Below are 72,089 nucleotides of genomic sequence, written 5' to 3'. Positions count from 1 at the left end.
ACCATGCCATCACTGCTGGGGATGAGGAAACGGTGATTTCAGGACTGTTTTTTCTGTCTCTTCAGTGCCTCTTTCAGTGATCTGAGGTTAAAACCAGGTACTTTGAGTACTCACCTGATTTTTGGTTCTTATGAATGTATTTTCTATGTGGATATTAATAGTTGTTCATCTGGTGTCCTTGCAGGAGGGATTATCAGTGGAGCCTTCTTTCTGCCATCTTGCTTTACTCTTACACTCAATAATCAGAATGCAGAACTTTTAATAAGAAAAGCTTTCAGAACTCAGGAAGGAGAAGGAAGACATTCTGGTTCTCCATGCTTAACATTGGACTGTTTCTTCAACTTAGGTGCTTAGCACTGACTAATCAGGGATTATCATAGATAATTTGACTTGAACTATGCCGTTCATTCAAATTCTTTATCTAGACAATTTAAGTACTAGCTGATTTGGCATGAAAATCTGGCAAAGTATTTTCTTGGTATTCAATTGATTTTTATTCTGCTTGCGTTAGCAGTTTTATTAACCAGTCAGTCTCTTCATTAAAGTTCTGGGAATTCTTACCCAGTTCAAATAATGTAATTCTAAAGTTCTCAAAAACCTGTATTCAAGAGTGCTTCTCAGGGCCTTCTCCATCCTTTCATGAACCTCCTTAAAGATACAATATTCCAGGATTTTTCAGGCTTGTAAAGTTTTCAGAAACTGCCTCAGAATTAAGCAATTTACAGTAGAAATGACTTTAAACTTTCATAGTTAGACATAATTGGCAAGATAATTTTATTATTTACAGGTGTGCGCCACCACGCCCAGCCTCTAAAGTTAATTTAATAAAACTTTATAAATAAATTTATCAAATGTTGTCATCTTTTAATCCCAGATTTTTGTGAACCTATGCTGTGCATTTTCCCCCAACTTTCTATATTTATCTAGTTTTATCTAGTTTTTTTTTTACTTCTTCAATTTGAAATCTTTAAGTAACTTCAAACCAAAAAAAAATTAAAACACATTTTTATGTCTTTATAAGTTTTATCATCAAAAGCATATGTTCACAAGCCTGTAATCCCAGCACTTTGGGAGGTCGAGGCAGGTGCATCACTTGAGGTCAGGGGTTCAAGATCAGCCTGGCCAACATGGTGAAACTCCGTCTCTACTAAAAATACAAAAATTAGCCGGGTGTGGTTGCAAGCACCTGTAATCCCAGCTACTTGGGAGGCTGAGGCAGGTGAATCCCTTGAACTGGGGAGGCAGAGGTTGCAGTGAGCTGAGATCATGCCACTGCATGCCAGCCTGGGCAACAGAACAAGACTCATTCTCAAAAAAGAAAAAAAAAGCATATCTTGCTTTTATACACTCTGTATGCAGAATTGTTTCTCTCATATCTAGTAATTAAGTCTTAGGAGTCCCAATTTTCAGTGAAAACCCTAAAAAGTAATATTCAACTGTCTTGTATCAGTATTTTTAGATAAAAACCATTTTATAACTTTTAAGAAATATAGTTCTTCAAACTACTGTTTATTAACAGAACTAAAGATATTTAGGTTTTCTATACCATATACAAGTAACATGTCATGGTATATAGACCTAAACTAATTTTTAATGGTTAATATTTCACTATTTTAGCTTACAAATGACTCAAGATATTTTTTGGTTATGTATTACTTAATTTAACGTGATTTTAAGATTTTAAATTAATGAACAGAATTTTGAAACTATGACACAGGTAGCATCCTTAATGTCTTCCCTCAGTAATTCTAGGTCCCAAGTAGCCACATGGCACCCAGGAAAACTATGAAGATCAGGGCCTGCGTGAGTCCATTAGGACTAAAGACAGAGCTGTGAAGGCTGTAACTGGAGGATCCAACCCCGCCTAAAATAGCCAGGAGGCAAAACAGGAAAAGCACAGAAAGAAGGGGCCAATTGCTTGATTCTGGCTTGTAGCTGCTGGTCTAGGCACTGAGAACATGTCTCCATACTTCATCATGGTCACCTATCAAGACCCATGAATCTAGAAACTTTCAACAAAAGACATAAGCTCACAGTTAAATCAAGCAAGTATCTAATTATTTTTAATGGATAATTGTAAAGCCGTTTCTATTTAACTAACGATTTAAGAATGAGCTTTATTTACAAAATATTATCATATAACATGTAACACATATAGACATACAAACACACAGGAGCAGATCGTACAGCTTTCATAAAGGATTTAAAAAATTTTTTATTTTAGGTTTGGGGGTACATGTGAAGGTTTGTTACATAGATAAACTCATAACACAGGGGCTTGTTATACAGATTATTTCATAACACAAGTATTAAGCCCAGTACCCCATAGTTATCTTTTCTGTTCCTCTCCCTTCTCCCACCTTCCCTGCTCAAGTAGACCCCAGTGTCTGTTGTCTGTTGTTTCCTTCTTTGTGTTCATAAGTTCTCATTATTTAGCTCCCACTTACGAGTGAGAACATGTAGCTGCATAGTATTCCATGGTGCATATGTTTGTTCTGTGTGGGAAATGTGTGAGGAAAGAAAAGAAACACACAATACTTTTAAAGGTAAATAGACTTTATCCCGAGTATATGGCAATATAGATACAATAAGCAAATGATACAGTAAACAAATTTTAATGGGAAGGGGAGAAGGGAAAATGTATATACATACATATATATATATTTACACTCACCAGACTAAGGAGGATTCATCACCAGACTGGGAAGCAACAGCCTGGGATTCAGAATTGGCCACTAGTCCATGCACAGATGTGGAGGGGTCCCATGAAGCTTCGGCGCAGTCTGGGAACCGAGCTCTTTTTGTAACAAGTTGTTTGTCATGAGGCCCAGTCATGAGGGCCCTTCGCAACTGAGCTCAGGGAACACAAAAAGGTCAACTTGTTTTTGCAATTGCCTGTTGTTTTTCAATAACTGTTTTTTAATAACTGCTGTTTTTCAATAACTGTTTCTCCGAAGCAGCACTGGATGAATGCCTCAAGGGGCTCACACAACTCGTTCCAGGACTTAGTGACCATTGTTTGTGTCCCTGTTCAATTGAGTTCAAATTTAATATTTAACTTTTCCTCCACAGTGCGCCATATTATCTGCATCCAATCTGTCATCGTTGGGCATTTAGGTTGATTCCATGTCTTTACTATTGTGAATAGTCCTGCAATAAACATTTACATGCTTGTGTCCTTACGACAGAACAATTTATATACCTCTGGGTATATACCCAGTAGTGAGATTGCTGGGTCAAGTGATAGTTCTGCTTTTATCTCTTTCGAGGAAAGCACTGTTGTGCTTTCCACAATGGTGGGACCAATGTACACTCCCACCAACTGTGTATGTGTTCTCTTTCTCCACAACCTTGCCAGCATCTGTTATTTTTTGACTTTTTCATAATAGCCATTCTGACTGGTGTGAGATGGTGTCTCAGTGTGCCTTTGATTTGCATTTCTCTAATGATCAGTGATATTGAGCCTTGTATTCTATGGTTGTTGGTCACATGTATGTATTCTTTTGAAAAGTGTTCATGTCCTTTGCCCACTTTTGAAACATTTTATTTCCATAGGTTTCAGGACAACAGGGGGCATTTGGTTACATTAGTAAGTTATTTATTGATTTGTAAGATTTTGGTGCATCCATCACCTCATCTGTATACACTGAACCCAATTTTTAGCTTTTATCCCTCACCACCTTCTCCCCTTTCTCCCTGAGTCCCTAAAGTCCATTGTGTCATTCTTATGCTTTTGCATCCTTATAGCTTAGCTCCCAATTATAAGTGAGAATATATGATGTTTGGTTTTCCATTCCTGAGTTACTTCACTTAGAATAATAGTCTTCAATCCCATCCAGGTTGCTGCAACTGCCATTAATTCATTCCTTTTTATGGCTGAGTGGTATCCCATCGTACATATGTACCACAGTTTCCTCATCCACTCATTGATTGATGGGCACTTGGATTGGTTCTACATTTTTGCAATTGCAAATTGTGCTGCTATAAATATGTGTGTGCAAGTATATTTTTTGTATAATGACTTTTTTTCCTCTGGGTACATAGCCAGTAGTGGGATTGGTGGATCAAATGGTACTTCTACTTTTAGTTCTTTAAGGAATCGCCACACTATTGTCCATAGTGATTGTATTAGCTTGCATTCCCACCAGCAGTGCAGAAGTGTTCCCTTTTCACAACATTCACACCAACGTCTATTATTTTTTTCTTATGTCCATTCTTGTGGGAGTAGGGTGGCATTGCATTGTGGTTGTAATTTGAACTTCCCTGATCATTAGTGATGCTGAGCATTTTTTCATATGTTTGTTGGCCATTTGTTTATCTTCTGAGAATCGTCTATGACCACACTGCCAAAAGCAACCTACAAATTCAATGCAATTGCCATCAAAATACCATCATCATTCCTCACAGAACTAGAAAAAACAATCCTAAAATTCATATGGAACCAAAAAGGAGCCTGCATAGCCAAAGCAATATTAAACAAAAAGAACAAATCAGAAGACACCACATTACCTGATTTCAAACTATATCATAAGACCATAGTCACCAAAACAGCATGGTTCTGGTATAAAAACAGGCACATAGACAAATGGAACATAATGGAGAACCCAGAAATTAACCCAAATATTTACAGCCATCTGATCTTTGACAAAGCAAACAAAAACAAAGTGGGGAAAGAACACCATACCCAACAAATGGTACTGGGATAATTGGCAAGCCACAAGTAGGAGAATGAAATTGGATCTTTATCTCTCACCTTATACAAAAATCAACTCAAGATGGATCAAGAACTTAAATCTAGGACCTGAAAGTATAAAAATTCTAGATGATTACATAAAAAAAACCCTTCTAGACATTGGCTTAGGCAAATATTTCATGACCAAGAACCCAACAGCAAATGCAAGAAAAACAAAGATAAATAGGTGGGATTTAATTAAACTAAAGAGTTTTTTCACGGCAAAAGGAACAGTCAGCAGAGTAAAGAGACAATCCACAGAATGGGAGAAAATCTTCACAATCTGTATATCTGACAAAGAACTAATATCCAGAATATACAAAGAGCTCAAACAAATTAGCAAGAAAAAAACAAACAATCCCATCAAAAAGTAGGCTAAGGACATGAATAGACAATTCTTTGGCCACTTTTTAATAGGGTTGTTTGTTTTTCTCTTATAAATTTAAGTTCCTTATATTGAATATTAGCTCTTTGTCAGAGACATAGTTTGTAAATACTTTTTCTCATTCTATAGATTGTCTTTTCACTCTATTGATAATTTCTTTTGCTGAGCAGAAGCTTTTAAGTTTAATTAGATCCTTCTTGTCAATAGTTGCATTTGTTGTAATTGTTTTTGGTGTCTTTATCATGAAATCTTTGCCTGTTTCTACGTCCAGGATGGTATTGCCTAGGTTGTCTTCCAGGGCTTTTATAGTTTTGGGTTTTACATTTAAGTCTTTAATCCATCTTGGGTTGATATTTGTGTGTGGTATAAGGAAGAAGTCCAACTTCAATCTTCTGCATATGGTTAGCCAGTTATTCCAGCACCATTTATTGAATAGGGAATCTTTTCCCCATTGCTTGTTTTTGCCAGCTTTGTCAAAGATTAGATAGTTGTAGGTATGTGCAGTTATTCCAGCACCATTTATTGAATAAGGAATCTTTTCCCCATTGCTTGTTTTTGCCAGCTTTGTCAAAGATTAGATAGTTGTAGGTATGTGGTCTTATTTCTGGGCTCTCTATTCTGTTCCATTGGTGTATGTGTCTGTTTTTACACCAGTACCATGCTGTTTTGGTTACTGTAGTGCTGTAGTATAGTTTGAAGTCAAGTAATGTGATGCCTCAAGCTTTGCGGATTGCCTTGGCTACTTAGGTTCTTTCTTGGTTCTATGTGAATTTTTAAATAGCTTTTTCTACTTCTGTGAAGCATGTCATTGGTAGTTTAATATAGCTTTGGGCAGTAAAACCATTTAAATGATATTACTTCTTTCTCTCCATTAACATGGAATGATTTTTCATTTGTTTGTGTTTTTTCTGACTTCTTTGAGCAGTGTTTTGTAATTTTCATTATAGAGATTTTTCACCACCCTGGTTAGCTGTATTCCTATGTATTTTATTCTTTTTGTGGAAATTGTGAATAAAATTGCCTCTCTGATTTGGTTTTTAGTTTGGCTCTTCTTGGTGTGTAGGAATGTTAGCAAATTTTGTACATTGATTTTGTATCCTGAAACTGTGTGGAAGTTGTATCAGCTTAAGGAGCTTTTGGGTCAGAACTATAGGATTCAGATTGAGAATTATGTTGTCTGCAAACAGAAGTAGTTGGACTTCTCTTTCTATTTAAATACACTTTATTTCTTTCTCTTGTCTGATTGCTCCAGCAAGGACTTCTAATACTGTGTTGAATAGGAGTGGTGAGAGAGGGCATCCTTGTCTTGTGCCAGTTTTCAAAGAGAATGCTTCCAGACTTTGCCCATTTAGTATAATGTTGGCTGTGAGTTTATCGTAGGTGGCCTTTATTATTTTGAGGTATGTTCCTTCAATACCTCATTTATTGAGACTTTTTAACATGAAGCATTGCTGAATTTTACTGAAGCCTTTTCTGCATCTATTGAGACAATCACGTGGTTCTTGTCTTTAGTTTTATTTATGTTATGAATCACATTTTATTGATTTGCCCATGATGGACCAACCTTCCATTCCAGGGAAGAAGCCTACTTCACTGTGGTGAATTAGCCTTTTGATGTATTGCTGGATTCGGTTTGCAAGGATTTTGTTGTGGATTATTGAATGGATGTTCATCAAGGATACTGGCCTGAAGGTTTCTTTTTTTGTTGTGTCACTGCCAGGCTTTGGTATCAGGATGATGCTGGCCTCGTAGAACAAGTTGGGGAGGAGTCCCTCCTCCTCTATTTCTTGAAATAGTTTTAGTAGGAATGGTACAGGCTCTTCTTCGTATATCTGTTAAAATTTGACTATTAATCTATCAGGTCCTAGGCTTTTTTTTTTGGATGGTAGGCTATTTACTACTGATTCAATTTTTGGAGCTCATTATTGGTCTGCTCAGGGACTCAGTTTCTTCCTGGTTCAGTCTTCAGACTGTGTATGTGGCCAGGAATTTATCCATCTCTTCTAGGGTTTCTAGTTTGTGTGTGTAAATGTGTTCACAGTAGTTGCTGGTTGTTATTTTTACTTCTCTGGGGTCAGTGGTAACATTCACTTCATCATTTCTAATTTTGTTTATTTGAATCTTCTCTCTTTTCTTCTTTATTCATCTAGCTAGTACCCTATCTTATTAATTTTTTCAAAAAACTTTGATTAAGTGATTTTTTGAACAGTTTTTCATGTCTCTGTTTCTTTCAATTCTGCTCTGATTTTAGTTATTTCTTGTCTTCTATAAGCTTTGTGGTTGAATTCTTCTTGCTTCTCTAATTCTTTCAATTGTGATGTTAGGTTTTTAATTTGAGATCTTTCTAACTTTTTGGTGTGGGCATTACTTCTTATGCCCTACCCTAACTTTTCTCCTTCTCCTAGAAAACTCAGAACTATGCTTTCTAAACCAATTCAAACTTTCTCAGTGAATCAACCTGGTCTCCCTGAGGCAAGGCTAACAATTTTCCATTACACATGGTCCTCTTTCTCTCTAAGAATATCTAATGCAACAATGCAAGTGTTTCATCCCTCCTGTGTATGCGAGGAATTCCTTTTGGCTGAGACCAAGACTTAAAACCTCATTCTTTCAACATTAATGAAGATCTATTTAGAAAGCCTCCATTTTTTTATAGCAGCATGATTTATAATCCTTGGGGTATATACCCAGTAATGGGATGGCTGGGTCAAATGGTATTTCTAGTTCTAGATCCTTGAGGAATCGCCGCACTGTCTTCCACAATGGTTGAACTAGTTTAAGTCCCACCAACAGTGTAAAAGTGTTCCTATTTCTCCACATCCTCTCCAGCACCTGTTGTTTCCTGACTTTTTAATGATCACCATTCTAACTGGTGTGAGATGGTATCTCATTGTGGTTTTGATTTGCATTTCTCTGATGATCAGTGACGATGAACATTTTTTCATGTGTCTGTTGGCTGCATAAATGTCTTCTTTTGAGAAGTGTCTGTTCATATCCTTCACCCACTGGGGTTGTTTGTTTTTTTTCTTGTAAATTTGTTTGAGTTCTTTGCAGAAATAGCTATACTTATACCAGATAAAAATAGATTTCAACAAAAGACTGTAAGACTGTAGAAAGAGATTAAAAAGGTCATTATATAATAATAAAGAGATAAATTCATCAAGAGGATATAATAATTGAAAATATATATGCACCCAACACTAAAACACCTAGATAAATGAAGTAAATATTATAAGGTCTAAAGAAAGAGACCTCAATACAATAATGGCTGGACACTTCAACACCCCACTTTAGTCATTGGATAGACCTTTCAGACAGAAAATCAGCAAAGAAACATCAGACAATCTGCACTATAGAACAAATGAACCTAATAGATATTTACAGAAAATTTCACGCAACAGCTGCAGAATAAACATTCTTCTCCTCAGTGCATGGGTTATTCTCAAGGATAGACCATATGTTAAGTAACAAGTCTAAAAACATTCCAAAAAATTGAAGTAATATCAAGCATTTTCTCTGACTACAGGGAATAAAACTAGAAATCAATTAAAAAAAGAATTTCAGAAACTATACACACACGGACATTAAACAATAGGCTCCTGAATGATTAGTAGGTCAATAAGAAAGTTAAGAAGAAAAGAGAAAAATTTCTTGAAACAAATGGTAATGGAAACATAGCATAGCAAAACCTATGAATATAGTAAAAGAGGTACTATTATAAAAGGAAAATTTGTAACTGTAAGTGCCTACATAAAAAACAGAAAAGCTTCAAATAAATAACCTAATAATACATCTTAATTAACTAGAATAAAAAGGCCAAACCAAACCCAAAATTAGAAGAAAATAATAAAGATTACAGTGGAAGTAAATAAAGATAAAATGAAGAAAATGCAAAAGATTAATGAAACAAAAAGTTGATTTTTTGAAAAGTAAAACAATTGACAAATATTTAGACAGGCTAACTAAAAAACAGAGAAGATACAAATTAGTAAAATCAGAGGTGAAAAGGAGACATTACAACTAATGCTTCAGAAAATCAAAAGATCATTAGTGGCTACTATCAGCAATTGTATGCCAACAAATTAGAAAATCTAGAGGAAATTAATTCTTAGACACACACAGCTTACCAAGATTGAAGTAGGAAAAAATCTAAAACCTGAACAGACCAATAACAATTAACAAAATTAAAGCCTTAATAAAAAAGTCAGTAGGACCAGACTGAAAAATAGAGAAGGAAAGAACATTTCCAAACTCATTCTTTGAGGCTAGTATTACTCTGATATCAAAGCCAGACAAAGACACATTAAAAAAGCAAACTACAGGCCCATATCTGAGAATACTGGTGCAAAAATTTGCAAAACACCTAGCAAACTCAATTAAACAAGACATAAATGGGTAATTCATAATGACCAAGTGGGATTTATCCCAGGGATGCAAGGATGGTTCAACATTCAAATCAATCAATGTGATACATCACAGAAACAGAATGAAGGGGTCAGGCAGAGTGGCTCACGCCTGTAATCCCAGCACTTTGGGAAGCCGAGGTGGGCAGATCACCTGAGTTCAGGAGTTTGAAACCAGTCTGGTCAACATGGCAAAACCCCATCTCTACTAAAAATACAAAAATTAACCAGGCACGGTGGTGGGCTCCTGTAATCCCAGCTACTCGGGAGGCTGAAGAAGGAGAATCACTTGAACCTGGGAGGCAGAGGTTGCAGTGAGCTGAGATCACGCCATTGCACTCCAGCCTGTGTGACAGAGGGAGACTTCACCTCAAAAAATAAATAAATAAAAGGACAAAATCCATATAATCATTTCAATTATGCTAAAAAATTATTTGATAAAATTTAATATTCATTAATTATAAAAAGCTCTTTGAAAACTGGGTATGGAATGAACATACCTCAACATAATAAAAGTCATATATGACAGACCCACAGCTAGTATCACGCTAAGTGGGGAAAAACTAAAAGCCTTTCCTCTAAAATCTGGAAGATGACAAGAATGTCTACTTTTACCACTGTTATTCAACATAATTCTGAAAGTCCTATCTGGAACAATTGGACAAGAGAAAGCAATAAAAGGCATCCCCATTGGAAAAGAAGTCAAATTATCTTTTTTTGCCAATGACATAATTTTATATTTGAAAAAACATAAAGACTCCTCTGATAGGGTTTGAATGTATGTCCCCTCCCAAATCTCATATTTAAATGTAATTCTCAATGTTGGAGGTGGGCCTGGTGAAAGGTGATTTAACCATCGGGGTGGATTACTCAGAAATGGCTTAGCACCATCCCATTTGGTACTATCCTCATAACAGTGAGTGAGTTCCTATAAGATCTGGTTATTTAAAAGTGTGTAACAACTCGCCCCTCTGTTTTTTGCTCCGGCTTTTTGCCCTTTGATGTGCAAGATTCTGCTTCAACTTCTGCTGTGACTGGAAACTTCCAGAGGCCTCCCCAGAAGCATATGCCAGTGCTGTGTCTTCTCTACAGCCTGTAGAACCATGAGCCACTTAAACCTCCTTTTTTAAAAATAAATTATCCAGTCCCACTCTTATAGTGATGCAAAAATAGCTTAATACAGAAAATTGGCACCAAGGAGTGAAAAATTCTTATAAGAATACCTGAAAATGTGAAATTAGCTTTGTAATTGGGTAAACAGGCAGAGGTTGGAAGAGTTTGTAGGATTCAGAGGAAGACAGAAAAATGAGGGAAAGTTGAGATTTTCTCAGAGACTGGTTGAATGGCTGTGACCAAAATGCTGATAGTGATCTGGACAGTGAAGGCCAGGCTAAGGAGGTCTCAGATAAAATTAGAAACTTAATTAGGACCTAAACAAAGGTCATGCATGTTGTCTTAGCAAAGTAGTTGGCTGAATTTCTTTCATGCCCTAGGGATATATAAAACTTTGATTTGGAAATTGATGATTTAGGGTTTCTGTTGGAAAAATGTCTAAGCGGCAAAGCATTTGAGATGTTGCCTGGCTGCTTCTAACAACCTATGCTCACATGATCTAGCAAAAAAATATATATAAGTTGTAACTTACAAGGGAAGCATAGTGTAAAAGCTTGAAAAGTTTGCAGCCTAGTCATGTGGCTAAAAAATAAAAAGATTTTATAAGACAGGAACTCAAGCAGGCTATGGAGCAACGACTTGTTAGAGATATTTGTATAATCTAAAAAAAAGCAAGTGTTGATAGCCAAGACAATGGGGAAGAGGAATTGAAGGCATTTTAGAAATCTAAAAGGCAGCCCCCCCATCAGAGGCCTTGAGGCCTAAAAGAAGTGAATAGTTTCTGGGATCAGGCCCAAGACCTGCTGCCTTGGGTAGCTTTGGAACATGGCTCCCTGCATCCTGGCCACTGCTTCAGCTCCAGGTGTAGGTCAAATTGACCCAGTTACAACTCCAGTCACTGCTTCAGAGGGTGCAAGCCATAAGTCTTGGTAGCTTCCATGTGGTGTTAGGCCTGTGGGTGTACAAAATGCAAGAGTTGAGACTTGGGAGCCTCCACCTTTGTTTCAAAGGATGTGTGAACAAGCCAGGGTGTGCAGGCAGAATCATGCTGCAGGGGTGGAGCCCTCATGGAGAACCTCTACTAAAACAATGGAGAAAATAAATGTGGGGTGACAGTCTTCATGCAGGCTCCCCACTGTGGCATGGCCTAGTAGATCTGTGAGGAGAGGATCACTGTCCTCCAGACCCCAGAATGGTAGATCTAGCTACAGCTTGCACCTTGCACCTTGAAAAGCCAGAGACACACAATACCAGCCAGAGGCACACAATGCCAGCCCATGAGAGCAGCTATGGGGGCTGAACCATGCAAAGTCACAAGGTTGAACCTTCCCAAGGCATTAGTGTGCCCTGGAAATGGGACACCGAGTCAAAAATAATTATTTTGGAGCCTTACAATTCAATAACTTCTCTTCTGGGTTTCAGACTTTTGTGGGTCCTGTGGCCCCTTTCTTTTGGCTGATTTCTTCCTTTTAGAATGGGAGTATTTACCCAATGCCTCTGCCCCATTTTTATCTTGAAAGTGCCTAACTTTTTTTTTTTATTTTACAGGCTTATAGGAGGAATAAACTAGCTTTGTCTTAGATGAGACTTTTGACTTTTAAGTTAAGGCTGAAATGAGTTAAGACTTTGGGAATTATTGGGAAGTCATGATTATATTTTGAAATATGAGAAGGATATGAGATTTGGAAAGGCCAGGGGCAAAATGATACAGTTTGGGTGTGTGTTCCCACCAAAATCTTATATTGAAATGTAATCCTCAATGTTGGAAGTGGGCCTAGTGGGGAGGTGATTGAATCAAGAGGGCAGGATTTCCATGAACAGTTTGGCATCATTTCGTTTGGTGCCATTCCCACAATAGTAAGTTTTCATGAGAGCTGGTTATCTACAAGTGTGTAGCACTTACCCTCTGCCCTAGCACTTACCATGTGATGTGCAAGCACCGGATTTATTTTTCACCTTGTCAGTTGCCAGAGGCTTCCCCAGAAGCAGAAGCCAGTGCTATGCTTTCTGTACAGCCTGTAGAACCATGAACAAATTAAATCAATTTTCTTTATAAATTAACCAGTCACTGATTATTTTTTATAGCAATGTGATAATAGCCTAATACATCCACCAAAAAACTATTCGAAGTAATAACTTGAGTAAATTTGCAGAATACACAATCAACATATACAAATCAGTAGGATTTCTATATGCCAACAGTCAACAAACTGAAAAAGAATTCAAAAATATAATACTATTTGCAGTAGCCACAAATAAAACAGAATGTGTGGGAATTTACCAAAGAAATAAAAGTTCTCAACAATTAAAACTGTAAAACACTGATAAAAGAAATGAAAGAGGACCCAAAAATTGGAAAGATATTTTTATGTTCACAGATTGGAAGAATCAGTATTTTTCTAAAATGTCCGTACAATCCAAAGCAATCTATACATTTCATGCCCTCTCTATCAAAGTAACAGGCCAGGGGCAGTGGCTCATGCCTGTAATCCCAGCACTTTGGGAGGCCAAGGTTGGTGGATCACGAGGTCAGGAGTTCAAGACCAGCCTGGCCAACTTGGTGAAACCCCATCTCTACTAAAAATACAAAAAAATTAGCCGGGCGTGGTGGCAGGTGCCTTCCCAGCTACTCAGGAGGCTGAGGCAGATAATTGCTTGAACCCAGGAGGCAGAGGTTGCAGTGAGCTGAGATCGCATCACTGCACTCCAACCTAGGTGACACAGTGAGATGCCATCTAAAAAAAAAAAAAGACATTCCTCACAGAAATAGAAAAAAAATTCTGAAATTTATATGGAACTGTCACAAAACACCACAATAGTCAAAGCTATGCTGAGTATATAAAAAAAACTGGAGGAATTCCATTACCTGGTTTTAAATTATACTACTAAGTTATAGTAATTAAAACAGCATGACAGTAGCATAAAAACAGACATAAAGACAAATGGAACGAAATAGAGACCTTGGAAACAAACTCATACAGCTAAACTAAACTTATTTTCAACAAAAGTGCCAAGAACATACAATAAAAAATAAGACAGTTTTTGTAATAAATAGGGCTGGGAAAACTGGCAAGCCATAGGCAGAAGAATAAAACTAGAACCCTATTTCTTGACACATACAAAAATCAAATTAAAATGAATTAAAGACTTAAACCTAATGCCTCAAAGTATCACACTTTTACAATAAAACATTGGGGAAACTCTTTAGGGCATTGGTTTGGGCAAAAATTTCTTAAATAATGCCCCATAAGCACAGACAACCAAAACAAACACAGGCAAATGGGATTACAGCAAGTCAGAAAGCCATTTTAAAGTGAAGGAAACAATAAACAAAGTGAAGAGAAAATCCACAGAATTGGAGAAAATATTTGTAAATTATCCATCTGAAAAGCAATTAATAGCTGCATGATATGGTTAGGGTTTGTGTCCCCATCCAAATCTCATATTGAATTGTAATCCCTAGGTTTTGAGGGAGAGGCCTGGTAGAAGGTGATTGGATCATGGGGGTGGTTTCCCCCATGCTGTTCTTCTGATAATGAGTGAGTTCTCATGAGATCTGATGGTTTTATAAGGGACTCTTCCCCCTTTGCTTCACATACATGCTGTCTCGCCTGCTGTCATGTAAGAGCTGCCTGCTTCCCCATCTGCCATGAGTGTAAGTTTCCTGAGGCCTGCCAAGCCATGTGGAACTGTGAGTCAATTAAACCCATTTCCTTTATAAATTACCCAGTCTTGCCAGGTGCGGTGGTTCATGCCTGTAATCTCACCATTTTGGGAGGCCGAGGCAGGTAGATCACGAGGTCAGGAGTTCAAGACCAGCCTGGTCAAGACGGTGAAACCCCGTCTCTACTAAAAATACAAAAATTAGCCAGGCATGGTGGCAGGTGCCTGTAATCCCAGCTACTCAGGAGGCTGAGGCAGAGAGTTGCTTGAACCAGGAGGCAGAGGTTGCAGTAAGCCGAGACTGCACCACTGCACTTCAGCCTGGGCAACAGATCAAGACTTCATCTCACTAAATAAATAGATAACCCAGTCTTGAGTATTTTTTTTATACCAGTGCTGAAACAGAATAATACACTACAATATATTGAGTTCAAAAAATTCTATAAAAATATAATAATCCAATTAAAGGGTGGACAAAAAATGTAAATAGACATTTATGAAAAGAAGACATACAAATGTCAAACAGGCAAATGAAAAGGTGCTACACATTACTGATCATCATAGAAATGCAAATCAAACCCAAAATGAGATATCATTTCACCCCAGTTAAGGTGGCTTTTATGCAGAAGTCAGTAAAAAACCAATGCTGGTAAGTATGTGGAGTGAAGGGAATCCTTGTACACTGCTGTTGGGAGCACATTTAAGGACAGTTTGGATGTTCCTGATATAATTAAAAATAGAGCTACTATATGATCCAGCAATCCCACTGCTCAGTATATGCCTAAAAGAAATAAAATTGGTAAATCAAAGACATATTGGCACTCTCATATTTGCTACAGCAGGGTTTATAATAGCCAAGATTTGGAAGGAACTTAAATGTCCCTCAACAGCTGACTGGATGGAGAAAATGTGGTACATATACCCAATGGAGTACTATTCAGCTATAAGAAAGAATGAGAGGCTGCCATTTGCAATAACATAAATGGAACTGAAAGTCTTTATGTTAAGTGAAATAAGTCAGGCACAGAAAGACAAATGTCACATGTTCTCACTTATTTGTGTGTGCTAAAATTTGAAACAATTGGTGTCATAGAGATGGAGAGTATAAGGATGGTTACCAGAGGCTGGGAAGGGCAGTGAGGGAACAGGCGGTTAGTGGGGATGCGAAATGGGCACAAAAAATTGTTAGAAAGAATGAATAAGACAGTATTTGATAGCACAACAAGGTGATTATAGTAAAAAATAATTTAACTATACATTTTAAAAAACTAAAAGAGTATAATTAGATTGTTTATAACACAAGCTATAAATGCTTGAGGGGATGGACACCCCATTTTTTATTATGCATTACTCATTGCATGCCTGTATCAAAGTATGCCATGTACCCCCATAAATATATACACCAACTATGTACCCATAAAAATAAATTAAAAATTGAAATTAAAATTAAAACCAAAGGGAGGAGAGTATAATGAGGCATGTGTGACCCATGGCTTGAACTAGCTTTTCAGGTTAACTTTGGAATGTCCTTATCCAAGAAGAGGGGTCCATTTAGTCAATAGGGGCTCAGAAATTTATTTTTAGTTTATTTATTTTTAGTTTAGTTTATAGCAATAACCTCTCCATCATTATGACTAGAAGTTGAAATGTGGTATTTAACAACCCTACATGATAAGATCAGATATGCCTGTTTAGTGACAGCCTCTTTTATGACAAAATTTATTTTTAGTTTATAAGTGGAAAAAAGGATTTTTAATCCTGAGCTATATCTTTCAGTCAATCAATCCCTGCAGGGAACCCTGTTCTTTTCCACTGAATAACACCACATTTCAAAGTGAGGGGAAACGTCTTGAAATTAAAGGTACAGCCTTATTAAATTTGATTTGGTTTCGATTGTAATTAATTTAATCACATGTGTTCTAGAGTTTGTCCTCAGTCTTCTCCTACTTTAGGCCCACGATCTGTTGAATTTACTCAGCTCCCTGCTCAACAGCAGGAAATCAGTTAGAATTATTTAAAAATCTCACTGTGGCTGGGAGCAGTGGCTCATGCCTGTAATCCCAGCAATTTGGGAGGCCAAGGTGGGCAGATCACTTGTTGTCAGGGGTTTGAGACCAGCCCAGCCAACAGAGTGAAACCCTATCTATACTAAAGATACAAAAATTAGCTGGGTGTGTTGATGCATGCCTGTAATCGCAGCTACTTGGGAAGCTGAGGCAGGAGAATTGCTTGAACCTGGGAGGCAGAGGTTTCAGTGAGCCAAGATGGTGCACTACACTCCAGCCTGGGCAACAGAGAAGACTCTGTCTCAAAATAATAATAATAATAAATAAGTAAAAATAAAAATCTCATTGTGTTTCAAACAAAATTTCTTTGAAATATCAACTGCATCAACTTACATATTACCTATAATCATTTTGTTTACTTTATATCCAATCTCGAGAAATCTTTGAGGACTAATTTCACTCTTCTCTGCCATTTTGGTAAACACACCAAATTCCATAAAAAAAAATGCACAGAATTCCTGAGAAATACATTTTCTCCTTGAGGAGTAGACTTGTTGTGTTAGAGGAGCTCATGGTTACCAAGCTTCTAGTTTAATAAACATGACTAGAATACTCTATCTTAATATGAGTAGCTAGGTACTCACAAGGCATCTAGAAGATTAATACTCATGGTCTGAAAATAGCCACATTTTTTAGCTGGCCACAAATTACAATTGCAGAATATTTGCGGTCATACAAGACGTCTTCCACTAAGCCTGAAAAATGTATAAATGTCCTAGGAGTGCAGCATTTTTTTTGTAAGGATAATATTAATGAGCTAGCTTAGGTCAACAGGTTAATGATCATTGTTAAAACCAATAGCCCCAACTTTAGTGAGTACATCTGCACCTTCCAAGTTTAATTATAACTCTTTCTCTTTATGGTTACTTATAAGTAGAGACACTAACAAAAGACAATGCATTCCTGCTCTTGTTTTCTGAGGATGTCCAACTCTAATGGAGTCATTTCTGGTAAACTTGCTTCTTTCACTGTGCTCTCTGACTCACCTGAAATTTTTTCCTGCACAAGGTCTAAGAATCCTACTTTGTGGTCTGTATCAGGACCCTCTTTTCCAGCAACATCTTTCAGCAACACCATGAAGGGACACCAAGACAAGACCCACACTCCAAGGAAAACAATCCACACAGAATCAATCAGCTAACACCTGGCAAGTGGGCTGTCCTTTAGAGTTGTGAAGCCATTCTGGTGGGCAAGAATGATTATCAACTACTACTTAAGTGAGAGGCCCTAGGGCATAATGTTAGGGTGAGAGACTCAGCCCAAAGTTAGAGGCCCGGGGGAGTCATACTCAGATTAGAGGCCAAGCCCACAGGGTTAGAGGCCCTTGGGAATATTGAGAAGAATGGATTTGGCTAAAAAAGATGTTTACCACTTTCTCTTTTTGGACTGTGCACCTTGTGCTCTCTGTCCCTCACCTGAGTGCTCTGCATCTTGTCACCTTTCTGCTCACCTCCTCTGTTTTGTAGTAGCCTGGAGGCTGCCCCAGGAAAGAGGCCCCAAACAGTTTAGCTTTTCCTTTCCTCAGTGATCATCTGACTTCTAGCTGATTGCTTACTTAATTTGTCACTGGTCCAAGTGACACTGAAAAAAAGAGATGTCTTGGAACCTAGTATTTTTGTACCTTAATTATCAGAAAAAAATCAGCAATAACCTCTCCATCATTATGACTAGAAATCGAAATGTGGTATTTAACAGCCCTACATGATAAGATCAGATATGCCTGTTTAGTGACAGCCTCTTTTATGACAACACTCTGCAAACAATTAGCCTCAAGATGGAGAACATGAGACTTTTTATTAACAATTTTCTCTCATTTCTTCACCATAAGGTCATCTTTGATGAGCTGGTATAGGGCAGCTGGACCCTACTTTCTAAACCCAGCATGCAAATTTTTTCCTGAAAGAGTTTTGTCAGTTTTGTCATAGCAGTGTGAAAATGGACTAATACATTACAATATACAAGTTACAGCCTTCCCATTTCCCCTGTTCAGTCTAACTCCTTTTTTTGCAGCTTAATTTGTTTTATAGAAGAGAAACTAAGTGGGAGGGAATACTTTACATGTAGGCTTCTCTGACGCTTGGTCAGGATAAAAATTAAAATGGGCTTCTATATGTTTGATGGAGGAAAAGACAAAATAGGGATGGCACATAATTGATTACCCTTTTAATGCAAGTGCCTCTTAATATTAGGCTTTTCTTAGCTGGGGCTGAACTCCCCCTGCCACTCCAACAACCCCATAAGAACACAGTCAGACTCCTTCCAGTTCTGGTGAGGTATGCAACATGTTATTAATTTCTTCTAGTTTTCCAGGGTTATCTAGTGTCCAGTCATCATCTTCTCCCTGCCCTTCGAGTCCTGTCTTACATACATACCCCACTGTTTGAACACCCGAGCTTCACCAGAACAACATGCAGTGGGGCCTCTTATCAGCTGGCAAAGTTGAATGTTTGCCCTCTCTGGGAAATGATAAATGATAATAGGGACATTATATAGATATACGTACGCTTTTCTATGTCTGAATTAGCCACATGCAAGGAAAAACTAAAACAGTTTTCAGAGGTGCCTGGAAAATACATAGACAAATTTAAGAGGCTAATCTTGATGTGTGATCTGACCAGACAAGATTTACATATATTTATGTTTACCTGCTGCATGGTAGAAAAGCAGTGTGTTATTCTCTTTGAAGCAATTGTGAATGGGAGTTCACTCATGATTTGGTTCTCTGTTTGTCTGTTATTGGTGTATAAGAATGCTTGTGGCTGCATAGTATTCCATGGTGTATATATGCCACATTTTCTTAATCCAGTCTGTCATTGTTGGATATTTGGGTTGGTTCCAAGTCTTTGCTATTGTGAATAATGCCGCAATAAACATACGTGTGCATGTGTCTTTATAGCAGCATGATTTATAGTCCTTTGGGTATATACCCAGTAATGGGATGGTCCTTTGTAGGGACATGGATGAAATTGGAAATCATCATTCTCAGTAAACTATCGCAAGAACAAAAAACCAAACATCGCATATTCTCACTCATAGGTGGGAATTGAACAATGAGAACACATGGACACAGGAAGGGGATCATCACACTTCAGGGACTGTTGTGGGGTGGGGGGAGGGGGGAGGGATAGCATTAGGAGATATACCTAATGCTAGATGACGAGTTAGTGGGTGCAGTGCACCAGCATGGCACATGTATACATATGTAACTTACCTGCACATTGCGCACATGTACCATAAAACCTAAAGTATAATAATAATAATAATAAAGAATGCTTGTGATATTTGCACATTGATTTTGTATCCTGAGACTTTGCTTAAGTTGCTTATCAGCTTAAGGAGATTTTGGGCTGAGACGATGGGGATTTCTAGATACACAATCATGTCATCTGCAAACAGGGACAATTTGACTTCCTCTTTCCCTAATCGAATACTGTTTATTTCCTTCTCCTGCATGATTGCCCTGGTCAGAGCTTCCAACACTATGTTGAATAGGAGTGGTGAGAGAAGGCATCCCTGTCTTGTGCCAGTTTTCAAAGGGAATGCTTCCAGTTTTTGCCCATTCAGTATGATATTGGCTGTGGGTTTGTCATAGATAGCTCTTATTATTTTGAGATATGTCAATACCTAATTTATTGAGAGTTTTTAGCATTAACCATTGTTGAATTTTGTCAAAGGCCTTTTCTGCATCTATTGAGATAATCATGTGGTTTTTGTCTTTGGTTCTGTTTATATGCTGCATTACATTTATTGATTTGCATATGTTGAGCCAGCCTTGCATCCCAGGGATGAAGCCCACTAGATCATGGTGGATAAGCTTTTTGATGTGCTGCTGGATTCAGTTTGCCAGTATTTTATTGAGGATTTTTGCATCGATGTTCGTCAGGGATATTGGTCTAAAATTCTCATTTTTTGTTGTGTCTCTGCCAGGCTTTGGTATCAGGATGATGCTGGCCTCATAAAATGAGTTAGGGAGGATTCCCTCTTTTTCTATTGATTGGAATAGTTTCAGAAGGAATGGTACCAGCTCCTCCTTGTACCTCTGGTAGAATTTGGCTGTGAATCCATCTGGTCATGGACTTTTTTTGGTTGATAAAATACCTAGGAATCCAACTTACAAGGGATGTGAAGAATCTCTTCAAGGAGAACTACAAACAACTGCTCAATGAAATAAAAGAGGATACAAACAAATGGAAGAACATTCCATGCTCATGGGTAGGAAGAATCAATATTGTGAAAATGGCCATACTGCCCAAGGTAATTTATAGATTCAATGCCATCTCCATCCAGCTACTGATGACTTTCTTCACAGAATTGGAAAAAACTACTTTAAAGTTCATATGGAAATAAAAAAGAGCCCACATTGCCAAGTCAATCCTAAGCCAAAAGAACAAAGCTGGAGGCATCATGCTACCTGACTTCAAACTGATGAGGCTACAGTAACCAAAACAGCATGGTACTGATACCAAAACAGAGGTATAGACCAATGGAACAGAACAGAGCCCTCAGAAATAATGCCACATATCTACAACTATCTGATCTTTGACAAACCCAACAAAAAACAAGAAATGGGGAAAAGATTCCCTATTTAATAAATGGTGCTAGGAAAACTGGCCAGACATATGTAGAAAGCTGAAACTGGATCCCTTCCTTACACCTTATACAAAAATTAATTCAAGATGGATTAAAGACTTAAATGTTAGACCTAAAACCATAAAAACCCTAGAAGAAAACCTAGGCAATACCATTCAGGACATAGGCATGGGCAAGGACTTCATGTCTAAAACACCAAAAGCAATGGCAACAAAAGCCAAAATTGACAAATGGGATCTAATTAAACTAAAGAGCTTCTGCACAGCAAAAGAAACTACCATCAGAGTGAACAGGCAACCTACAGAATGGGAGAAAATCTTTGCAATCTACTCATCTGACAAAGGGCTAATATCCAGAATCTACAATGAACTCAAACAAATTTGCCAGAAAAAAACAAACGAACCCATCAAAAAGTGGGTGAAGGATATGAACAGACACTTCTCAAAAGAAGACATTTATGCAGCCAACAGGCACATGAAAAAATGTGCATCATCACTGGCCATCAGAGAAATGCAAATCAAAACCACAGTGAGATACCATCTCACACCAGTTAGAATGGTGATCATTAAAAAGTCAGGAAACAACAAGTGCTGGAGAGGATGTGGAGAAATAGGAACACTTTTACACTGTTGGTGGGACTGTAAACTAGTTCAACCATTGTGGAAGTCAGTGTGGTGATTCCTCAGGGATCTAGATCTAGAAATACCATTTGACCCAGCTATCCCATTACTGGGTATATTCCCAAAGGATTATAAATTGCGCTGCTATAAAGACACATCCACACGTATGTTTATTGTGGCACTATTCACAATAGCGAAGACTTCAAACCAACCCAAGTGCCTATCAATGATAGACTGGATTAAGAAAATATGACACATATACACCATGGAATACTATGCAGCCATAAAAAATGATGAGTTCATGTCATTTGTAGGGACATGGATGAAGCTGGAAAGCATCATTCTCAGCAAACTACCACAAGGACAAAAAACCAAACACCGCATGTTCTCACTCACAGGTGAGAATTGAACAATGAGAACACATGGACACAGGAAGGGGAACATCATGCACTGGGGCCTGTTGTGGGGTGGGGGGAGGGGGAAGGGATAGCATTAGGAGATATACCTAATGCTAAATGACGAGTTAATGGGTGTAGCACACCAACATGTCACATGTATACATATGTAACAAACCTGCACGTGGTGCACATATACCCTAAAACTTAAAGTATAATAAAAAAAAAGAAAAAAGAAAAGCAGTGTGTGATGGGAGTGGTAGAGCACATGCTAATAGGGTGGCAGCCTGCAACCAGGGACATGACACCTATCAAGTAGGAGGCACAGCAGTGCCTGACTAGGACCCAAAAGAGAACTAGAATCTAGAAAAGACAAATAAATTAGGAAGAAAGTGGGATATAGAGAGAAAAAATTATGATCATTTGACTCCTTGAAGGAATAAAAAAAAGTGTGATAAAGCTTTGTAATTTTTATAAAGTCTGGAAAATTACTCGGAAAAGATGAAAACCTAGCCTTATTACAAGGGTGGATAATTTAGACCTTGAGAAAATACACTAACGCTGACCCTTACTCCAAGAAGGGACAGGCTTTGCTAGGAGTTTACTTTATAGACCAGCCTGCTTCTGATATCTGCAGGAAGCTGCCAAAAGCAGCCTTTGGCTTCCAGACTCCCATGGATCAGATTTTAGATTTGGATTTTGCAGTTTTCCATCACAGGAATAGGGCAGAGAAAACATAAAATAAACCAAATCTGTCAAGAGGCCCAGCTTCTAGCTGCAGCCTTGTGCTCTCCACCACTTCAGAGGCAGCCCCTTAACCCTGGCCCTCACAGAGGAAGTGAGAAGGTGAAAGTCCCAGTCTGTGCCTCTGGGCCACTGTGCCATGGATATAAATCAATGTGCCTTCTGTAAGAAGGTCGGCCACTGCCGAAGGAAATGCACCGTGCTTCCAAGGGAGCCATCCTCAGAGCCCAGCAGACTCACAAGTGGGAGGGCCTGATACTTCCTGCCACTCCTATTGGACTATTAGCTATCGAGAGATGGAGGAGCCTCAGGTGACTCTTGAAGTGGCAGGTAGGAGTATTAACTTCTTATTGGGGGTGGGAGCAGATGACTCTGTCCTGATTCAGTACAATGGGCTCCTGTCTTCTCATGATGGACAAGACCAAAATAACTGCTTTTGGTATCTTCTAAGTTGTCCTCCAGGGCCTCTGGGCTTCTCACCTACCTTTTTTAGTACTGTCTGAATGCCTGACCTCTTACTAGGGAGAGGTTTATTGACTCAGGAGACCAAGTCATGGTCACCTTCACAGATCATAAAGCATAGCAAGGCTTATTTTTGTTCCTGACGCCTCGGGGAAAAAAAAGAAGTTAAGAATGAGCTGTCACATTTACCACCTGAGGTATTGTCTCAAGTAAATCTTGAGGTTTGGGCCACACAGGCTCTGGGAAATGCACTAAACACCTCCCCCATTCAAATCCAACTTCAGCCTAGTTCTCCTGCCCTCAGAAGTGACAATACATTTTAAGGCAAGAAGCATGAGGGGAAATTCAACCCCTTATTGCCAAATTCTTGCCATATGAGTTATGAAGGCCATGAGAGTCTCCTTACAATACTCGCATATTACCAGATAAAAAGCCTAATGGCAAGTACAGATTTGTCAGAACCCTTAGAGCATTAAGAAATGCAGTTGTCTCCAAACACCTCATTGTCCCCAAAACTTACCAAGTCACAGTGGATGCAAGCTGGTTTACATTCTTAAATCTGAAAGATGCATTTTTCTGCATCTCAATGCATCCAGATTCATAATATGTTTGCCTTTGAATGGACTGATCCAGATATGGATTCAGCCTCAAAACTAACCTGGACAGTCATCCCTGAAGGGTTCTGGGATAGCCCCCACTTATTTGAAAATGCTCTAGCTAAGGACTTAAGAAATCTACAATTGGAAAGGGACACAATTATTCAGTATGTAGGTGACTTGCTCATTGCTAGCCCAACTAAAGAAGACTCAAATAATAATACTGTTAAGTTGGTAAATTTCCTGGGAACTTGCAGATATATGGTATCACCATACAGGGCTCAGATTTTGACTCAAAGACTTAAATATTTGGAATCTATCTTAACCTCTGGAACTGATCAACATCCCTAGAAGATAAAAAAGTTATTTTAGTCATCTAAGGGTCCTAGTCCGATGAATGACTGTGGGCTTTTTTAGGAGATGGCTGGGTACTGCTGCTTATGGGTGCCCAGATTTGGATATGTAGCCAAGCCGTTATATGATACACTGAAGGGAAAGATTTAGGGCTCCTAGAATGTAAGTAGAACTGCAAGCAAACCTTCAATACTCTCAAGGAGAAATTGGGCTCTGCTGCAGCCGTGGGAGTCCCCAGGTTGGATGAACCATTTTTTCTTTATGTGACCAAAAAGCAAGTCATAGGCCTTGGGTAATCTTGTCCCAACACTGGGGGACATTCCAAGGCCAGTAGCCTAATTTTCTAAGCAGATAGTCCAGGTGGCCTCAGGATGGCCTTGATGTCTTAGAGCTATTGCTGCTACCACTTTTCTAGTAGGCAAAGCTAATAAACTAACATTAGAACAGCACCTACAGGTTTTTGACCCCACACCAAGGGAAGAAGGTCTTAGAAACTAAAGGGCACAAGTGGTTAATAGGAGAACATTTATGAAAGTGTCAGGCCTTATTGCTAGACACTCCAGACATAACCCTTAAAGCCTGCCAAACCACAAACCCAGCTACTTATCTCCCAGAGTCCGAAGGTGCTCCTAGCCTTTCTGGCATACAGATTGTATTAGTCTGTTCTCATGCTGCTAATAAAGACATATCTGAGGCTGGGTAACTTATAAAGAAAAGAGGTTTAATTGACTCACAGTTCTACATGGTCGGGGAGGCCTCACACTCTTGGCAGAAGGCAAGTGAGGAACAAAGTCACATCTCTTACATGGCAGCAGTCAAAAGAGCTTGTGTAGGGAAACTCCCCTTTATAAAACCATCAGCTCTAATCCCAGCACTTTGGGAGACCAAGGCAGTGCATGACCTGAGGTGAGGAGATGGAGGCCAGCCTGGCCAACATGGTGAAACCCCGTCTATACTAAAAGTACAAAAATTAAACAGGCATGGTGGTGGGCACCTGTAATCCCAGCTACTCAGGAAGCTGAGAAAGGAGAATCACTTGAACCCAGGAGTCAGAGGTTGCAGTGAGCCGAGATCATGACAATGCACTCCAGCCTGAGCAACAGAGCAAGACTGTCTCAAAAATAAATAAATAAATAAACCATCAGATCTCATGAGGCTTATTCTCTGTCACGAGAACAGCATGGGAAAGACCCATCCCCTGATTCGATTACCTCCCACTGGGTCCCTCCCATGATATATGGGAATTATGGGAGCTACAATTCAAGATAAGACTTGACTGGGGACACAGCCAAAGCATGTCACAGGTTATGAAACAAATGTATTCTAGCAGGCCAGACTTGACCATCCCAAGGCAGAGTGGTTAACAGATGCAAGTTGTTTTATGCATCAGGAAAACAGGAGAGCTAGATATGCTACTATTAGTCAGCACAAGAGAATCAAGGCACAAGCCTTGCTGGCCTCGACCTCAGCTCAAAAAGCTGAGTTAATTGAACTTACTAGGCCCCTGCAGTTGGAAAGGATTTAAAAATTAACATTTACACTGATTCCAAGTATGATTTTTTTTTTGCTTCATGCTTATGCTGCAATTTGGAATGGGTAGGGACTCCTGACCCCCAAGGGCTTTTCCATACAACATCATTCAGATTTTGAGTTTGTTAGAATGCTGCTTTGCTGCCAGAAAGTGACTATAATTAATTGCAGTGGACATCAAAAGAGAGACTGACCATGTAAAAGGAAATGCCCTTGTAGATGCTGCAGCCAAGGCCCCTGCACTGAAAGGGCCAGTGAAGCTTATGGGCGTGCTGGTCAGCATACATAGAACTGGGCCGGAATACCCTGAAGAAGAACAAAAATGGGCCAGGGATTGCATTTCATTCCAGGGCCCCTCTGGCTGACTGAATGATGGTAATAAATTATTAATGTCAAGTACCAATCACAGGAACATAACTCAGCACTTTCACGATTCTTTTCACCCTAGAAGGGATTGTTTCTGTTAATGTCTCATTTGTTTATAGGGCTAAATCTTTTCAAGACACTAAAACAGGTGACTCAGCACTGTGAGCTCTGTGCCTGACATGACCCAAATGGCCAGCAATTTTCTCCTTCTCCAGTTAAACCTGTCCAAAGTTGAGGAACCTATCCAGGTGAGAACTGGCAACTCTAATGTACCCCGATGCCTTTCTGCAGGAGATTCAAATATTTGCTAATGTTTACTGATACCTTCACTGGTTAGATCGAGGCATTCCCCACCCCATCTGAAAAATGTTTACCAGAAGAAATAACTCCTCAGTTTGGGTAATCTAACAGCCTGCAAAGTGACAATGGCCCATCTTTCACAGCAGGCGTATCCCAACACCTATCCTCAGCTTTAAGAATCCAATATTACCTTCACTCTGCTGGAGACTGCAGTCCTCTGGAAAGGTGAAAGGGCTAATCCTACTCTAAAGAAGACTCTAGCTAAATCAGAGGCCTGACTATCTCTAACACCTATAGCTTACTGCGGGTTTGAACTGCTCCAAAGTAAAACGTATAATTAAGTCTGTTGAGTTAACATACGGAAGGCCTTTCCTAACAACAGATCTCTAGATGAAAGGACGCATCCATTACAAAAATATGTCATCAATCTAGGACACTTGCAAAGGCACTCTGTGAATATGGAAACAAGAGTCTTCCCCTCCCACATGGGAGGAAAATTCAGTTTCAGCTCAGCTAGGGATTTAGTCTTACTAAAGACGCGCGAGGAAGTTCTCCAGCTGAGCAGCTTTCCCCAACGTGGAAAGGACCACGCAAGGACACCTGAGCTTTCCAACAGACGTTCAACGCCAAGGGATTCACAGATGGGTGCACCTGTGTGGAAGCAAAGCTGTTGCTTATTCTGGGAGCCCAATCCGAGGCTGGGGGAGGTGAGCGCAGGGCTATTTAAGCGTTGGCGGAGGGCGGGCTGGGTCGCTGCATGTCTGCTCCTCTTTCTCGCCTTTCTCCTACAGCCCTGATCCCGCCTTGGCCATGAGGGGAAATCGTGTTCACGCAGACCGGGCAGTGCGGGAACCAGCTCGGCGCCAAGGTTGGCAGCCGGGGCTCTGAGGGCCCAGCCCGGGCCTGCCGGGGGCCGGGGAAGATGTTGGCAGTGGCGGGGGCGGTGTCCCTGCATTGCGGCCCTTGGGATCCCTGCCGGGGACGCGGTGGAACTGGGTGCTGGCGAGGCGGCCGGGGTGGACCCCAGGGACACGGCGGCCTAGGGATGGGGGTGCGGATGAGGGTGCGGGTGGGAGAGGGGCTGGGGCGCTCTCATGACTCAGTCCTGGCCTGTCTGGCCCCTCCCGTCTCTGGCAGTTCTGGGAGGTGATCTCTGATGAACACGCCATGGACTGCGCTGGCACCTACCACGGGGACAGCCACCTGCAGCTGGAGCGCATCAACGTGTACTACAACGAGGCCAGCGGTGAGATCCTCTCCTTCCCCACCGCCCTCCTGGGAACGCGGCCCTCCCCTCGCTCATGCGCTCCCGCCCCACTCAGGTGGCAGGTACGTGCCCTGCTCTGCGCTCGTGGATCTGGAGCCGGGCACCATGGACTCTGTGCACTCAGGGCCCTTCGGGCAGGTCTTCAGGCCAGACAACTTCATCTTCGATGAGCTGCGGGAGAGGGCTGGGGCCAGGGCAGCTCAAAATCTAGGAGTGGCCCAAGGTCATCCTGTGGGAACTGTGGAGCCAGGGCCCCTGAACATCCTCCTGTCCTCCCAGTCGAGTCGCTCAGTCCATCTCTCCTAAATGGGCTTTGGGAGGAAGGCCCGGGTGTCTCCTCAAGGTGAGGAGCTACTGATGTAAACTCCCTGCAGGGAGCTGAGTTGGGGCCGTGGCTACTGCCTTCCCTGAAAATGGGCAGGAGCTACCTGCAGCAAGGTCTGTTAGCCCCTCTCAGGTTTGACTCCTGACTTAATTCCTAAAGGGGAAGCTGCTGTCCTGTAACTCTGGGGGAGGGGGTTTCATTTGCTCCACCTGCAGTGAGGTCTGTTAGCCCATCTCAGGTTTGACTCCTGACTTAATTCCTAACAGGGGAAGCTGCTGTCCTGTAACTCCGGGGGAGGGGGTTTCATTTGCTCCACCTGCAGGGCGAATGGTGCTTTCACCTCACACGTGACACTTGGCCCTTTTTGCATTATGGTGGTGACCACTGATGACCGTACACCTGGCCATCGAGTGACTGGCTGTACTGTCTTACAGGTCAGAGTGGGGCTGGAAACAACTGGGCCAAGGGACACTACACAGAAGGCGCGGAGCTGATGGAGTCAGTGATGGACGTCGTCAGAAAGGAGGCTGAGAACTGTGACTGCCTGCCGGGTTTCCAGCTGACCCACTCCCTGGGTGGGGGGACTGGGTCTGGGATGGGTACCCTTCTGCTCAGTAAGATCCGGGAGGAGTACCCAGACAGGATCATAAACACATTCAGCATCCTGCCCTCGCCCAAGGTGTCGGACACCGTGGTGGAGCCCTACAAAGCCACCCTCTCAGTCCACCAGCTCATAGAAAACGCGGATGAGACCTTCTGCGTAGATAACGAAGCACTGTATGACATAACGAAGCGCTGCATGACATATGTTCCAGGACCCTAAAGCTGCCCACACCCACCTGTGGTGACCTGAACCACCTGGTGTCTGCGACCATGAGCGGGGTCACCACGTGCCTGCGCTTCCCAGGCCAGCTGAATGCCGACCTGCGGAAGCTGGCCGTGAACATGGTCCCGTTTCCCCGGCTGCATTTCTTCATGCCCGGCTTCGCCCCACTGACCAGCCGGAGCAGCCAGCAGTACCGGGCCTTGACCGTGGCTGAGCTCACCCGGCAGATGTTTGATGCTAAGAACATGATGGCGGCCTGCGACCCCCGTCACGGCCGCTACCTGACGGCGGCTCCATTTTCAGGGGTCAAAGCCCATGAGGGAGGTGGATGAACAGATGTTCAACATTCAAGATAAGAACAGCAGCTACTTTGTTGACTAGCTCCCCAACAACGTAAAAACAGCCGTCTGTGACATCCCACCCCGGGGGCTGAAAATGTCGGCCACCTTCATTGGGAACAACACAGCCATCCAGGAACTCTTCAGGCGTGTCTCAGAGCAGTTTACAGCAATGTTCAGGCGCAAGGCCTTCCTCCACTGGTACACGGGCGAGGGCATGGATGAGATGGAATTCACCGAGGCCGAGAGCAACATGAACGACCTGGTGTCTGAATATCAGCAATATCAGGATGCCACGGCCGAGGAGGAGGTGGCCTAGAACTCCCCTTTCCTAGGTAAAGGGGGGAAGCAGTGTGGATTCTTTACTGTGTTCTGACAGCCATGTGTCACTACGCACTTGTTCGTTTGTGTCTTCACCTCTCCTGCTGCATTTTAAAGCACTTTCGTAGTATGCAGTTTTGCCTAATGTATTTTCACAGCATCTGGCTTCACCTCCAACTTTCCATGGGCCCTCTGGCTACTGCTGCCAGATGCGCATAGTTGTCCTGCAAGACTGAAGCTGTCTGGGCTTATCATGTGCCCAGGAACAAGTATTCCAGTGGTTCCAGGAGGGGTTGGCATGGGCTGTGGACATGGCAGGCAGGCTTCACACAGACTTGGGGATGCCCTGGGCCTTGGGCAGCGATGTGGTGGAAAACCTGTTCCTGAAGGCAAGCCTTGGCTTATCCCATGTGCCAAACTTCTAGGGGACCAGCGGGCCCTCTGTTTCTGGAACTTTAAAAGGGGTCAGTGACCCTGATGGACAATATCCCCAAAGTCCCATCTTGGGGTAGGAATGTGGTCACAGCTGGCTCTGAACCAGCAATGAAGGCTGGGCAAGTGGGACCCCAGCCACTCCATCACCATGACGGCCTGGGTGTGTTTGTGTGGCCTCATTCTCTTAACGAGGTGGGCATGGGATATCTGGCAGGGATACACTGGGCAGGAATCAAGCCCAGTGTAGACTCACATGCACTGAACCCTATGTAGAAGGGGATTAGGTCCCGGGGGCCATAGATGGTGGTTGCTGGGCCTGCGTGCTCAGGGCAGTCTCTCCAAAGGCACAGATGGGGTTTCTGAGCAGGACCTGGGGAGACAGGCAGGTGCTCACAAGTGCTGCTTCCCCCAGCTGGCAACCAGTGAGAAAAATGCCCAAGTGGAGGTCTGACCTGCCCCAGTCTGGAGGGCTGATGCTCTCTGGAAAGGTGGGTGATGTACGGTGTCTGCTGTCTCCCTGTCCCCCACTCCAAAACTTCAGGGCAAAGATAATCCAAGATTGTCAGGATGAGCCTGGTGAGGGAGGCACCTTTGGTGATAGGCCCTTTAGCCTGGCAGAGTCTCCTCCCCAGGCTTCTCGGGGAGCCTGGACTGCAAAGCCTGCTTTGGGGAAGCTGTTAAATAAGAGATGTGTGTGTGTGAGCTGGGTGCTGGGCAGCATGCACGGACAGGGCTCTTCTCCCTGGCTCTTGTAGAACTTGTCCATGGTCTGTGATGACCCCTTGGTCACCCCCACCCCCACCCCCACCCCCACCCCCACCCCCACCACACAGATAAGATGAAGGCAGCATAGCCTGGGGGTGGGCAGATGTACAGGTTCTACCCCAGGTCCCCTGGGAATGCCCACCTGCCTTTGAGTGTCCGGGAAAACACGTGAGGCCCCTTTTTCTCTGAATGTTGGCAATGGTCTATTGCAGCCAAATGGGGAACAGGCAGGCAGGAGAGTTCCTCGTCTCGAAAGAAGTGGCTCCTGGAAGCAGCTGGGAGGTGGGAGAGGTCCCCCATACTCCCCCAACCTGTTCTTGGAGCAGGAAAAGGGGCCTCTGTGACACCCCCCTCAGTGGCTCTCACTCTCTGAGGGAGGTCCTTGCCCCAACCCAGGTGCTCACCCATCTGAGATGGTCTTGCATGGACCTGGTTGGGAAGGTTCAGCAGCAGCAACCACTGGAACCTGCCCACACCTACTGTCTCCACTCACATGTGGGGCTAGACGTTCCTCCCTCCCATAGTGGTACAGTCAGTGGCAGAGGGGGCAAGTCACTGCTGCAGTTCCCACCTGGGTCTGAGGAGGTGGTCAGTCTTGGTGCCCATGTATTTCCCAATTACCTGGTTCCATGTGGGGGCTTCGTGGACAGGAGTGGTGCTTTTCCAGGCCTCTTTTCCACATGCCAGCTACAGGCCCAGGTTTCCTGAGTTTCTGGAGCCCGTCTTCCAGCCTGGAAAGCATGGCATGTTGTGGGGGAAGGACATCAAGCCTACAGGCAGCAGAACCCGTCTGGGTATGTTCTCTACCCCTGGAGGCCCCTGGTTGTTTACCTCCTTGGGTGAGAGTCGGCTTAGAATCTCAACATTCTTGTAGGACTCCAGAACTGTACAGACAGGGGCCCAGGAGGGAGCAGGGGCTGGGACTGGCAGCTAATCAGAGTGGTGGGTATTGTAGGGCTCAGTTTGGTCTTGCAGGGAATTCAGGGAGGCTTGGATTTGCTGAAGCTCTAGATGAGCTTGGGCTCAGATATGGAAACAGCATAGAGCAGGGGCCCTTCTGCACACTGGACTCTGAGTAGTTGCACCCTGGTGCATCCATAGGTGTTCCCCACCTGGAGCACACCTGTTGATAGAAGCCGGGAGAGCTGTGGAGAGAAGAGGAGCAAGAAGGAGTCTCAGGGCAGTCCCAGCAGCCAGGCAGGGCCTCTGCAAGTGAGATGCAGATCCAGCCTGTTGGCCACTTAGCAGCTGCTTGGTTGGCTGCAGATCACCTGACCTCTGCTCACCAGTAAACGGGGGTTGCAGTAGCACTTACCTTCTGAGATTTCTGCAGCTTGAAGGGGCAGCAAACACCATGTGCTGAGAAAGCGCCGAACTCAGGCAAGCGTTTCCAAGAGCACCTTATCAGATTAACATCCAGCCTGTACAGGATACTATCAAATCTCCCCACCCCTCATTCCAATGGAAGAAGAGGGAGTCTCTGTCCTCGGGGAGCAAGCACAGGCCTATCTATGCAGTGGGCACATGGCCCAGGTGGGGGAAAGGCCCTTGGATACGTGCTGGTTTCACCAACCATCTGTGGGTTGGGTTTGGCCTGTACCCCTGTACCCCAGGAGGCCAGCAGCCCCCTGCATGGGAGAGGACTTGGGAAGGTGGGTGGGAGGGCTGAGCTTTGAGGGAAGCCATTATTTGGCCTCATGGGAAATGGTGCAGGTGGTTGTTGGTGGCTCAGTTTTGCAGGACCTGGGTGATGACCCAAGGAGTGAAAATTGTCTTTTTATGAGAAATTGCCAAAATTGATGCAAGCTCACAGTTGAAAAGGTGTGTAATGCTGACAGTGGGCTTCATCTGCCCCTTCCCCACAAGTAACTGGTGTTCAGAGGTGGATTTGGTTCTTTCCCAGCCTTTCCCCTTTGCATGTAGCTGTGTGCATGTACTTTTGCGTGTACACACACATGTTCCCTGGAGGGGTTTTATTTTTTTATTTGGGGGGGGTAACTAGTGAGGCAGATCTTGTCTTTTAAGTGTGGAGTCCTCTATGGAGTGGGCATCAGGTACTTCCTAGCTAGCCCCTGCCAGCTGTTTGGCTGCCCCAGTTTCTGCCCTTCACAGACATGCTGGCCACCTGGTGTGACATTCAGTGGCCTTGTTTGCAGCTAGTATAATACAAGTGGATCAGGTACATTATAAACTGAAAAAGTACACAACATGCAGAGGGAAAGGATAAATGACCATGTGTGTCCTGCTCTGCTGAAGTCCACATCGCATGACTGAGATGACATTTTTTCATCCAACATTTGGGCCCTGAGAAACGGCATCTGTTTTACTTTTTATAACAGTTAGAAGAAATACTACCAGGCTTTCTTTTCCATTATCCCCAATTCCCGCTTTGCCTCCTCAGGTTTACCTACCTCAGAGAGAAAGAGGAGCTCACCTGGTTAATGACAGCCTGAAATTATTTGAGCCAGGTCACTGTGTAAAGGTCAGACTGCTTCTGTCTCCTTGTGCATCACTTGCGCAGATCAGGTATTTCATAGCTCCCTGTATACAGGTAGATGTGTTGCCCTCCTAGCTGCTTTCTTGGTTTGATACATGCCTGAGAGCATGTGGGAGTGCTTAATGTCTAGGCTCATGGGAGGACTGTTCTGCCGACCCCAGCTCATCTCTCCAGCTCAGCCTGCATGCATGCCTTCCTTCATCTGATTCCAGAGTAGGGATGGGAGGTCTCACATTGACCTCAAGTTTATGTGACTTTTTCCACCTCAGCTTTCCCAGACAGCCCCTGCTGTGGGACTTGTAAGGAGATTTGTGAAGTCAGTATCTACTTTTCTTGTGTGGGTGTTTATAAATTATTCCCCTGGAGGGGAATAAATGTTAGAGTTACTCCAAACCCCTAACATACAAACATGTAAGCCTGGCCCTTTTTTGGTGGTAAAATATATATAACATAAAACTTACCATTTTAACCATGTTTAAATGTACAGTTCTGTGGCATCCAGTATATTCAGTGTTATCCAACCATCTAATTAATCAAATTTATCCATATCTACAACTTTATCATCCTAAAATGAAACACCATACCCATGAAGAAGTCACTGAATAGAAGACTGATGTATTTGACTCCATAAAAATTGAAACTCTGTATGAGAGAAAAATGCCTCCAAGTCAAAAGTCAACAGACTGGGGAGATCTGCAACATACATGACAGATAAAAAGCTAATTTGGGATATATACATACATATGGATATATGTAAATATCCATTTTAAACACCATTTAAAGAATACCGTCCTTTTCCTGTTGAATAGTGTTGACTCCCTTGTTAAAAATCATGACCATATTTTTTGGTTCTTTATTTCTATTGCATTGGTCTTTATGTCTGCCTCTATGCTGGTACAGCATTGTTCTGGGTACTGAAGCATTGAATAAGTTTGAAACCAGGAGGTGTTAGTCCTCTAACTTTCTTAGTTTTTAAGATTGATTTGGCTACTTGGGATTTTTTGAGATTTCATTTGAATTTTAGAATAGGTTTTTCTATTTTTGCAAATATTGGAATTTTTATAGTGATTTTATTGAATCTGTAGATGACTATAGATAACAATGGCATCTTGACAAGGTTTTGTCTTCCAGTCCATAAACACATGATGTCTTTTCATTTATTTGTGTCATCTTTAATACTTTTCTGCCATGTTTATAGTTTTTGCTGTACAGGTTTTTCATTTCATTGGTTAAGTGGGTTTCTAAGTATTTTATTCTTTTGATGCTATCATACATGATACTGTTGTTTTGATTTCTTCTTCAGATAGTTTATTATCGTAGAAATACAACTGATTTTTGTGTATTGATTTTGTATCCTGCAGCTTTGCTGAATTTTATTTATTGCGTCTGACAGTTTATTTCACAGAAACTAAAAGATTTTTAATATATAAGGTTATGTCATCTGCAAACAGATAATTTTACTTTTTAAAAAATTGGAATATCTTTTATTCTTTTACTCATGTTTTAACTAACTAGAACCCTCAGTACTATATTAAATAGAAGTAGTAAAAGCAGGCATCCTTGTTTTTGCTCTTAGGGTAAAAGTTTTCAGTCTTTCACCATGTTAGCTGTGTTTTGTTTTTGTTTTTGTTTTTTTTATATGACATTATGTTAAGATGTTTTCTTTTTATAGTTTATTAAGTACATTTTATCATGAATGTGGGGTAAATTTTGACAAATGCTTTTTCTTTGATTAAAATGTGATCACATGAGGGTTTTTTCCTTTATGTTAATGTGATATTGTGCTGATTTTCATGTGTTGGAACATAATTTTATTTCAGGAGTCAATTATACTCATTCATAGTGTATAATCCTTTTAGTGTACTGCTAAGTTTGAGTCGCTGGTATTTTAGGATTTTTGCATCAGCATTTGTAAGGGATGTTTGTTTGTAGTTTTCTTATGGTGCCTTTGTCTGGCTTGGTGTCGGGGTAATACTGTCCTCGTAGAATAAGTTAGAAAACATTACGTCCTCTTCCACATTTTGAAAAAATTTGAGAAAAACTGGTGTTAATTCTGCTTTAAACGTTGGGTAGAATTCAACAGTGAAGCCATCTGGTCCAGGCTTTTCTTTGTTGCTGGGTTTTTGATTACTGATGCAATCTTCCTGCTGAATCTCCTTGCTGAATAGGTTTATTCAACTTTTCTGATTCAGTCTTAGGTTTTTTGTTTCTAGGAATTTTTTCATTTTATTTAGGTTATTCAAGTTTTTAGTGTATAATTCCTTATGGTACTCTCCTACATCCCCTTTTTACTCCAAAAATTTGTTAGTAATGTACCCATTTTATGTTTGAGTTTAGTAATTTGAGTATTCCCTTTTTTTTTAGTCAATCTAGTTAAAATTTTGTCAGTTTTGATCTTTTTCAGAGAAGAAACTTGGTTTTGTTGATTTTTGATATTGTTTTTCTGTTCTCTATTTCACTTATTTCCACTGCTATCTTTATCATTTTTTAAATTTTGCTAGCTTTTAGTTGTCCCTCTTTTAGTAGTCCCTCTTTTTCCCTCTGTTTTTAGTTCCTTAGGAGTAAAGTTGTTTCAGTATCTTATGTTTTATAATCATTTATAGCTATAAATTTTCCCCTTATGGTACTGTTTTTGATGTATCTCTTAACTTCTGGTATTTCATCCAGTTTTCTCTCCATCCTTTATTTGATACATGAACAAATTACGCGAGTGAAGAATACCACTGTGTTTTCTTAAATACTTTTCAACTTCAGTAACTCATGCAAGGATCAAATGTGAGAGAAATAGAGGACCTCAGGATCAACTCAAGTATTTGGAAAAAAGTACTGAAAAATGAGGTGGGGTAGTTTGCAAACTGACCTGCTCAGCATCGAAAGGATTCTTGTTTCTTGAGGAAGCCATGGAGTTTTATCAGCTTAAAAGTGAGTGGTTGGTAAAATGAATTTCTTTTTCTTTTAAACTTACTTTTGAAACTTCTATTCTTGTTCGTGGATTGTGGTTTGTTAGAATAGTGATTATTTTGTTTTTGAGATGTTTCTTATATTTTTATTTTTATTTTTTTAAGTCAGAGTCTTGCTCTGTCTCCCAGGCTGGAGTACAGTGGCTCAATCTCAGTTCACTGCAACCTCCACCTCCCAGGTTAAAGTGATTCTCCTGCCTCAGCCTCCCGAGTAGATGGGATCACAGGCGCCCACCACCACACCCAGCTAATTTTTGTATTTTTAGTAGAGATGAGGTTTCACCATGTTGGCCAGGCTTGTCTCAAACTCCTGACCTCAAGTGATCCACCCAACTCAGCCTCCCAAAGTGCTGGGATTACAGGTGTGAGCCACTGTGTCCAGCCTGTTTCTTGTATTTAATGATGAAAATCTGTTATTGACAGTAAGAGGATGGGGGCTCAGGTTAGCAATAGGGTGTTAGAAAAGCAGCAGTAAAATTTTGGTTCTCAAAACATTTGATGTCTTATTCCTTTTTTTGAACATGGGTTTTACTTAAAAAGGCCAGCCATTTTGAAACTTGATTTTATTGTCATGTTCTCATTTTAAAATTCATCTTGGGGTTTGTATGAATTGGCAGCCCTATGTGGGAAATTTCAGTTTTGCATATTTTCAGATTATTTTCATTTTTACATCAGAGATTTTGAACAGATGCTATACAAAAGTATTCATGTATTTATTCAACAAAATTTAGTGCTGGTCATGTTGCAAGCACTTAGTGAACTTCATGCTGTACGTGCCTCAGATACTTTTGTGAATGTAATGGCAACATCAAAACCTTTGCCCTTATGCACTTTATAAACCTTTAATTTCAAGGCATGTTGATGAGCGGGCATCTGCTATAACGTGCTTTCATGGTCATTTAATTCACCATTATTTGGGTATACCTTATATTAAAGCTGATTACTAAAAATTGGAAACTATTTAAACATATCTTTGTCTTGCCTTTTTCCTTAACATATGTAGATCAACGGAGTAACTGAGAATCAATTTTAGGGATAGTTATAAAAATCTTAACTTTGCAACTATTACTTTGTCCTCAATGTAATAACTGCAAAAAATAATTTACGTTTCAAAGGCTTTAATCTTTGTATTTTTTTTTTGAAAAGGAGCCTTCACCGAGATTCCTTAAAAATTCTTGCTCTTACAGTAGAGGCTTATAGGCTCATGGATATGGTCCTCTAATGGATCTGTACCACTTCAGTTCTCTAATTGTCGCCCTCCTGTGGTGAAAATTAAAGCTTATTTTCATTTCATGTCTAGGATGTAGTATGTTCTTGTTGGGAAAAAATGATGTTGCTGAGAAATAAGTGCCTTCAGTATCACTGTGTGTCACTGAATAAATATGACTAATATATACTTTTACCAATTGCTACAATTTGATGCTTAAACAGCTATCTTAAATTATACTTTTTCTTTGGTTAAAGTAATTATAATAGACATTAATTATTTTTACCTAATTTTCTTATGTGGACTGCCATTCTTAGAACTAAAACTTTCAGATGTTTATATTACAAGTACAATTATTATTTATTTTTATTATTAACGTCATCTTTTTTTCTGTAGCCAAATGTAATCAACTCCCTTCCTTTCACTTCCTTTTTTGAATCAGAATATTACACTTATACAAGCAAGAGCAACAGCTCTATATCCAGATCACTGCAGTGCTTAGAAGATACAACAGAAGATACAACTGCAGTGCTTAGAAGATACAACAAATTAGGAAATCCAAATTTCCAGGAAGTCTCTGCACACACCTCTAGTACAAAAGACGCTTCAGAGACTTAGAGGGTCAGAGGGCAAAGAGAGGAAATATTCAATTCCCAGCTCAGGTCAAAAGGGAAGAAAGCCTGGTGTTGAAAGAAATCCAAGAATGACTGTGTCTGCAACTCGCCCCTTTCTGTAAAGTATTCATGGTGTTTTAGTTAAAATGTTTGTTCTTATGATGGTCAATAATATTAATAGTTATGCTTTGTAAAATAATTTATTCTTATAATTAATGGATCATTCTAAATTATTGTATGTTTAGTTGCTGTAGTAAGATAACATCAAAGATTTGCTGCCTGTTAAATGTTTCTTGGATCTTTGCTTTATTTTTATATTATGATCTGCGCTTCCAAAGTTGAGGGGTAATTTTATTGTTTATACAAATGTAGAATAAAGCTTAAGTTTGGGGAGAAAAATAAAAGCTAGAGTTTTCCTTTCAGCTTTATAGAACAGTCATTTCTATAAATGTTTTTTATGTAGCTTTCCTAGTTCCACATTTAAAAAGATAAATATGGGGATCTACACAGGTCTCAGTAAATAATAGTTGTTGATTAATAATGCATTTATTATAAAGCTTGAAGCAGAATTTTGCTCAGCCTACATATCTTTTATGGTCAGGCTACTATAATTATGTAATACCCAGTTAAATTTCAATTTCAGATAAACAAGGAATAATGTTTTAATATAAGTATATACCAAATATTGCATGGGATATACTTACACTGAAAAAAGTATTTGTTTATCTGAAATTTAAAATTAACTGGGCATGCTATATTTTCTGTGGCAACCCTGTTTTATGGAGAACAGAGTAAGTCAGCTAAATTTTAGAATACTTAACCTGGTGTTCAAGGTCTTTCCTTTTTGTAATTATTATTATTTGGAGTCAGGGTTGTGCTCCATCACCCAGGCTGGAGTGCAGTGGCACAATCACAGTGCCCTGCAGCCTTGAGCTTCTGGGCTCAAGTGATTCTGGCACCTCTGCCTTTGCCTCCCAACTAAGCTAGTACCACAGGTATGTGGGCCTGGCTAATTTTTTTTTTTTTTTTTTTCCTCATAGAGACAGGGTCTCAGGTGGTCTGGAACTCCTGGGCTCAAGCAATCCTCCCACCTCTGCCTTCACCTCCCAAATAGCTGAGACCACAGGCACACACCACCACCATACCCAGCTTATTTTTTATCAGGTTGGTGCAAGAGTAATTGTGGGTTTTGCTATTGAAAGTAATGGCAAAACCCTCAATTACTTTTTGCACCACCCTAATTTTTTGTGGAGACAGGGTCTTGCCCTGTTGTCTAGGCTGGTTTCCAACTCCTGGGCTTGAGTGACCCTCCTGCCTTGGCCTCTAAAAGTGCTGGGATTACAGATGGGAGCCACTGTACCAAGCTACTTTGTATAATTTTTAACATAAACATAAATGTTTTGAGAAATAGAAATGTTAAAACCCTTGGAGGAAAATGTAAAGTATACAATAGAAAAAAAAAATAAAAATTATCAAAATTTTCAGAGGAACAAAAAATATCCACTTTTTACAATCTTCAGGATTCAATCCCGTTATATCAAACATAAAAAGAAACATATTCAAGGAAAAAGGCAATCAATCGAGACTGACCTCGAGATGACCCAGATGTTGGAATTAGTGTGGATTTTTAAAGTAGTTATTATAATTCTTACTAAAATCAAAACCCCAAAAACTCTTATAATAAATGGATAGGAAATCACAGCAGAGAAGAAACTACAGTAATAACAAAGGCTCAAGTGGAAATTCTAGAAGTGAAAAAGTTTTCAAAATTAATAATAATCAGTCGTGTTCAGGAGCAGCTTGGAGGTGGTAAAGAGTCAATGAACCTTAAAATACAATTGAAATGATTCAATCTGAAAAATGTGAGCAGTCATAGGTTGGGGTGAGGGAGCTTTTCCTTTGGTTAGTGCTTTTAGGTAATCTTGGTTTTGATAAGATTACTAGACTGATCTGTCAGGGGCATGCTAAGCCAGAGTTTATCTTGGTTTCAGTAGTGCTTTAAACAAAACTCATGATAACCTTGTGTTCAAGATAGAAGAAGAATGGACCAGATGACAATATTTAGATGCAGTCATTCTTAATCTCCGTTGCTCTCCCAGTGGTCTAGCTGGGGTTTGTATAAAGTGGAATGGGAGGAACAGGGAAGGAGCCCCCACCTACCCTCTCCCCTTGTCCACTTGTCCTCCTTCACTAGTGGATAAAGTCCACGGGAACAGGCAAGTTATTTTAAACCTGTATCTTCTGTTGTCAAGATCTGTAATCAGTTCTGCTCGCTGGACCGGGGACAGGAACTGAGGGAACATGAGGGTGAACGAGGTGACATAGAGTCCAGGAACACACTGTGCCTACATGCAGAATGTTTGTGCCAGGAAAGCCAGTCAGCAGGCAGATGGTCTCAGATACCAAGCTAGTGTTGGGAAGCAAGATTCAGTCTCTTGAAGGCGGTGTTCCTCAATGTGTGGTTTGTACCACTTGCTTCAGAATGACCTGGAGTACTTGTTAAAATGCAAATTTTCAGCCCAATGCTAGACCTCCTAAGCCTGCATCTCTACGGATGGGTCTCAGTAGTTGATATTGGAAACATGCAGGTCCCTAGGAGATGCTTATGCATATAAATTTGAACTGCTGTGTTTAAGGGTTAGGGAGCTGGCAAAAGCAAGGAATAGACCAAGCCCTTGGGTGGGAAGGCTCCACAACCTTGGCACTGTTAGCATTCTGGGCAGAAGAGGATTCTGCCACATGCTTCACACCATCCCTAGCCTCTACCCTCTAATACCGTATCCAAGTTGTGGAAACCAAAAATGTCCCCTGGGAGGCAAAATAGTCACCAGTTGGGAACCAAAACCACTGCTTTGTATCAGAGTAGTTAACTTTGTTCCTAATGCAAGGATCAGAACACACGATGAGAGAGTCTAGCTATTGGAACTGGAGTGCCAAGTTGGAGCTAGACCTACAACAAAAGCACCAAAAGCTCCTTTATAGGGCTGATCCCGTGCCTCAGCTACCTAGCTTGTACAGATGCCATGTAACTCAAGATTTGGTGACAGAAGGAATTTAAAGGCTAGAACTAGTTAGAGTCTCTCAGGTTAGGCCAGCACACAACGTGGACTTTTGACAACATCCAGATGCTTGAACCAACCTCAGTCCTGAGGCAGAATTTCCCATGGCATCTGATACACAGCCTGGATTTGAAACACTCACTGGGATTAGATGCCATGGGAATATTGTGTTTAGGAAGTCTGAAAGAGACAGGCTTCAACAAAGCAGACGTAAGCAAAACGTAGCATCTTAACTTTTTTTTTTTAACAGAAATGTTCATAGCACCTTTATTTGTAATAGCCTAGAACTAGAAACAACCCAGATATCCTTCAATGACTGAATGGTTAAACAAACTGTTCTATATCGCCACTATGGAATATCTTTTTTTTTTATTGTACTTTAAGTTTTAGGGTACATGGGCACAACGTGCAGGTATGTTACTTATGTATACATGTGCCATGTTGGTGTGCTGCACTCATTAACTCTTCATTTAACATTAGGTATATCTCCTAACACTATCCCTCCCCACTCCCCTGACCCCAAAACAGGCCCTGGTATGTGATGTTCCCCTTCCTGTGTCCATGTGTCCTCATTGTTCAATTCCCACCTATGAGTGAGAACATGCTGTGTTTGGTTTTTTGTGCTTGTGATAGTTGGCTGAGAATGATGGTTTCCAGCTTCATCCATGTCCCTACAAACGACATGAACTCATCATTTTTCATGGCTGCATAGTATTCCACGGTGTATATGTGCCACATTTTCTTAATCCAGTCAGTCATTTTTGGACATTTGGGTTGGTTCCAAGTCTTTGCTATTGTGAATAGTGCCACAATAAACATACGTGTGCATGTGTCTTTATAGCAGCATGTTTTATAATCCTTTGGGTATATACCCAGTAATGGGATGGCTGGGTCAAATGCTATTTCTAGTTCTAGATCCCTGAGGAACTGCCACACAGACTTCCACAATGGTTGAACTAGTTTACAGTCCCACCAACAGTGTAAAAGTGTTCCTCTTTCTCCACATCCTCTCCAGCACCTGTTGTTTCCTGACTTTTTAATGACTGCCATTCTAACTGGTGTGAGATGGTATCTCACTGTGGTTTTGATTTGCATTTCTCTGATGGCCAGTGATGATGAGCATTTTTTCATGTGTCTGTTGGCTGCATAAATGCCTGCTTTTGAGAAGTGTCTGTTCATATCCTTCGCCCACTTTTTGATGGGGTTTTTTTTTTTCTTGTAAATTTGTTTGAGTTCATTGTAGATTCTGGATATTAGCCCTTTGCCAGATGAATAGATTGCAAAAATTTTCTCCCATTCTGTAGGTTGCCTGTTCACTCTGATGGTAGTTTCTTTTGCTGTGCAGAAGCTCTTTAGTTTAATTAGATCCCATTTGTCAATTTTGGTTTTTGTTGCCATTGCTTTTGGTGTTTTAGACATGAAGTCCTTTCCTATGCCTATGTCCTGAATGGTAATGCCTAGGTTTTCTTCTAGGGTTTTTATGGCTTTAGGTCTAACATTTAAGTCTTTAATCCATCTTGAATTAATTTTTGTATAAGGTGTAAGGAAGGGACCCAGTTTCAGCTTTCTATGTATGGCTAGCCAGTTTTCCCAACACCATTTGTTAAGTAAGGAATCCTTTCCCCATTGCTTTTGTCAGGTTTGTCAAAGATCAGATGGTTGTAGACATGTGGCATTATTTCTGAGGGTTCTGTTCTGTTCCATTGGTCTATATCTCTGTTTTGGTACCAGTACCATGCTGTTTTGGTTACTGTAGCCTTGCAGTATAGTTCGAAGTCAGGTAGCATGATGCCTCCAGCTTTGTTCTTTTGGCTTAGGATTGACTTGGCAATGTGGGCTCTTTTTTGGTTCCATATGAACTTTAAAGTAGTTTTTTCCAATTCTGTGAAGAAAGTCATTGGTAGCTTGATGGGGATGGCATTGAATCTATAAGTTACCTTGGGCAGTATGGCCATTTTCACAATATTGATTCTTCCTACCCATGAGCATGGAATGTTCTTCCATTCGTTTGTATCCTCTTTTATTTCATTGAGCAGTGGTTTGTAGTTCTACTTGAAGAGGTCCTTCATGTCCCTTGTAAATTGGAGTCCTAGGTATTTTATTCTCTTTGAAGCAATTGTGAATGGGAGTTCACTCATGATTTGGCTCTCTGTTGGTCTGTTATTGGTGTATAAGAAAGCTTGTGATTTTTGCACATTGATTTTGTATCTTGAGACTTTGCTGAAGTTGCTTATCAGCTTAAGGAGATTTTGGGCTGAGACAATGGGGTTTTCTAGATATACAATCATGTCATCTGCAAACAGGGACAATTTGACTTCCTCTTTTCCTAATTGAATACCCTTTATTTCCTTCTCCTGCCTGATTGCCCTGGCCAGAACTTCCAACACTATGTGGAATAGGAGTGGTGAGAGAGGGCATGCCTGTCTTGTGCCAGTTTTCAAAGGGAATGCTTCCAGTTTTTGCCCATTCAGTATGATATTGGCTGTGGGTTTGTCATAGATAGCTCTTACGATTTTGAGATATGTCCCATCAATACCGAATTTATTGAGAGTTTTTAGCATGAAGGGTTGTTGAATTTTGTCAAAGGCCTTTTCTGCATCTATTGAGATAATCATGTGGTTTTTGTCTTTGGTTCTGTTTATATGCTGGATTATGTTTATTGATTTGCATATGTTGAGCCAGCCTTGCATCCCAGAGATGAAGCCCACTTGATCATGGTGGATAAGCTTTTTGATGTGCTGCTGGATTCTGTTTGCCAGTATTTTATTGAGGATTTTTGCATCGATGTTTATCAGGGATATTGGTCTAAAATTCTCTTTTTTTGTTGTGTCTCTGCCAGGCTTTGGTGTCAGGATAATGCTGGCCTCATAAAATGAGTTAGGGAGGATTCCCTCTTTTTCTATTAATTGGAATAGTTTCAGAAGGAATAGTACCAGCTCCTCCTTGTACCTCTGGTAGAATTAGGCTGCGAATCCATCTGGTCCTGGACTTTTTTTGGTTGGTAAGCTATTAACTATTACCTCAATTTCAGAGCCTGTTATTGGTCTATTCAGAGAGTCAACTTCTTGGTGGTTTAGACTTGGGAGGGTGTATGTGTCGAAGAATTTATCCATTTCTTCTAGATTTTCTAGTTTATTTGCATAGAGGTGTTTATAGTATTCTCTGATGGTAGTTTGTATTTCTGTGGGATCAGGGGTGATATCCCCTTTATCAATTTTTATTGTGTGTATTTGATTCTTCTCTCTTTTCTTCATTAGTCTTGGTAGCGGTCTATCAATTTTGTTGATCTTTCAAAATACCAGCTCCTGGATTCATTGATTTTTTTGAAGGGTTTTTTGTGTCTATTTCCTTCAGTTCTGCTCTGATCTTAGTTATTTCTGCCTTCTGCTAGCTTTTGTATCTGTTTGCTCTTGCTTCTCTAGTTCTTTTAATTGTGATGTTAGGGTGTCAATTTTAGATCTTTCCTGCTTTCTCTTGTGGGCATTTAGTGCTATAAATTTCCCTCTACACACTGCTTTGAATGTGTTCCAGAGATTCTGGTATGTTGTGTCTTTGTTCTCATTGGTTTCAAAGAACATCTTTATTTCTGTCTTCATTTCGTTATGTACCCAGTAGTCATTCAGGAGCAGGTTGTTCAGTTTCCATGTAGTGGAGCAGTTTTGAGTGTTTCTTAATCCTGAGTTCTAGTTTGATTGCACTGTGGTCTGAGAGACAGTTTGTTATAACTTCTGTTCTTTTCCATTTGCTGAGGAGTGCTTTACTTCCAACTATGTGGTCAATTTTGGAATAGGTGTGGTGTCGTGCTGAAAAGAATGTATATTCTGTTGATTTGGGGTGGAGAGTTCTGTAGATGTCTACTACGTCTGCTTGGTGCAGAGCTGAGTTAAATTCCTGGATATCCTTGTGAAATTTCTGTCGCGTTGAGTTGATCTAATGTTGACAGTGGGGTGTTAAAGTCTCCCATTATTATTGTGTGGGAGTCTAAGTCTCTTTGTAGGTCTCTAAGGACTTGCTTTATGAATCTGGGTGCTCCTGTATTGGGTGCATATATATTTAGGATAGTTAGTTCTTGTTGAATTGATCCCTTTACCATTATGTAATGGCCTTCTTTGTCTCTTTTGATCTTTATTGGTTTAAAGTCTGTTTTATCAGAGACTAGGATTGCAACCCCTGCCTTTTTTTTTCCATTTGCTTGGTAGATCTTCCTCCATCCCTTTATTTTGAGCCTATGTGTGTCTCTGCATGTGAGATGGGTTTCCTGAGTACAGCACACTGATGGGTCTTGACTCTTTATCCAATTTGCCAGTCTCTGTCTTTTAATTGGAGCATTTAGCCCATTTACATTTAAGGTTAATATTGTTATGTGTGAATTTGATCCTGTCATTATGATGTTAGCTGGTTATTTTGCTCATTAGTTGATGCAGTTTCTTTCTAGCCTTGATGGTCTTTACAATTTGGCATGTTTTTGCATTGGCTTGTACCCGTTGTTCCTTTCCATGTTTAGTGCTTCCTTCAGGAGCCTCTGTTAGGGCAGGCCTGTTGGTGACAAAATCTCTCAGCATTTGCTTGTCTGTAGATTTTATTTCTCCTTCACTGATGAAGCTTAGTTTGACTGGATATGAAATTCTGGGTTGAAAATTCTTTTCTTTAAGAATGTTAAATATTGGCCCCCACTCTCTTCTGGCTTGTAGAGTTTCTGCCGAGAGATCCGCTGTTAGTCTGATGGGCTTCCCTTTGTGGGTAACCCAACCTTTTTCTCTGGCTTCCCTTAACATTTTTTCCTTCATTTCAACTTTGGTGAATCTGACAATTATGTGTCTTGGAGTTGCTCTTTTCAAGTACTATCTTTGTGGTGTTCTCTGTATTTCCTGAATTTAAATATTGGCCTGCCTTGCTAGATTGGGGAAGTTCTCCTGGATAATATCCTGCAGAGTGTTTTCCAACTTGGTTCCATTCTCTCCGTCACTTTCAGGTACACCAATCAGACATAGATTTGGTCTTTTCACATAGTCCCATATTTCTTGGAGGCTTTGTTCATTTCTTTTTATTCTTTTTTCTCTAAACTTCTCACTTCATTTCATTCATTTGATCTTCCATGACTGATACTCTTTCTTCCAGTTGATCAAATCGGCTACTAAGGCTTGTGCATTCATCACGTATTTCTCATGCCGTGGTTTTCACCTCCATCAGGTCCTTTAAGGACTTCTCTGCATTGGTTATTCTAGTTATCCATTCATCTAATTTTTTTTCAAAGCTTTTAACTTCTTTGACATTGGTTTGAATTTCCTCCTGTAGCTCAGTAGTTTGATCGTCTGAAGCCGCTTTCTCTCGTCAGTCATTCTCCGTCCAGCTTTGTTCCATTGCTGGTGAGGAGCTGTGTTCCTTTGGAGGAGGAGAGGCACTCTGATTTTTAGAGTTTCCAGCTTTTCCTGCTCTGTTTTTTCCCCATCTTTGTGGTTTTATCTACCTTTGGTCTTTGATGATGGTGATGTAGAGGTGGAGTTTTGGTGTGTATGTCCTGTTTGTTTTCCTTCTAACAGTCAGGACTCTCAGCTGCAGGTCTGTTGGAGTTTACTGGAGGTCCACTCCAGACCGTTTGCCCAGGTATCAGCAGTGGAGGCTGCAGAACAACAGATATTGGTGAACAGCAAATGTTGCTGCCTGATCGTTCCTCTGGAAGTTTTGTCTCAGAGGAGTACCTGGCCATGTGAGGTGTCAGTCTTCCCCTACTGGGGGGTGCCTCCCAGTTAGGCTACTCAGGGGTCAGGGACCCACTTGAGGAGGCAGTCTGTCCATTCTTAGATCTTCAGCTGCGTGCTGGGAGAACCACTACTCTCTTCAAAGCTGTCAGACAGGGACATTTAAGTCTGTAGTTTTCTGCCTTTTGTTTGGCTATGCCCTGCCCCCAGAGGTGGAGTCTACAGAGGCAGGCAAGCCTCCTTGAGCTGCAGTGGGCTCCACCCAGTTCGAGCTTCCTGGTCACTTTGTTTACCTACTCAAGCCTCGGCAATAGCGGGCGCCCCTCTCTCAGCCTCGCTGCCGCCTTGCAGTTGGATCTCAGACTACTGTGCTAGCAATGAGTGAGGCTCCTTGGGTGTAGGACCCTCCTAGCCAGGCGTGGGATATAATCTCCTGTTTTGGGGTCAGGGGAGTGGGGAGGGATAGTGTTAGGAGATATACCTTAGCCGTTTGCTAAGACTGTTGGAAAAGTGCAGTATTAGAGTGGGAGTGACCCAATTTTCCAGGTGCCATCCGTCACCCCTTTGACTAGGAAAGGGAATTCCCTGACCCCTTGTTCTTCCTAGGTGAGGCAATGCCTCGCCCTGCTTCGGCTTATGCTTGGTGCGCTGTACCCACTGTCCTGCACCCACTGTCTGACACTCCCCAGTGAGATGAACCCAGTACCTCAGTTGGAAATGCAGAAATCACCCATCTTCTGCATCGCTCACGCTGGGAGCTGTAGACTGGAGCTGTTCCTATTCCCTTATCAGCTTCCATTCCAGCCCACAAGGACAAAGGTGTCACATACATATCCACTGTGGCTAACCTGTCCTCAGCAGGGAGTTTCCCCAGTACTACTCTCCCCTCTGTTCTGAGCCTACTTGCTTCTTTGTAATGTTTCCACTTTCTGTCCCACTCCCTAATAGATGATTTGTCCTCTCTGCCCAGCCCCCTAGTTCTGATATTTGGATTATCTGTGATCTGGGTAGTACTTTGGAGGTAGAACCAAAGCCTTGTTGATTGGATTGGGAGTTTCTAACTAACTTTTATTAAAGGCACTGACTAAGCATCTATTATATAAAGTAAGATTATGATCCAGTAAGGCAGATTCCACAAGTAGCACAGGAAGAATTGGTTTCTAGTACACTTCATGCTTCAGGACAGGAAATCCAGAAAAAAATTCTGTGGTACGTTAAATGTGTAATGTAAGTTTCATTTCCATGTGAAAAACTGTAGTTAGCTAAAAAGTACATCCATGAAGAATCCTGATTAAACTTGTTTAATCCTGGTTAGCTACTAGGTAAACAATAATTTCACAACAACTCAAGAACTCTGTAAAAGCATTTCTTCTGAATATTTTATTCAGAAAAAAACACAAAAAGATGAGGCAGAAACAAAAATCCCAGTCACTTGCAGTATCTGTCGGCTTTCAATTTGGCTCTCCTGTTTAAACAAAGAAAAATAATAAAATTAATCTATGTAAAACATGCCATATATATTCAACTGCTACTAAATATAAAAAGCTTTAAAACTGTGTGTTCAGTTTTGGTTATTACCACAACACTTATATTAAAATATGTATACTTTTAAATTTGGTTTCTATAAAAAATGGATTCTAATCTTATAAAAGTTATTTCCTAATATTCAATAAATGTTGCCTAAGGGCTTTTTCAATCCAAATAGCAATTTTAATTATTCCGGAATTTAAGGGTGCTCTGAATTTCCATTTAACAGGGTGAGAATGCTGTATTATTACAAGTGATAAAAGTTACAGGACATACAGCTTATTCTGTTTTAGAGTCCACATCCTGATTATATTTTATAACCTCTTCTTAATTTCTTACAACTAGATACATATTCATTTGCTCAGCTGGAAAAAATTCTTAACATTATTTACTGACTTTAGGTATGAACTCTACCAGCTAGTTAACAGGAAATATGTAATTAAACATTGCCTTTATCAAGTAATGTAAAAAAAGCATAAGAGTAAGTTTGCAACACAGGACTTGAATGAGCGGCTGGTGATTATCAAAATCTGGCACTTAATTGATTTATACTTGTACACTCACAGCTAAACGTCTCTGTTTTTCTATGTCGTAAATCTAGGATATTACTTATCTACCTAGGAAGAGTAATAAATATTAATAATTTGCTATGATAAACATCCTGCACTCTTCCAAATCTTAGAATAAAACTGCTTCAATTTCACTTGTTTAGCTTTTATACTTAAGTTTTTTAGTTGATCTATTCTTATTTTAAGGAACCTGAACTACTCTAACAGAATCCACATAATTTTTATATTAGTCAAACTGCTTCTCTCTAACTCTGGTTCTAATAGTTATAAAAAGATAAATTTATGAAGTAGATACAGTCAAACCTGAATTTCTTAAAGTATATACTTAGAATCGGTTATAATTTTTAGATATTCTTTCTTGACAGTCTTTTCCCAAACTTATGATGTCCTCTCTAGGTAATATTGCCACACTCAGAAATAAAGACAAAAATGTGAAAAACTACAGTAATTTAAGAGAATGTAGATTTTCTACATGCCATTTCTATTGGCTACTGAAAATAGTGGAAATAAGTAAATAAATAGCTACCTGTCCAGAAGCGTCTCATGCAAAAATCCATCTTTCCGAGCCTTTTTAAGAATTTTACTGTCTTCTTTACTTATTTTAAGTTTGTGGTCTTGGAAGCTCTGAAATTTCTTTCTGCAAAGAAAATGTCTTCATTGAAAAATACCTCAAACTCTGATTATACAGATTTACTATTAAATTTATAAATACTGTTAATTTCTTTTTCACTTATTAAAAACGTCTAATTCTAGGCCAGGCACAGTGGCTTATGCCTGCAATCCCAGCACTTTGGGAGGCCAAGGCAGGCGCATCACAAGGTCAGGAGTTCGAGAACAGCATGGCCAACATGGTGACACCCCGTCTCTACCAAAAATACAAAAATTGGCCGAGCATAGTGGCGCGCACCTGTAGTCCCAGCTACTCGGGAGGCAGAGGCAGGAGAATCACATGAACCTGGGAGGCGAAGGTTGAGATGAGCCAAGATCACGCCACTGTACTCCAGTCTCGGGGACAGAGCAAGACTCCGTCTTGGGGGAGAAAAAAGGTCTAATTGTATTTTTTTAATAAGCTGGAGCTTTTCAACAAAGATGACCTTCGTGACCTCTCAAGAGGAGGGCCACTCATTGACTGGGTAGCACAAGGCCCCATTTCTATTAGCGCATGCTGGCTGGAGTCTCCTGTGTCCTGGCCATAGCACAGCCTTTGACTAGCATCACACCCATTCTGTGAATGAATAGAGAGATTGACTAATCTGAGTGACTAGCTTTGGGAGCTGGTAGGATGATTAGGAAAACAAGCCTCAAGAAAAGAAAAGCATTTAGCTCAGTGCTCTCCTAGAGGCTACATTGTGTTGTCTCTTCTTGTCCATCAGTTTTATTTTTTCAGACAGTGTCTTGCTCTGCCACCCAGGCTGGAAGGCAGTGGTGATCAGAGCTCACTGCAGCCTTGAACACCTGGGCTCAAACAATCCTCCCGTCTCAGCCTCCTGAGTAGCTGGGCCTATAGGCATGTACCACCATCCCCAGCTAATTTGGTAATTTATTTTGAAAGCACTTTGAGAAGCACTTCGAGAAGCACTTCACTGTCAAATCTGTAGGTCTAAAAGGAAAAGAATACATACACATAATTGATTTCACATTGTTTTACATTTCCTTTGTCTTCTTCTGGAATGTCATCTTTTTTCTTGGTTTCTCTTTCAGCACAGGATCTAATCTAGATATTGGAAAAGAGAATTCAATGGATTATATGTTTATCTTCCACCTTCCCCACTTTACGTATCACATAAGAACATTCGAGATGATTTCTTATGCAGAAGAAAAAATTAACTGAGCAACTATATTCAGAAAAAGGTTCTGGTTATGTGTTTTTACTTCATATATATAATCTATATGAGTAAGTGCTATCACGTGCTTCCTCCACAGCCCTTGTGTCAGAAACACCACAGACAAAATTATTTCAGAAACATTTTACACATCAGATCCTGGTAGGCAATAAAGCGATCATTAACTAATTTAATTTTGTCCTCCAAGTGAATACACTAGGACCAAATTATCCCTAGTAGACAAGTGTTCATTTGATCAGATTGAAAGCTTAATAGCTATTTTATGTTGCACAGACTATTACCAAAGTATTAAAACTTTTAACATTACACAACTTGTTTTTAATTAATTGGAACCCACCTCTTTTACTGGCTTCTTATATCCTCCTAAGTTTGGATGGATGTTTACTACCACATGTCATAAGTTAATTAATCTGCATTCAACAATTAGGATCACCCACAGAACAGGCAATTGGCAATGGTAAGGACTCATGTCTCCTAGGGGATCTCTGTGGCCAGAGTCCAGCTCCAGGGCTGCTTAGAAAGTGATGACAAATAACGTGTTTGTGCCAATGACATCTTTGTGACAGTTCTGATTAGAGGGGTCCCAGACCTGAAAACATTCCCTGCTAGGGCCTGTAACACAATGCTACCTTTAGTAAGAGGGATCTGTGATCTGGTCATAAAGCTGAAGGGCTGACAGAGGTAACACAATGCTACCTTTAGTAAGAGGGATCTGTGTTCTGGTAGATAAGGCAAGGTCATAAAGGTGAAGGGCTGACAGAGATTAGGAGAGCCTGCAATTAAATGGTATGAAAAGAGTCCTAAATAATCACTGTTCAGAGCTTCCAGGTACTTGACTAGCCAAAGAGATCCAGAAAACTTTGTATTTCGTCTGAAAATTGCTTTACATAGTGAAAAACGCAATCTTTGTGCAAGTATCTTTGTATCTTTGTGTAAGTGCAAAGCACTGCACATATATTTGCAATTGTTGCCTTCAATAACACTTTTGTGATGATATCCAGATGCAAAATAATTTAAACGTGATACAATAAAATATAAATAAATAAAATTAAATGTAAGTCACAAACCCATCTGCATTTCCCCAATGACCTGCTTCCTGAGAAGCAACGTGCTATGAAATATTGAGAGTGGCCTCTGGAGTCAGCTGGGCCTGGGTACACATCCTGTCTTACCACACCTTGAAATCACTGTGATTTCCATGAACTGACTGACAAAAACCACGAGGATGTAAAGAGGGTCAGAGGCTGTCTTCTTGTATGTAACGCTGAGCTCACATCCACCTCACAGGAGCATTATGGAAATTCAAGACTACAACGCATGTGCCGGATGCATGCAACAAAAAAATATAACATTTCCCTTCTCTAAGAAAATACCTACATTTTAGATTGAAATTGTTTGAGCTTTAGATTTGAAATTATTTGAAATCAAGACTATTCTAAAATCAAACTTATGATCGGAAATCTAACATGAAGTATATACAGAGATTTGATAGATGCTTTTAAATTGCACTGGTAGTAGAGAAAAATGTAACATAAATTTTTACGCTCTAATTATAAGAACGAAGGGCATCTTAGAAAAGGCATTTGCCCCCCTCTTAGAGCCTTCCATTCCGGCCCCCACAATGCCTTACAGAGCAAATCTGGGTCAGACTGGATGCAACCTGTGATTCCCAACAGAGACAAACAAAGCAAGGTTCAGGATGCTCAGTACTGCGATGGAATGCCAAGACACAGAAAAACCATGTGTCAAGAAGGGGGGAGTTATTCTTTAGACACATCCTGGTATATGTTTATCATTAAAGATCAGTGGCTTTTGTGAGTCTAAAAAATTAAGCCTTAAATGTTTTCATCAAATTCCAATTAACTATCTGATTTATCTAGGTTATATTAACAGTATTATTTAGAATTTCACCTTGATATGAAGATGTCTGTGTAACTTTTACAATGATGTAAAACAAAGAGTAGGATTAGGGAGGGCACAGGCCAGTGGTGCAATGGATAACGCATCTGACTACGGATGAGGGAATTTAGCCTGGAATAAGGAACTTTTATTTCCAGCTTAGTGATGCACACAAATTTTAAAAATAAAATAAAAATCATGTTTTATGTGATTCATGTTTCTCCTAATGCAAAGAAGACTGGTACTATTAATAAAAATATTTTTAAAATGTGAGGGCTAAGGCCCCAGAAGTTCTGCTATGATTTTTTATGTTTCATAAAGTGATTATCATCACAGAAGCTCAAGCATTACATAAATACAAATGCAGATACCCCTGACCTAGTAATTCTCCTTCTGGAAATTGAATATGCATCTACAAATTGATGCATTTTCAATGTTATGTACTGCAGCACTGTTTATAAGAGCAAAAGACTGGCAACAGCCTAAATTTCCATCTATAAGAGACTAAATAAATTAAGGTACATCCCTAAAATGGAATATTATGTGGCTGCTAAAAAAGAGAAAGAGAGGAAAAGTAAGAAAAAGAGAAAACTTTCTACATTCAAACTCATAGTAGAAAACTCTCCAAGATACAATTTTAAGGAAAAAAAAAATCAAAGTCTAGACTATAGAGGAGGCTACCTTTAGCATAAAACAGTTGAAAATTATAAACATATTCATATGTTTATAAAGAAATTTTAGGAGGCTATAAAAAAAACAAAGGGAAAGAGGAACAGGAGCTGGGACACAGGTGAGTAAGATGCATGGCAGGCATACATCTTCACATGCTTTTATTTGAAAATGTTGGGACCACGTGTACATGTTATCTATTTTAAAAATTAGATTTTAAAATACAAGCAAGAAAACAAGAACATGAAAGCCTAAAAAGAGCATGTGGAACTACCAGAAAAAGATACTAATCCATGGAGATAATGGCAAGGTAGCTCCTAGATGCACTCATTTCTCTACCCACATTGTAGAAACAAGCCATCAACTATGGGATTTATAATTAAAAATGAGTCTATTTGAAACATCACATTACAAAAGCTATTAACTAAATCTTTAAAGTGACAGTAAATAACCATTTAACATTTTAAAGAGATACAGTCACATCACATGTGTGAATGTAGTTATCTGTATAAAATGTCATCATTACCTTGATCATTTCTTCTTCTCCTGCTGTTTTACTTTTTGCTTCTATGTCTCCTGCTTCATTGCATCTAATAAAGCAGCTATTTGAGGCCAATAAAGCCATTTTCCCCTAAGTGAAACAAAATAACAAAATAGCCATGAGGATACTTCTTGTAGAAGAAACATTAAGTGTTTAGACTGAATTAATTTTTCCTCCCTGATTTAAAAATCACAGAAAAGAACTTAGAGAAAAACCTGAAAAATATAATACAAGAACATATAGAAAAGGAAACCAAAATCACCTATCATTTTACTATTCAAAGATTACCACAATAAACATTTGTAGTGTATCTTCCTAGTAGGACTAAATTCTAAGTAGATGAGGTAGGATTGCTTCCTTTCTAAAAGATCTACTGAAGATATAACTGATTTAGTTCAGTTTGAAAAATTAACTTTAAAGACAAGAACATAATTATGAACGCATACTTTATTAAAATATTAGCATTTTAAGTAAAATTTATTTTCTTCACAATTAGAAAACATGAAAAGGTATATACAATGCCTTTGGTGTTTTGAATTTAAGAATGTCTGAGGGACTTTTGTGTGTGAAAATAAATATTCATATACTTTTTTAGTTGTTTAATGTTTGATATATTACACTGCTTTCTATTAAACAAAACTTTAAGGACTGATTTTCTTGTGTATCTAAATCTGGGTTACAAATTTGGTTAGCTTAACCCCCTTAACAAATATAATGTTTACTTATAACTTGTATTTGGTTGATTCTTTTGGAAAACTTGGAATACCATAACATTTAGACAAAATATTTATAAATACAATGATTACAAAATATGTTAACCTTATATCACATCCAGTTAAAAAAGTTCTGATAACATGGATTTAATTTCTTAGTCAAGGTCACAAGGGCTGGGTGGTCTCTCATCTGGATGGCTCCTGGTGAGCCCTGGAACATGCAAGGGTGGTCCAAGATGATTTAAACCTGTGCCACAGATTATTCAGCTGAATCCTTTTTGCAATAGAGTTTTAAGACCCTCTTTCATTTAAATTTAAATTTTTGAAACTTAGTGTCCTTCCTAAAAATAAAATGAAATGAACTTTCCTAAAGTGTTGTATTATTAGTACTATCTAAGTCATCATCTAAGGCCTTATGATATATTGGCCTTTTCTACCAGTGTAACTTTCATTAGAAGTGTCTCATCATAACTAGTAGGATCAACTCAAAGGGGTTGCAACACATTAGCGGGTAATGAAATCAATGTAGTGTTTCCTGAACGGTATTGGGTGGGTGGGTGGGTGGGTTGGGGGGAAAAGTAACACACACAGACACACAGAGGAAGGGGTAAAAGAGAATAAGAAATATCAGGGTGCATAACACACGGATAAGTAAGTATTGTTAAGTACAGCTCTTGCTTCAGTTATACATATGTGTGTGCTGGGCTGCAATGTAAAAATGCATTTCTCAAAGGGTTGGGTCAAAATAGTTTTCAAGTCACTGAGTTAAGATTTTATCCTAGGGGATGAGGAAATTAGTCTAAGTGATTACCTCTTTCTGGGGAGATGTTTGTTTAATCTGTCATCTTAGAAAACACTGCTGAGTTCCTATTTTCAATTCATTAGTGTATACTACCAAAGCTGCTACTCTAAGGCTGAGCTTATCTTCTATTTGCTTGTTCTGCGTGGTGCCCACTGGTCCTTACTGTTTTTGATATAGTTATCTACTTTTTAAAGACTGTTTAGCACTCATATATTTTTGTTCAATCTTCTCACACAAACAAAAAAAGGAAATTATGTATTCTGTATCAACAAAGATTTAACAAAACATCCATATACTACAACTGTCTACTTACTAAAATTAAGAATTAGTATCTTTTTTCTTCTTATATTAAAACTATCTTTTCATACACTATTTTAAGCTTATGAACAGAAAGTCTTTTAGAGATAATTTACTTCAATGAACTATTATTTATTTTATGCATAAATTGTCACAACTTGGTCTTAGCAAGCTCTACTGTTCGCTTACAGTCTCTAATGTTTCTGAAAGCATCCATGATTTCTGCTACAAAGAAGATACTTAGGAACTATTCTGTTTTCCTACTCTGAGACCTAAAATTGACTGGTTCTTTAATGGAAATGAGATCCATATCTAGGCACTAAGGGTATACAGAAATAATTGTGGGCAAAAGTACTAATGCTATTTTAGTTGCACTATATTTTGAGATCTCTTCAAGGCTCTATGTTCTTACTGATTTATTCCAATTTAATGTATTATAGTATTGCATCCTACTTTTTCTTTTTAAATATATTATGATTGACTGTTACAGACTTTCTGTTAAACTGACAGGAAGTTTTTGTAAACAATAACAGCACTTACATTTTGAAAGACTGGTTCCCATTGTTCTCTTGGTCCAATTGCATCTGAACGCCCAACAACAAGTCCATCTGAATTTATACCAAGATATTTTCCATAGCCAGATTTCAGGGCAATTCTGTACATTAATAAGATAGATAAAAGTTAAAAACTGAGAGAAAATTAATTATAGAACATCAAAACAGGACATGTGTATGTGTGTGGGTGTGTACATATCTAAAATTTCAGACTGGACATATTCCAAGTGTTCAAAAGCTGCATGTGGCTGAGTGGTGACTCACTCCTGTAATCTCTGTGCTTTGGGAAGCCAGTGGGAGAATTGCTTGAAGCAAGAAGTTCAAGATCAGCCTGGACAACACAGTGAGACCCCATCTCTACAAAAAATTTAAAAAGTTAGCTGGGCATGGTGGCGTGCGCATGTAATACCAGCTACTTGGGAGGCTGATGCAGGAGGATTGCTTGAGCCCAGAAATTTGAGGTTATAGTGAGATACGGTCACACCACTGCACTCCAGCCTGGGTGACAGAGTGAGACTCTGTGCCTTTTAAAAAAAATAAAAAGCTACATGTGACTAGTTGCTGCCATGTTGGACAGTGCAGTTTTAAATTTAGTTTTATATTGTGTTTTTTAATATAAACATTGTACCTTATATATTACATAACAAATATTTTTGAAATTCATCATTCTTCAATTATACCTCTTTAGTTATAAAGTTCAATAATAAATTACTAAAACTTACTTTTTCTCTTATTATAAATAGTTCTATGTACATCTATTCTGTACATAAAACTGCTTTATCCTTAGAAAAAATTCCTAGAAATAATTGGATCGAAGGGTATAAAGTTCTTATGTCATCAAACTGTTTTCCAGAAAATGCTGCTTCCATTTACATTCTTACCTCAAATTAACAGAGTATGTTTTGTATCACAGATTTTTTTTTAAACATTATGACTTTAAAAAAATACTTGAAAACCTGATATGGAAAAAACAGTATCCTATAAATTTGCATTTTAGTAGTTAACTAGAATAACAACTGTTTTTCTTTTCCTTTCCTTTTTAGTTTTTAGATTATCTGGTAATGTCCCTGGTCCATTTTTCTATTGAGATCTGATTGTTGCAGTTTTTCTACTGGGGTCATCAGTGCTATGAATTCTATACAAGATACATATGAAGAGTAAGAACTCACTGCCTGTTAAGATTGTTGCAAATATTTTCCTCATTTGTCAGTTAATTTTCTTTATAATCCTTTTTTGTTTATAATTGTAAAGCAGTTTAAAACTATTGAATTTTTTCTTCCTCTGCTTTTATTCTTTGTCTTTCACCATACTTATCAGACTTTCAAAGAAAGTACAGAAATAATCATCTGAATGTGATTTTTTAAAATTATGATTTCTAATCTTTTACCTTACCGAGAATCTCCTGGGATGCCAGAATTGACTTTTACTCCTTTATATGTTAATGATTATATAACAGAAATCATTGTCATGTTGATGTAACCAATTACTAAAATATGTAAATTCACTTTCAGTATCTTCTACCCAAAGAATCATTCTATACTTTTGCACAAGGTGAGAATAAAAAAGGTTACTTTATAAAATGACTGTAAAAATAGTGAGTAAAAATATTCTTTTGGTCGTTATGATTCTGTAACATTCTCTGCTGGTTTCAACAATATTCCTTTTTTTAGTCTTCCTGTTTGCCTTTGGACTTCCAAACAGTGAGTTTAAATATCATAGCAACAGTGAACCAGGTTTTGTACTATTTATTTTTTAATCTATCTTATTCGGTGTGTGAAATTATTAATCTTCACTTTTTAACTTACATTTTTTTTCCAGCCTAGCATTATATACTGATAGGAAATCCACTAAAAGTAGATCACAAAATCTACTTTTCAAAAAAGCTATTTTGTTTTTTATATCAAAATTACCCTGTGGGCTTAAGACAGATACTAAAATTTTTAATGAATACAATTAAATTTTTTAAAAAACTGGTTACTAATTATATTACAACATAAGCTCACCTGGAATCAGATAATTTGACAGCCGTAAACTGCTCTGGAGGACTAGGGCCCTCATCAACTATTGGAGAAAAAACATTTGAAAATAAATTTGACATTTGCTATAAATATAAAGACATTATTTTGCTTTAAAAAATGTGGCTATTTTCTTCTGCAATTAAATGTAAGAATATTCAGATATAGTGATGTCACTGTAATACTGTATCTTTGGAATCAAGATCTATTTTACCTTCTTTTAACCACAGTGCTAATTTTATACACTGAGTGAGACCCGGTGATATAATGCTTATTTAGTAACTTTTGAGATAGCTTCTCTTTATGTTTTAAAATACAGTCATAAATAAGCACTTATTTAAAAAGCTAAATGCTTTCATTTATTCAAGGGATGGCCTTGCTAACCAAATGATACTGCTTTTTATCTTGTAATTACTTCGTATCTCATTAGTGCTTCCTCTAATGCGCTAAAGAAAATGAGGAAACTTCAAATTGTTAAACGCACAGGTTAGTTTTGGCAATAGGTCTGAATAAAAAAGAAATTCAAACATTTTGACTCAAATAGGTTTTCTTTTTTCTTTCCACTTACTATTTTAATTATTCATGTTGTTTTGATTTCCAAAGATACTCTTCTGGAACTATACGGAATGTTTTCAAATGCTTATATGAGAAAGAGGGACTTGCCAATGGCTGGTAAATATTAAGGAATTAAAAAAAAAAAAATGGAAGAGTCAAATGCAATGGTTCCATTCCTTTGGAAAATGTTTGAGACTAGTTAGAGTTTGGCCTAAGTGAATGAATGTCCTAAAATCTACACTTGTGGCAGGATCTTCCCTTCCAGACACAAACCTTCTTTGTGTGGAGCTCCCAGGGTAAAAAGACCATTGTCGAGTGCATGTATATAGGTTCCCTTATCCATTTCAATGGCTATGGTTCCTGAAATTTCACCAAAGTTTGTTACTGTCCACCAGATTCCTAAAAAATAAAATCAATATTTCAACTTTATATGTTAGTTTTGACACAGAGTTCTTTTTTTGTTATTATAACTTAGTTTTAAAAACTTTTTATTTTGCAGTTGTAAGAAATAATACAAAGATCTCACATATCCTTTACTCGCTTTGTCTCGATGACATCTTGCATAAGTATCATACACTGTCAGAATCAGGAAACTGACATTGATATAATCCATGAAGCTTATTCAGATTTCACCAGTTTTACATGTACTTGTTTGCATGTATGTGCACAGATTCATGCGACTACCAGCACAGTCAGGACTAGGTTTTTAAAACATAAAATAGCAACATACAGCCAGGCATGGGGGTGCATGCCTGTAATCCCAGCTACTCGGGGAGCTGGGGAAAGAGGATCACTTGAGCCCAGAGTTCAAGGTAATAGTGAGCTATGATCACGCCACTGCACTCTAGCCTGAGTGACAGAGCAAGGTCCTGTCTCAAAAAAAGACCAAAACAAAACAAAAGGCAACATGTGAAGGTACAAAGTGACATATAGAGAACGGTCTCTCTCATGATAGACCCCAGCCATCTATTCATGCCTGCTTTCCAGAGGCAATGCCTATCATAATGTTTCTTAAAAATGCCTCTACAGGAAGACTTTCTAGCATAGCAATCTTTTTTCTTTTTTGAGACAGAGACTCGCTCTGTCACCCAGGCTGGAGTGCAGTGATGCTATCTCGGCTCACTGTGACCTCTGCCTCCTGGGTTCAAACAATTCTCTGCCTCAGCTTCCCGAGTAGCTGGGGTTACAGGCGCCTATCACCATGCCTGAATGATTTTTAGTAGAGACGGGGTTTCACCACATTGGCCAGGCTGGTCTCAAACTCCTGACCTCGTGATCCACCCACCTCTGCCTCCCAAAGTGCTGGGATTACAGGTGTGAGCCACCGCGCCTGGCCAGTAATCTTAACTATGATTTTAGATTGCAAGTAAAATGAGCAGAATCTATGTCTATGTATACTAATTTCCAATTTGCCAATAGAAATGTTAGACTCTAGGAAAAATTATTTAAGCAGTTGTTATAAAAGTTTATATCTTAATGTTAAAAAATATCCTCAAACCTCCTCCTAAATTGTACTTTAGCTAGAGTAGAAATGAGTCAATCATTAACTGGATATGACATATTAAGGAATTCTTGTTAATTTTACAAGGTCTGATAATGACATAGTATAACATATAAAAATAAAGAACAAAACAGGTGATGAGAGAAAGACATACCACGTTAAGAAATGTACATTTATGTACTGATGGGTAAAATGACATAATATCTGTGATTTTACTTAAAATTTTCTAGGAAAAAATGTGTGTGTGGGTGTGTGTGTAAATCAAACGAGATTGGCAAAATATTGATAATTAATGCTGGGGCCTGAGCACATGGGGGACTCATTATATTCTTCTATGAATGCAATAGTTTGGATATTTCCATAACAAAAAGGTTTTAAAGATTCAGTTAATTCCACTGCACAAAATTTTCTATTCAACTAAACATTTCATGCTTTCCATAATAAATTTTAAAATACATAAAATTTTAGCTAAAATGAAGTTGGACCTTTATCTAACACCAAATACAAAAAGTAACTTAAAACAGACCAAAGACCTAAATGTAAGAGCTAAAGTTAGAAAACTTTTAGAAGAAAATAGGAAAAGCTTCATGACAATGAATTTGGCAATGATTTCTTGTATAGAACATCAAAGGCACAGGCAACAAAAGAAAACAGACAAACCGGACTTCATCAGAATTAAAAAATTTGTGCATCAAGAACCGACATCAGCAGAGTAAAAGGCAACCCAGAGAATGGAGAAAATATTTGTAAACTACATACATTATAAGGAATTAATATCCAGACTATATAGAGAACTCCAAAAAGACAAATACCACAATTCAAAACTGGGCAAAGGACGTATACGAACATTGCTCCAAAGATGATATACAAATGGCCAATAAGCACTTGAAAAGACGCTCAACACCACTAGTCACTAGGGAAATATAAATCAAAACCATAATGCAATACCACTTAACACCCATTAGAATGCTATTATCAAAACAAACAAACAGAAAACAGAAACCAAGAAAACCAGAAAAACAAGTGTTGGGCAGGATGTGGAGAAACTGAAACCCTGTGCAATGCTGGTGGGAAGGTAAAATGGTGCATGTATTTAAATGCCACTGAAGTGTACACTTAAAAATAGAAAAACTGGCAAATTCTATATTCTGTATATTTTACCTCCACACACACACAAAACCAATGGAGAAAAAGAAAATTAATAAAAATTAAAATTTCAGCTAAAGACAATTAAAAAGCAATAAAACTAATAAGCAATTTAGATGATTGAGTTATAGCTACAATTGTTTTCAGGAAAATAAATAATGCTTTATTCAGAATCATTATCAACAGTGTTATGATTAGCAAGTCTTTCTTATAAATGTAATAGTTAATGATTTTAAATTAGTTTTATTTTGTATGTTCTATGCCACATTCACTAAGTACACTTAATATTAAATAAAATCATTTAAATATAATATCTCATTAAAGTTTTGCAAATGAAGAAGAAATTTCCGGCAGACAAGCTCCTCAAAATTGTCACACTCTGTCCAAGTAGGGAAATGATACAATAACATTACTTATAATATTGTGAACTGAAAAAGAAATTACTTTGAGCAGATGCCAGTATTTTTTTCTCAATGAGATTTCAAAGAATAAGAAAGCTAAACACAGTATCATCAAGAATTAAATGGGAGCATTCTGCCTACTTTCTGCAAGTGGCCTACATTCAACCTTTGGAGGTATGCTTATATGTTTAATGACTAAAGTAATATAACATAATACTTAACAGTGCCACTCGGGGGTTTTAGCTGTGAAAAAGCAGTGGATCCTAAAAACAGCGGGCACTGAAGTTGCCTGTCTCTAGGTCAGGTTACAGCTCAAGCTGTGTATATGCTGCAGACGCCCAAGCTGAATTTAAGAGAATCCGCTCTAAAACATTACTTGCTATTTAGAGACATGCTTAAAGTTATTTCCTTTTAAACCTTAGGCAGATGGTGAAATATTCCTGCTGTGTTGTCTCACAATGCATAACAAAGCTTTTCACGTATTTTCACATAGTTTAGAATGTTTACATATGTCTGGCATGCCTGTAATCCCAGCACTTTGAGAGGGGGAAGCAGGAGAATCACTTAAGCCCAGGAGTTCAAAATCAGCCTAGGCAACAAAAGGAGACCCCCATCTCTACAAAAAAATTAAGAAATTAGCTGGGTATGGTGGTAGGAGCCTGTGGTCCCAGCTACTCGGGAGTCCGAGGTGAGAGGATTGCTTGAGCCTACGAGGTCGACGGTGCACTGAGCCATGATCATGTCACTGCACTCCAGCCTGAGCAACAAAGCAAGAGCCTGTCTCAAAAAAAAAAAAAAAAACAAAAAAAATGGCCTGATGCACCAGTGTCATGGCTGATAAGATACTACCAGGGCACCCTCATTCTAGCATCAAGGCTGTGTGACAGCTCACCTCACCTTCTGACTAACCCAGTGTTTCCGTGCTAAGGGCCCCCCTAAATCTCTGCCTTCATTATGTGCTTGGCACAAAGGAATGATATATCTTAGATTTGGAAATGGAATTTTCTTCCCCAATCTTACTGTAGTCTAAGTACCCTTCACAGACTTCTATTAACCCATAGCTTACTTAGCTTTAGTTCCTGGGTAAATAAAATATATGTGTTTTGCAAACTATGATGTTATAAGTCCAACTGCTTCTGAATCTAGCAGAGCTCAGTGAAACTCTTTGCTTACAGACATGCTCGTTTTATTAATGTCACACTTGGTTTTCTCCATATGAAAGACAGACTTTCTTTCATCCTATTTACCAATCCCTTCAGATCCTTGTGAGCAACCAACAGAACAGCTTTAAAAAATTAAAAGGTTTTTCTTCTTTCCCTTCACAAATAGGCACATGCTTACTTATATGGCAAGTTTAGAAAATCCACAATGCAAAAGAAGGTGGAAGGACAAAGAGGAAAAGATGCAGAAGGACTTCCTCTTTCAGCCAAGATGGACTTGCCCTCACACCATGACCAATGAGAAAATTGAAACTGGATAGAATATTTGAGAAAACTGTTTTCGGGGATTGGAACACAGGCAGAACAGGACTGTGATATTTGAGAACAGGAAAACACATGAGGCAAATCTCACACGTACTGTTTTCTGCCCAATGGCAGTTTCCTGACCACACGGAGAGACGTAGAGACCTCCAGAAATGAGGCAATGTCACTAAGCTGAGAGTCTTGCAGTGCTAATATGTTCGGAGTTTACAGAATAAGGTACTGGAGAAGAGGGAACTACACACAGGTGAGGCCTCAAAAGAGTATGCAAAAGTTCTCTGCAGGTCTGTGGCCAAGGGCTGGGGGGAGTGCATGCAGTAGGCAGGCTCCACAAGGCCTCTGCAGAGTGGCTGGCACTGCTGAGGGCTGACTGGAGATGCCAGAGATCACACAAATTTGGGACACAGCAGAGTGGAGAGAACTCACCAAGTATGCCTAAAACATGTGGCTGAGGCCCATGAGGATGAACCTTTCCTAGGGTAAGAGTCACTGTCTAAGTCTATGGGCAACTCTAATAAATAAGCACAAACTAACAAAGGCCCAGGCTTGACAGGAGCAAAAGGGTAGTCAGATAATTTAACAAGGCATCAAGACGCTTAACAGAAATAAGGTTAAAATGTTATGAAAATGAAAGACTGAATTTACATGGAAGACTTAACAATCCTAAATGTGTACACATCTTATGAGAGCTTCAAAATACTTTAAGCAAAAACTGCTCATGTAGACAGATCTAGAATTACAGCTGGAGATTTTAACATAACTCTCAATACACTGTAGGATTAGTAAAAAATCAGTAAGGACACAGAAGATATGCACAGTCACAAGCTCTACCAGTTGATCGAACAGACATCTAAAGAACACTGAACTGGCTGGGCACCGCGGCTCACGCCTGGAATCCCACCACTTTGGGAGGCTGAGGCAGGCAGATTACCTGAGGTCAGGAGTTTGAGACCAGCTTGGCCAACATGGTGAAACCCTGTCTCTACTAAAAATATTTAAAAAATTAGCCGGGTGTGGTGGCAGGTGCCTGTAATTCCAGTTACTCCGGAGGCTGAGGCAGGAGATTCACTTGAACCTGTGAGGTGGAGGTTGCAGTGAGCTGAGATCGCGCCACTGCACTCCAGCCTATTGGGCGACAGGGAGACTCCATCTCCAAAAAAAAAAAACCAAAAAAAAAACCCTGAACCAACATCTGCAGAATACACATTCTTTTCAAGTGTACATGGAAATTCACTAAGAAAGTAAGTTCTCCAACTATACTATAAATGAATTAGAAATCAGCAACAATAACATACCTATAACATCTCTATGTAGTAGAAATTAAAAACAATATACTTTTAAATAACTCATGTGTCCATGAAAAGAAAAATCACAAGGAAAACTAGATAATGTTTTGAATGGAATGAAAATGAAAACAAAGTGTGTTGACTATAACTGAAACTAAAGTGGAATGAAGAGATCTAACTCCCTTCTTAAGAAGCTATAAAACAAGAACAAAGTAAACTGAAAATAAGTTAAAGGGGGGAAAAAGAAAAGACTGAAAATAAATGAAATAGAAAATGAAAAAAAGAGAAAATAAGTAATATTGAAACAGGCTTGTCCAACCTGAGGGCTGCATGTGGCCCAGGCCAGCTGTGAATGCAGCCCAACACAAATTCATAAACTTTCTTGAAACATTATGAGATTTTTTTGCTCTTTTTTTTTTTTTTTGGCTCATCAGCTTATCGTTAGTGTATTTTATGTGTGGCCCAAGACAATTCTTCTTCTTCCATTGTGGCCCAGGGAAGCTAAAAGATTGAATACCCCTGTACTAAAAGATCATTAACGATCTAAAACAAACGATCTTATAAAGAATTGAGAAACCTCCAGCTAGACTGACTGATCCAGGAAAAAATAGCAAAAACACAAATTACCAATATGAAGAGACTGCAATACAGATTAGATTCTACGGACATTAAAAGCATATTAAAGAAAGGAATATTCTGAACAATTTTATGCCAATAAATCCAACAACTTAGATGAAATGAAATTTTCTTAAAAGACACAAATTACCAAAACTGACACAACAAAAAAATCTGAAAATATCTCTTAAAAAATTTTAATTTTCCCACAAAAAACTAAAACCAAACCAAACAAAACCCTCTAGGTTCAGTTGACTTCACCGGTGAATTCTATCAAACATGTAAAGAACAAATCATACCCATATCACACAGCTATTTCCAAAAATAGGAAAGGAGACAGCACTTTCCATCTAATTTTATGACACCCAGTATCACCTTGACATCAAAATCAAAAAAAGACATTACAAGAAAAGGATACAAAAGTCCAGTATCTCCCATCAACACCAATATAGAAATCTTAAAAAAAAAAAAAAAAAAACCTAGAAATCAAATCTAGCAATATCCCAAAGGACAATGCACCACAACCAAGAGGGGTTTATCTCAGGGATATAAAGTTACTTTAAAAGTTGAAAATGAAACCAATGTAATCCATTGGCAGAATGAAGAAAGCTGTATAATCATCTCAACAGATACAGAAAGAGGCATCTGACAGCATTAAACACCACTAAAATAAAAACTCCCAAGAAACAAAGTTTAAAAGGAATGTCCTCATTTTGATAAAGGTTTTCTCTGCAGATCCTACAGACATCACACCATATGGTGGACTACTGAAAGCTTTCTGCCTAAGCTTGGGAACAATGCAATTATGCCCATTCTCATGACTTCTGTTCAACACTATGGAAGTCCTGGACAGTATAATAACCAATAAAAAGAAAGACAAGACATAAGGATTAGAAAGAAAGAAGTAAAATGATAGTCACAGGAAACATAATTGCAAATTTCTTAGTTTTCTATATAAGCAAACCACTAGAAGTAATAAGTGAAACAGACTTATCAGACTACAAAGTCACTATACAAAAATCAATTGTATATCTACATACTGACAACAAACAACTGGAAAATCAAATTCAAAGGTTCTATTGACAGTAGTGTAAAATTATAAAATACTTAAGAATAAATGTTTAAACAGGCATGCAAGACTGCTACATTGAAAATTATGAAATATTGAGGCCCAATATTAAGATGCTGATTCTCCCCTAAATGATCTGGACTCAATACAGTTCTCGAGAAAATCCAACAAGCTTCACTGTAGAAATTAATAAATTAATAGGTAATAAGTACAAAGTTGGAGGACTCAGACTACCTGATCTCAAGACTTCATGAAACTATAGCATCAAGAGAAATATACCAACAGAAAAACAGACAAACGTATCGATAGAACAGAGTCCAGAAATAGACCAATACATAGAAAGTTAATTGATTTTTTATGAAGATACCAAAGTGGATCAATGGAAAAAGGAAACACCAGTGGTGCTGGCACAATTGGCTATCAAGATGTTAAAGAAAAAAAAAAGTAAATCTTGAAACTGAACTCACAACATCATGCCAAAATTTAATTTGAGATGAATGACAGATTTAATGTAAAAAGTAAAACTATGATGCCTCTAAAAGACAATGTAGAATATTTTCCTGACTTTGGGGTAAGCAAAGATCTCTTAGATCAAAGAAATAAGGCAGTAACCATAAAAGAAAAAAAAATAAACTGAGCTTTATAAAAATTAAAAGCTTCTGACCATCCTGGCTAACATGGTGAAACCCCATTGCTACTAAAAACACAAAAAATTAGCCGGGCGTGGTGGCGGGCACCTGCATTCCCAGCTACTCGAGAGGCTGAGGCAGGAGAATGGCGTGAACCCGGGAGGTGGAGCTTGCAGTGAACCGAGATCGCGCCACTGCACTCCAGCCTGGGAGACAGAGTAAGACTCTGTCTCAAAAAAAATAAAAATAAAAAAAATAAAAAAAAAGCTGCTCATCCAAAAACCACCATTAAGAAACTGAAAAGGTAAAACTCAGACTGGGAGAAAAGACTGATAACACCATCAACTCTTGGCAAGGATGTAACTGGAGCACTAATTCATTCTTGGTGGGAAGGTAAAATGGCACAACCACTTTAGAAAATTTTTGGCAGTTTCTTATATGGTTAAGCATTCACCTATCCTTTGACACAGCAATTTCACATCTACATATCTATCCTAGATATCTACCCTAATTTTAGAATTGTTGATTTGCCATTTTGAAAGCAATGATTCTTCCAGAACATTAGCTTTATACCATTCCATATTTTATATATTTTTTAAGTTACCATAATTTATGAAGATTCAAAATGCAACTTGCCAAGTTTTAAAAGAGAAAAAAAATGTATGGAAAGAACTAAACGGAAAATAGGCTGGTTAAGTGTGTTTAGGTCAGTTTATTTCTAGTATCATTTACAGGCTACCCTGATGTTGTATTTAAGATTTTCATTCATTTCAGAGTTCACAAAATAATGATTTTTCCTGTGAAGATACTTCCTTTAAGAGACAACCGACTTCTACAATTAAAATGCATACATGTGCAAAGAAAATAACTTGTAAAATATATTTGGTTGAAAAACATTTACATTAGGCCTTTAAAATTATGTATCAGAATCTCCGGCTATTAAGCAGTCTAATGGTGCCTACCAAGAGAGTTATAATTTTTCTCTCCTGATAATGAAGTAAAGGCATCAGTAGCATCTACTGTGCTAAAGAATAAATGGAATTTATAACTGTAGGTAATATTTAAGCACTTTAAGACAAATACGAATACATCATAAATTTCTAACTAGGAAAATATTTTCAATGAGATCTCAAGAAACATTAACTTTTTTCAGAATAGGGCACTGAAAACTGACTCACCAACAATATCAAGCTGGGTTTCTTCATCTTCTTCTCTTTTTCTCTTCTTATCTTTGCTCTTTTTCTTCTTACTACAGGACATAATTTACATAGATGAGTTTAGGTATATTGATTTGTATGATAAATATCGTAAGATTGAAACTTGGAAGTCTTTTAAGCTTTTCATTTATAAATTATTGCTTTAGGAAGACTTACATTGTTATGCCCTCTTAAATACAGTACTGAGAAGTTGCTTCAGGCTTTGTACATATTATCTTAGAGTTCAAAGCAGATTGTAGAGTCCACTGCCAGATTTTAAATCCTGATTCCTTCACTTCTTAGCTCTGTGATTTTTGGAAAAGGTACTGAATCTCTCTGTGAGTCAGTTTTCCCACTTAAAAAATTAGGATAATAATTTAACCTAACTCTTAAGGCTATTGTGAGGTTTAAGAGGTAATATGTACCTTCATACATTGCTGGTGGAAATGTAAAACGGTGTAGCATCTACAGGAAACAGTTTGGGTTTCCTCAAAAAGTTAAAGAGTTACCTCATGATCCAGCAATTTTACTCCTAAGTATGTATACCCAAGGGAAATGAAAATATACACCCACAAAAATATTACGTAAGAATATTCACACTAGCATTAGTCACAATAGCCAAAAAGGGGAAACAACCCAAATGATGAATGGATGAACAAAATGTTACATCCATACAATGGAATACTACGCAGCCATAAAAGGAACAAGTGCTACAACAATGATGAACCTCAAGAATGTTATAAGTGAAAGAAGCCAGATACAAAAGGCCACATGTTGCATGATTTCTTTCTTAGGAAATATTCAGAATAGGCGATTTCACATAGACAGCGGATTAGTGGTTGCCAAGGACTAGCAGACGGGGAGGATGGGATGTGACTGCTTTAATGGGTAGGGGGACGTTTCCTTCTGAGATGATGAAAATGCTGAGCAACTAGACAATGGTGAACCTCTTGAATGTATACTAAAAACCACTGACTGTACAAAAGGGTGAATTTTATAATTACGAATTACATCTCAATAAAAAAAGAAAAAACCAAGAGCGATTTGAAAAAAGTTAACGTGCAAAGCGCCTACAATTTCTTGGCACATTGAAAGTGCTATATAAGCATTAACTATGATTATTACCATAATCTTAAGACACTCTTGTCTGCATTTTCATCATAAAGTTTTCAGAAGATAACTCTCCTCTCCTCACAGGAAATTCACAGAGTAAAAATCTCACATTTATTCAGGATAAACCTGTCATTTATTCTGGCATCTTCATGAGGCCAGACTCCTAGATAGGGTTCTCAAGGCCAGTGGCTTCAGCTCACTCCTTGATACTTTCTTTCCATCTCGCCTAAAAATACCAAAACCTCTGTTTATCACGGAGACCAGGAGGAAATGCTCAACATCTGTATGTACAGTCAACCTCGGGCAAATCTTTCAGTTAAAAAAGAAGCGGGGGATATGAGTGCACAGGTATTTTTTCCTAAAGAGCTAATAAATTACCACTACGACCTCCTCCTCACATTTGGCTCAATTTATTTACTGCATATATGTTCTCTCATTTAATTCTCACAGTCTTCTAAAAGTATAAAACATCGTCTGAAAGTATAAATGTGTAAACGGAGGTTCAGATATTTGATCTCTTAATGAGTAAATGGAGGTTCAGACATATTAACCAATTTGCCACAAATTACAAAATCAGTAAATGACAGAGTGTAGGTTCGAGCCCATATCCCTATCAAAGCCCATATACACCTCAACCACTGTGTGATTCATCCTGGTTTCACTCTACATATTAGGTTAAAAAAAAATTAATCAATAATTTTTCTAGGAAGAGACAATGGAGAAAAGAATAATCCCTAATAAAGGAAATTATTATCATGAACTACGAGATCAGACTAACGCAGACCCACCAGGCAGAGGCCTGGAGAGATGTCTCAGGGGACCCAAACTCGTGGGTACGGGGTCACCGGTCACCCGCCCGTCTACCCTGTTTCCTGGGTCGTCCGCGCGGGAGGCTGCCCGTCTCTGCACAGGCGCCAGGAACCGCGGCCCGGCCTCCGTCCAGCCCCGACAGAGGCCAGGGCGAAGCCTGGGAGGCCACGAAACCTGCTTTCCGCGCCACGGCTTCCACCAGGCTCGCGGGGGTGGAGTGCTTCCGAAAAGAACGGAGGAGGCTCCCGCCCGAGCTGCAGGACCCACCTCTTCGCCTTGGTTCCCTTGAGCACGAGCTTGGTAGACTTCACATAGGAGTACTCGGCCATAGCTCCGGGAGACTTCTGCGCGGACAGGCTGAAGCCAGCTCAGGACGAGTATGTGACCCCGGGCAGCATCAGGGCGGGGAAGAACAGAAGTAGAGGCGAAGTAAACATTCCCTGACAGCGTAGGTCTCTCCAGAACCCGCCTCCGTCTTCACTCAAACGCTGAATGGCTGAGAGTTCCACTTCCGGGTTTCTGCCGGGGGAGCTACGGCGGCCGTAGAGGGCCGAAAGGTGTCCGCGCGCAGCTGCTCCCTGGCGCCCTCTCGAGGAGCTCCTGAGGATTCGCGCCTCCCCGAGGGGAGGAAAGCCCGCCCGAGGCGCCGGTGCTGGCGGTGGCGGAGCTTCCGGGCGCGCTGTGGAACCGCCTTCCGCTAGGGCTGCGGGCTGGCGAGGGTCCCCGCGGGGGCGGGAAGCGGCTCCGGCTGCCTTCGCTGCCTGCGGCGGCGCGGCTGGAAGCGCGGGCCACTCGTGCGCGGGTCACTCGGGGCTGTGCCTCGTGCGACTGTGTGTGCAGGAAGCAAGCAGGAAATACCCTAAAATAGAATGAAGCGCCATGTTGAGGGCCGCGGACGTCACGAGTGCTGTGGGAATGTGGGCTGAGGTGGAGAGTTATGGTGGCGCGTGTTACAGGCTCAGGGGTCAAGAGAAGCCTAATCGTGGAGGCGGTCTCTGAGGAGGGTCTTGAACGCTGGGCAGGCTTTTGCTGGACAGAGATGAAGGAAGCTAGTCCTGTCTGATGGAGGAAACAGGGCGGAGGCTTGGAGGGAACCGCGAGCAGGCCAGGCCTGTAAAGCAGAGTGAGGGAACCAGGACAGAGAAGGCAAGTCGGGGTCCTGTGGTCGCTGAAGAATTTGAATGAAGTCAGTAAACAGGTGAGAGGCATCAATCGCAAGAGTGTGGGATGAAACGAGGAGTAGTCCACGGTGATTCCTCTGCAGTGGTGGGTATTATTAATCGCGTATGTGACACCAAAGCCACCCCACTCAAGCTGTGGCTCTTTCCCTAAAGTAGAAAACAGAGACCAGTTGGGTTCCAAGCATCCATGATCTTATTAAATTCGTGATCCCTGGTGGCACGATCGACTTAGGATTGGCCCATCTCAAACCTGAGTCAGAAACAAAACCGTCACAATGTGCGGAGATGAGCGTCGTTACCCGCTATCATAATGTATTTTCCGGTGTTTTCACAGTGCTGTGCTTCCTAATCCCCATTCCATGGCAATCCACATGCCATGATGCCCGGAGTCATTAACAAAGGAGACACACAGGGGCTCCTCACGTTGGCTTTCCAGGGTTTTGATGAAAATCTCAGTTTCCTCATCTCATACAACGTGGTTAGTGATAGTATCATTTAGGATTGAGGATTTAAGTGGTACAAATTATATAGGGTGCTTATTATAACCGACATGGAAAATGTCTAGGAGATGTTAGCTATGCTCATCACCAACATCCTTACTTGATGGTAATAATCAGATAGGAAGGTCGATAACAAGAAAATGGATACATGCTCTGAGGGAATGAATGTGGAGAGATCAGAAGGTTAAGAACAAAGCCGTACAACATGTCTACAGTAAAGGGATAGAGAAAAGAAAGAGAGTCTATAAAAGAAGAAATGAAACAGAGTTAGAGTAACGTTATAGAAATCAAAGCTAAGGAGAGTTTCCAGAAGGGATAATATAATTTAATATCGTAGAAGTTTAGGAGCATAAGATGGAAAAAAGGCCTTGTGGTAACTGACATTGAGGCAGTCTTTGGGGAAGCTCCATTTCCGATAGAGAAGTAGACAAAGTCAGCTTGAAGCCGGGACTAGGTGAAGAAGTTGTTGGCTGGTCACATGGGGAAATAAATAAGGGATGGCATATGCCATATTTCTGGATTTCATTCTTGCCCAGCCTCTGTA

The 72,089-nt window shown here is 39.6% G+C and overlaps 1 protein-coding gene, 1 long non-coding RNA gene and 1 pseudogene across 3 annotated transcripts in view; 2 read left to right on the top strand and 1 right to left on the bottom strand.

Moving 5' to 3' along the window:
• The window catches only part of LOC129058882 (uncharacterized), a 2,051-nt gene extending 1,813 nt beyond the window's left edge, over positions 1–238 (top strand). The window contains exons 2-3 of the long non-coding RNA XR_008524298.2: positions 1–97; positions 185–238. The exon at positions 1–97 is cut by the window's left edge and continues 20 nt beyond it. This is a non-coding gene — a long non-coding RNA (uncharacterized LOC129058882). The remainder of the gene's footprint in view (positions 98–184) is intronic.
• Positions 239–23,007: 22,769 nt separating this feature from the next.
• LOC129059218 (tubulin beta-8 chain-like) lies at positions 23,008–29,394 on the top strand (annotated as a pseudogene).
• An 18,591-nt stretch (positions 29,395–47,985) lies between these two features.
• Positions 47,986–71,091, bottom strand: FRG1 (FSHD region gene 1). 2 transcript variants are annotated; one of them, XM_054554872.2, is made up of 9 exons: positions 70,132–71,091; positions 67,924–67,994; positions 58,891–59,016; positions 58,051–58,108; positions 56,034–56,148; positions 53,667–53,771; positions 50,351–50,442; positions 49,255–49,365; positions 47,986–48,097 (listed from the first exon to the last, which is right to left on the bottom strand). In XM_054554872.2, the coding sequence occupies exons 1-9, from the start codon at positions 70,191–70,193 to the stop codon at positions 48,061–48,063; spliced, it is 777 nt and encodes a 258-aa protein (XP_054410847.1). In that variant the 5' UTR covers positions 70,194–71,091; the 3' UTR covers positions 47,986–48,060. The 2 variants fall into 2 exon arrangements, with proteins under 2 accessions (XP_054410847.1, XP_054410848.1); XM_054554873.2 differs by lacking the exon at positions 49,255–49,365.
• Between the last annotated feature and the right edge of the window lie 998 nt (positions 71,092–72,089).

Source organism: Pongo abelii, chromosome 3 (genome assembly GCF_028885655.2).
Source record: "Pongo abelii isolate AG06213 chromosome 3, NHGRI_mPonAbe1-v2.0_pri, whole genome shotgun sequence".
Lineage (NCBI taxonomy): Eukaryota > Metazoa > Chordata > Mammalia > Primates > Hominidae > Pongo > Pongo abelii.
The sequence above is the reverse complement of the archived record's forward strand: the minus strand, read 5'-3'. Positions and strand labels throughout refer to the sequence as shown.

What these genes read in the sequence shown, in the direction of transcription:
- FRG1 (XM_054554872.2), bottom strand. Translation starts at nt 70,193, where the DNA reads ATGGCCGAGTACTCCTATGTGAAGTCTACCAAGCTCGTGCTCAAGGGA. An exon ending in AAGGGAACCAAGGCGAAGAG is followed by an intron (nt 67,995 to 70,131) that starts GTGGGTCCTGCA and finishes TATGTCCTGTAG; the next exon opens with TAAGAAGAAAAAGAGCAAAG. An exon ending in AACCCAGCTTGATATTGTTG is followed by an intron (nt 59,017 to 67,923) that starts GTGAGTCAGTTT and finishes TTTATTTTTTAG; the next exon opens with GAATCTGGTGGACAGTAACA.